The sequence below is a fragment of the Martes martes genome (assembly GCF_963455335.1).
Source record: "Martes martes genome assembly, chromosome: X".
In the NCBI taxonomy this organism is placed as follows: domain Eukaryota; kingdom Metazoa; phylum Chordata; class Mammalia; order Carnivora; family Mustelidae; genus Martes; species Martes martes.
In genome coordinates this window covers 50,248,890-50,320,978 of record NC_137897.1, presented here as the reverse complement: position 1 = coordinate 50,320,978, position 72,089 = coordinate 50,248,890, and positions in this window count along the sequence as shown.

The window sequence follows — 72,089 nt, the reverse complement described above, 5'->3', positions numbered from 1 at the left end:
CCCCAAAGTTCAAAATGGTAATGTCTACAATAGATAAACTGTGGAAGAAATTGAGATGCCCTTCAACAGATGAATGGATAAAGAAGACGTGGTTTATATATACAAATGAATATTACTCAGTCTTCAGAAAAGATGGATACCTACTTCTTACATTGATTTGGATGAACTGAAGAGTATTATGCTTAGTGAAATAAGTCAATCAGATGAAGACAATTATCATATGGTTTCAATCCTATGTGGAATATAAGAAATAGTGCAGAGGGTCATAGGGGAAGGGAGGTAAAACTGAATGGGAATAAATCAGAGAGGGAGACAAACCATAAGAAATTCTTCACTCTGGGAGAGAAACTGACGGTTGCAGAAGGGACAGTGTATGGGGGTAATGGGGTAATTCAGTGATGGGCATTAAGGAGGTCACAGGATGTGATGTGTACTGGGTGTTATACACAGCCGATGAATTATTGAACACTACTTGTGAAACTAATGATGTCTTATATGTTGGCTAATTGAGTTTAAATGAAAAATAAGAATTGCAATGCCAAAAAAGTTGGTTTAGAGAAAACATACCTCAACGTAATAAGGAACATATATGAAAAACCCACAGCAAATGTCATACTAAGTGGGGTAAAATTGAGAATGTACCCCCTAAGGTCAGGAACAAGCCAACAATATCACTCTGACCAATTTTATTCAACATACTACTGAAAGTTTAAATCACAGAAATTAGACAACAAAAAGAAATAAAAGGCACCCACATTGATAAGAAGTAAAATTTTCACTATTTCCAGATGTATGATACTGTACACTTATAGAAAACTCCACCAAAAAATTGTAGATCTTTTAAATTAATCCAATAATTTTACAGGATACGAAATCAATGTGCAGAAATCTGTTGAATTTCTAGACACTAACACTAAAGCAGCAGAAAGAGGCATTAAGAAAATAATTTCATTTACAATGCATCACAAATAATAAGATACTTAGGAATAACACTAAAGAAAGGGGTGAAAGACTTCTACTCTGAAAATGGTATAACACTGATGAAAGAAAATAAAGATAACACATGGAAAAGGAAAGACATTCCATGCTCACAGACCGGAAGAAAAAAATTTTAAAATGTCTATACTATACAAAGCAATCTACGTATTTAGTGCAATTCCTATCAAAATGCCAACAGCATTTATCAGAGAACTAGAAAAAAAAACTTCCTAAAATTTATATGGAGCCACAAAGACCCCAAATAGCCAAAGCAATTTTGAAAAAGTAAAAAAAAAAAAAAAAAAAAAAAAAAATAGAAAGAGTCACAATTCCAGATTTCAAGTTATATGACAAAGGTGTAGCAATCAAAATAGTGTGGCACTGGCACAAAAAAAGAAGCATAGATCAATAGAGCAGGATAGAAAGCCCAGAATTAAACCACAATTTTATGGTCAATTAATCTTTGACAAAGCAGGGAAAAATATTGAATAGGAAAAACACACTCTTCAACAAATGGTTGTGAAAACTGGACAGCTACATGCAAAAGAGTGAAACTGCACCAGTTTTTTTTTTTTCATTGTACATAAAAAATAAATTTCAAATGGATTAAATGTGTGTCAGAAAGCCATTAAAAAAATACTAAAAGAGAACCCAGGCAGTAATTTCTCTGACATTAGGCAAAGCAACATTTTTCTATATAAGTCTCCTGAGGCAAGGGAAAAAAATGTACTAAACTACTGGGAATTCTTCAAAATCGAAAGCTTCTCCACAGGAAGGAAACAATCAACAAAAGTAAAAGGCAGCCTACGGAATGGGAGAAGATTTTTGTGAATGGCATATCTGAAAAAGGATTAGTATCCAAAATATATGAAGAACTTATAAAAGTCAGCATACAAAAAAATAATATTCCAATTAAAAATAGAGAAGATATGCATAGATATTTTTCCAAAGTAGACATGCAGATGGCAAACAGACACATGAGAAGATGTTCAACATCACTCATCAACAGGGAAATGTAAATCAAAACTACAATGAGATATTATCTTACAACTGTCAAGTGGCTAAAATTAACAACACAGGAAACTTCTGATATTGGTGAGGATGCAGAGAAAGGGGAATCCTCTTGAACTGTTGGTGGGAATGTAAACAAGTGCAGCCTCTCTGGAAAACAGTATGGAGGTTCCTCAAAAGGTTAAAAATAGAACTACCTTATGACCCAGCAATTGCACTCCTAGGTATTTATCCAAAGAATACAAAAATACTAGTTCAAAGGGATACATCTACTGTCATATTTATAACAGCATTACCAAGAATAGCTAAATTATGGAAACTAGCCCAAGCGTCCACTGACTGACCAAAGGATAGTAAGATGTGGTATATATATTTAATCAGCCATAAAAAAGAATGAGATCTTGCCATTTGCAACAATATGATGGCTTTAGGTAGCATATAGTGAAATAAGTCAGTCAGACAAAAACAAGTACCGTATGATTTCACTAATATGTGGAATTTAAGAAAAAATACAAAGTAAAAAAGAGACAAGCATAAAACCAGACTTAAATATAGAGAACAAACTGGTCATTGTCAGAAAAAAGGAGGGTGGGGGAAATGGGTATTATACATGAAAAGGATTAAGAAAGAAATACACCAAAGAGATTACCGAAAAATGTATAGAAATCTTGGGTTATATTTACACCCAAAACTAATATAACAATGTATATTAATTATACTTGAATAAAAAATAAAAATAAATAAATGTTGGAAAACAATGATTCCACATTGAAATATGCAAGTGATTTTTAGAGAAAGCTCTATGAGATATGTGGAATTTAAGGGGAAAAAAAGATGAACATATGGGAAGGAGGAAAAGAAAAAAAGGAGTGAGGGAAAGGAGCCTTAAGTGACTCTTAAGGACAGAGATCAAACTGAGAGCTGATGGAGGGAGGTAGGTGGAGGATGGGCTAGATGGGTGATGAGTATTAAAGAGGGCACTTGTTATGAGCATTGGGTATTGTATATAAGTTATGAGTCACTGAATTCTATTCCAGAAACAAATATTGCATTATATGTTAATTAACAAAATTTAAATTTAAAGAAGAAATAGCTCTATGAGAGATGCATGTATATGAAGAGACTTTAGCTTTCTAACACTAGTCATTAAGTTTATCTAGTTCCATTGCTCACAAAAGCTTGTCTGCAGGCAGGCTGCATCTGAATCACCTGAGAAAGTTTCTATAGAGATTCCTCAATTTGAATGGAAACATATCAAAGGATTCAAGGGAGGTTAAGTAAATATGGAAGGTGGCAAAAGAAAGGAGTGAAGGTGATGGAAAGTGAGAGATATTAAATGAGGCAATTTAGGAAGATCTGAAATGTCCTAAAAAGGCCACTGAAATTCCAAATGATCCTTAAGCATATAGTCAAATGAAGTTGAGGAAGGGGATTCCCAGTAGACTAAATGTTACCCACAGGAAGAGCAAAGCAAAATCAAGGAAAGAAAGGATCCAGGTATGAAAAAATCAGGACAATTTATATGTAATTTCCCTTAAGGAGCCAATTTAAAAAAAAAAAAAAAAGATGCCTTGAACAATCCCTAGCCAACAAGTCAGGAAAAACAAACAAGCCTCACAAAGAGCTTGGGATTTACTGCTCCAGTGTCAGAGAGCGTATCTCCACTTGAAAAGGCAAAGAAGACCTTTTTGAGGATAATGCTCACTCTAAACAGAAAAGAAGCAGGCATCTTTTGAGAAGCAGTTAAGAAAAGTAAGGCTCTTCCATGGGGAAGAGAGATGCCAAAGTAACAGCAACAAAGAAAGGGAATATAAATGAGAACTCTACCAAGAACTGAAGTTCAATCCAATGAAATTTCAATGAGAATTTACCCTGTTCTACACCAATGGCACCTTTCAAACAAAGAAGTGTAGGACTCTATCCCAACCTCAGGAATAGACATAGAATCTTAAGGATCAAAATCTGTCAACACCATGCTTTGACGGTCATCTGGCGCACTGGATCAGTATCAAACTCACAAATGGATCCCCAATCTATCAACCAGGAATAAAGACAAAGTCTTCAAAGGTGTACAGTCAGGGTCCTGGGTGAATGATCCAGGGTTACAGTGATGAATTCAATTTTATCTCAGTTATAGCCCAAGACTGTTACAGAGAAATTATTCTGACACTTGCTAAAGACTTCATTCAAGACTACTGTAGTAAGGAAAAGATTACTGCAGTATTAGAGATCAAATGCAACTCTAAATACAACAGGGCAGCAGGAGATTTATAGCCAACATACAGAGTGAGGCAGAGGGTGTAAAATTACTAAGAGAAATTTGGTCAGGTATCAAGGAGGAAGAGGAATGTGATGAGATATATACATGGGGATTAAAGAACTTGGTTGGATATCAAGAGAGGGGTAATTCCATAAACTGGTTTAGTAGGCCTTAGGAGCTAAATTCATGTTTCAAGTCCAAAACTACAATACTTCAGAATGTGACTTTAAAAAAAAATAAGGTCTGTAGAGAGATAATTAAGGTAAAACAGGTATATAGGGTATGCCATAATCAATATGCTGTTATAGAGTATGCCATAATCCAGTATGATCAGTGTCCTTATAATAAGAGAAAATTAAGACACAGACATACACAGAGTGAAGGTCATTTGAGGACACAGGGAGAATATGGTCATCTATAAGACAAGGAAAGAGACCAGAAAAAAAAAAAAACACCAACAATCATACCAATATATTGATCTCAGACTTCTAGCCTCCAAGACTATGAGAAAATGACTTTCTGTTCTGTTAAAATTGTGGTAGTTAGATATGTCGACTTTAGCAAACTAATACAGAAGAAGTCTTACTAAAACTGGGCTTGTCAGGATAAAGATGAAGCTTAGTTCAGAACAGGGCTAAGAGGAGCCAGAACAAAATTTGGTCAAGGATGGAGTCCTTCTTAGATGTAACACAAAAAGTACAATCCATAAAAAAGTTGAGATTAGATTTCATCAAAATTAAAAACTTCTGCACTTCAAAAAACAAGCAATAGACCGAGAGAAAATATTTGCAAAGAATGCATCTTATAAAGGAATTCTATAAAGTATATATAAAGAACTCACAGAACACAACAATTAGAAAACAAATGATCTAGTTTTTTAAATGGACTAAAGATTTGAATAGGCACTTCACCAAAAAAGAGCTAGTAAGACAAATAAGCATGCATTTTATTCATTCCAGGCTACTATTAACAAAAATAGCATGGAGTAGTAGGTAGCTTAAACAACAATTATTTCTCACAGTTCTGGATAATGAGAAGTTCACTGTCAAGGTGCCAGCAGATCCCATGTCTTCGGAGTGCCTGATTCTTGGCTTTCCAGCTGTATCTTCACATTGACGGCAGAGAGAGATCATCTCTGTCTTATCTTTTCTTACCAGGGCACTAATTTCATTTGTGAAGTCTCCATTTTCATGAACCTAATTGCAGGATAAAGGCCCTACCTTCAAATACCATCACATTGGAAACTAGGGCTTTAACATGTACATTTTGAGGGATCAAAGTCACTCAGTCCACAGCATTCCACAACAGCTCTCCAACATTCATGTCCTTCTCACATACAAAATGTTTCATTCCATCTAAACAACCTTAAAAGCCTTGTTCTAGCCCAAACCCTAAAGTCTAAAGTACAAACTGTCATCCAAAGGAGATACAGATAAGGCTCGATGTATGATGCATACTAAAGCAAAAGCCCTTTGAAGCTGTGAATGTTTGAAATCAAACAAGTTATGTGTTACAAAATACAGTGGTGTGACAGGCATAGGATAGACATTCCCATCCAAAAAGAGATACTGGACAGAATGAAGAGGTAACATATTCCAAACCCCAAATCTAGCAAGACAAATCCCCCTAAATCTTAAAGCATGAGAATATTTTTCTTTGGCTCAATTCTTTGCCTTCTAGGCCCACTAGGGTGGCACTATTACCCTCATGGTCACCACCAATACCATGACTCTCAGTGGTGGCCCTGCCCATACCAGCAGGGGTCATGCCCCAGAGACTCTGCCAGGTGGGAGTCATGCCCCCCAAGGGTCTACCAGATGGGACTATCACACCCTGGCTTTGGTTGAAAACTGGCCGGTTAAAAGCAAGAGAGCGGCCCTGATGACCTCTGAATCACCTTCAAGGCCATTCGTGAAGAGTGCACATTAACAGCCAAATAATTCTATAGTCCAGTACTGCACAGTCTCAGAAGTCCAAAAGTCTTCCTTCATTTCATTCTGCCTCTGACACTTTCAGTTCAAAATACCAGAGTTCTTGCATAAATCAGGGTAGCAGATTATGTCGCTGTTTTTACCCATATTAATCTCCTTATCAAATGGTATCCCAGCCTCATCCTTGATGTTTTCTTCAGAACAGGCTTTCTTAATTTTTTTTTGTAATATGGGCAGGCTGAGAATTTTCCAAATCTTCAAGTTCTTGTTCCTTTTGACCTAACAATTCCTTCTTCATTTCATATTTTTACATTTTTCTCTAAGCAGTCAGAAACCAAGCCACATCTTCAATACTGCTTAGAAATCTCCTTAGCCAAATATTCAATTTCATCACTTGCAAATTCTACCTTCCACAAAACTCTAGACCATAAACAAAACGTAGCCAGATTCTTCATCACTTTAAAACAAGAATTGCCTTTTCTCCATTATCCAATAAGATGTTTCTCATTTCCCTCTAAGAACTCATCAGAATGGCCTTTACCATCTATGTTTTACCAATATTCTGTACATGATTATTTATGTGTTCTCTAAGAAGATGAAAGTTTTCTCTCCAGTCCTCTTCTTTTCTTTCTGAGTTCTTATCAGAATTGCCTTTAACATTCCCTTCTTGACAATATTGGCCTTTTCTAGTATGCATGTCAAAACTTTCCCAGTTTCTACCTTTTATTTAGTTCTGAATCTGCTTCCACAATTTCAGGCATTTGTAGAGGAGCACCCCACTTCTCAGTATCAATTTCTGTCTTAAAGAATCTGGGCTACTATAACAAAAATACCATGAACTGAGGGACTTAAACAGCATGAATTTATTTCTCAGAGATATGGAGGTTGGGAAGTTCCAAGAAAAAGGCGTCAAAACATTTTGTGTCTGGTGAAGACCCATGTCCTAGCTTATTGATAGCTGCCTTCTCACTGTGTACTCACATGGCCAACAGAAAGAAAGAAGAGAGAGAGAGAAAAAGAGAGAGAGAGGCTTTCTCCTGTGTCTTCTGAAACTACTGTGAAGGCTCCATTCTCATAACATAACTACCTCTCTAAAGCCCCACACACAATCACATTGGGGAACAGGCTTCACAATATGAATTTGTGGAGATTAAAAAACATTCAGCCCAGAGCAGCATGTAGAAAGATGTTGAACATCATTAGCCATTAAGAAAATGCAAATTAAAACCACAATAATGAACTGAACAAAATACATACATACATACCACAATAAAATACCACCACACACATATAAATTGGCTAAAATTTAAAAGACTGATTATATCAAGTTCTGGTGAGGTTGCAAAGGAACTAGAACTCTTACATGCTACTGGTGGAAATGTAAAATGGTACAACTATGGAAAACAGTTTGACAAGTTCTTAAAAAGTTAAACATACAGCTACAATAAAATCCATGATTCCACTTCTGGAGATATATCCAGGAGAAATATATGTTTATATAAGGCCTTGTACATTAATATTCACATTTGTGATGGCCAAAAACTGGAAGCAACCTAAATTCCACTCAATAAGTGAGTAAATACACAAATTATAATATATCCATACACTAGATTACTGCTCAGTAATAAAAAGGAAAGACCTACCATTAAAATCTATGGTATGGATTAATTTCAAATGCATTATGCAAAATGAAAGAATCCAAACCCCAAAGGCTACACTCTTTGAGATTCTGTTAGAAAAGTTTGTTGAAAGTTTAGAAAATGTGAACTGATCTATAGTAACCAAAATCAAATGGAAGTTTTCTGGGGGGGGGGGGCGGGAATATCACACATAGTTGGGTATAAGCAAGGATCACAAATGAGCATAAGGACACTTTTGAAAAGAGGATATATTCACTATCTTGATAATGATAATGGTTTCATGGACATATACATGGTAAGATAACAGCTCAGTCATAACACCAACCTTGCATATCCATGTAAACCATACCATCACAGGCTTGAACCACAGTTATTCTGTGTCTGAAAAATGCATTTTGATCCTCCTGGAACATAAGATTATGGAAGACCTGTAAGAAGATGGTCCAATGCCTTACCAGAAGCTTCCGTACCTTTCCTAGGAGGCTTTCATGAGAATTTCCCCTCACTTCCTGTGTTCCAATGAAGTGCAAGGTTTTTGTTCCACTTGCCTCAGAATAGGGTTGCAAAGTATAAAACAGATTAGTTGCAGTCTGGGATTGGCTCTTTAGCAATGGGATATACCACAACTCTCATTATACTCATCTTTCACCTTCTATTTTGTTATCATTCTTATTAGCAAATGAAAAAAGACCATGGGGAGCTAGCATATTCGGCTACTCTTCTTTTCACTATACATATAAGAAAACAACTGTCTGAATCTAAATTACCGTATCTTTACCAGTTGAATCAACAAGTCTTAGGCATGGCTTTGTTTTGTCTTCTGTGTCCTTGAAACTTAATAGTGGTGATGGATTTCCAGGTATATGTATATGTAAAAAACTTACTGATTGTGTACTTTAAACATGTGCAGTTCATCGCTTGCCAGTTATACTTAAATTGGGAACAGGCTCATAATGTTTGTACACACCACTTTTATCCTATATTATATGGAAGATACTAAAACATCCAATCAGACAAGAAAAATACAAGCATATAGATTGGAAAGAAAGAAATAAAACTTTATCTTCTGGGATACCAGTGTGGCTGAGTCAGCTGAGCATCCGATTCTTGATTTTGGTTCAGGTCATTATCTCAGGGTTGTGAGATGGAGCCTTATGTCACGCTCTGTGCTCAGTGCAGAGTCTGCATGTTCCTCTCCCTCTCCTCTCCCACCCCCCAACTGTTCTCTTTCTCTCTCAAATACGTAAAATCCTAAAACAACACCACCAAAAATCCTTTATCTTCAGATAGCTTAGAAAATCACAAAAAAATGCAAAAAGAGCATTAGAACAAATAAATAATTTTATTCAGGTCATAGAATACAAGGACAATACACAAAATTCAAATATATTTTTATATTTCCATATACTAGCAATGAAACACTGGAAAATTAGAAACAAACAAAATGGTACCATTTACAATAGCACCAAAGTTCATGAAATGCTTAGTTACATATCTAACAATATATGTACAAGGTTTGTATACTGAAAATTATAAAACACTGATAAATGAAATCAAAGGAAACAAAATTAAATGGAGACTGTTTTCATAGATTAGAAACTTCAATGTGGTCAAGATGCAAACTCTCTAAAATTATTTATAGATATAACACAATTCCAATCAAAACCCTAATATAAATATTTATAGAAATCCACCAGTACATTCTAAAATGAATATGAAAATGAAAAAAAAAAAACTAACAAAAACAGGATAATTTTTAAAAAGAGTAGGAGAAGAGAGCTAAGATGGCAGAGTAAGAGGAGGACCTCGGGTTTACCTTGCCATTGTCTCAAACACAGCTAGATAAATATGAAATCATTCTGAATACCCGAGAAATCAAACTGAGCACCGACAGGACAAACTGCATAACTAGAAGGAGAGAGGAGGCCACACTGTGGAAGGTAAGATGTTCAGAGAAATGATTCAGGGGAGAAATGGATCACATACTGTTGAGAAGGAGCCCCGGTCATGGAGAGAGAAGTGCACTAGGGATCACACAAGGAAACTATTTCCCCAAAGCAACTGACTGAGAAATGGAGAGGGGCTGATTTTTGTGAAGTGTTTTTTTCAACCAGAGGACTCAAAGACTGGAAATTAGAAGTCCATGAGGTGGCTGGTATAGAGCCCTAAGGACACTGTCCTGCTTCTTTAGAGAAGGCAGGCAGGTAACCCAGGGGACAGACAGCACCATCTGAGGATCTCCTGAGACACACAGGTAGAGACGTTTTCCCTTCATGAGCGCTGATGCCACCTGAGAGAGGTGGTATTGCACCTCTGGGAACAAAGGAGGTGGTGGGTGACATTTTCCTCCTCTTCTCCTCAGCATAGGTGCAAAGACTTCTGCTGAGGACGGCTAACCCAGACACGGACCACTTAATGTGCTTTGCTCCAACTCCACACTCCTGAGCTCTGGTGCAACTGCCTTTCTGGGTCAAAACTTCATCAATCCCAGTGCATCAAGACCCTCCCTCAGAAGACTAGTGAGGCCCCCACCATAGCAGTTTGTATAGTTTGGATTTTTTAAAAGATTTTATTTATTTATTTGACAGAGAGGGATCACAAGTAGGCAGAGAGGCAGGCAGAGAGAGAGGGGGAAGCAGGCTCCCTGCTGAGCAGAGAGCCTGATGTGGGACTCGATCCCAGGACCCTGAGACCATGACCCGAGCCAAAGGCAAAGGCTTAACCCACTGAGCCACCCATGTGCCCCCAGTTTGGAGTTTTAAAACTCAGTCACCCTGGCTGGGGTAAAGCCCAAAGTGCACTGTGCTTCTCCAGGCAGGCAAGCAGCTTGGAGACAGTATGCAAACACAGATCTGAAAAACACCTAGTATGCCTGAGGGAAATTTATTAGCTCTTCTGGGAGGGCTTCCCTGACAGCAGGTAGGACAAAGACCCGTCTCCAGGGACAAGGGAGCTGCCTGGTGCCATTTCTTTCCCACACCCCTCATGATAAACTAACTTCAGTAAACAGCACAATGCAAACACTGGCTGCATAAATTATTTACACAAAGCCCCGAAACCCAGCACTCTGCTTTCTTGGGCCAGTGTGCCTGAAAACCAGAGTAGCAGGGTCCTCCACAAGAATACCTGCACAAAACCCCACATACACCACGTCTACTAACCATAAAGTTCTGCAAAGCTTTAGCTTGATGGAAACACCATCAGGTCTCTTTTTAGAAGCAGACCAGTACACTCCAGGTTAAAAGTCACCACACGTTGGCCAAGGACCAATCATTAGCTGTTGCAGGCCAGGAGAAATTCTATAGAACATTGATAAGAGGGATAGAGCAGCAATAACACAGCATTAGAGTGTATACATCACACATCAGAAACAATCCCTGAAGTTCCAGGCTCTGGTCATTATATAACACTTTTTTGGTAAAGCCATTACTCTCAGGAGCAAGAAATAGAGCAGGTTTTCCTAACATGCAGAAGACAGAGACCTAGGCAAATTGCTAAGACAAAGGAAGACATCACAAAAGAAACAACAACAACAACAAAAGCCATGGATCTAATCAAAACAGATATAAAGAATATACCTGATCCGGATTTTGAAGCATCAATCATAAGGACACTGGGCTTGAGAAAAGCACAGAAGACACTAGAAAGTCCTTGTGGAAATAAAAGACCTTAAAACCATCACGCCAAAAGGAAAATGCAATAACTGAGATTTGAAACTGACTGGATCAATGACCACAAAGATGCAAGAAACAGGGAAGTGAATAAGTGATAAAGAAGAGAGAATTATGGATATCCTTTCTAAGATGGCAGAGAAGTAGCACACTGAGACAACATCAGGTAGCAAGATAGTTTATCATACTATTCCAAACACCTACAAATCCAACAAGAGATTGAAGAGAAGAAAAGCAGCAATTCTAGAAACAGAAAATTGACCACTTTCTGAAAGGTAGGACCGGCAGAGAAGTGAATCCAAAGTGACAGGAACATAGACCTCAAGGGGAGGGGCTGGCTCCTGGCAAGTGGCAGAGCAATGGAGCACAATTTCAGAACTTTTAAAAGTCTCCTCCACTGAAGGACATCGCTCCAGAGGCTAAGCCAAGGTGAAACCCATGTGGGGACAGCGTGTCTCAGGACCTGTGGGGCCACAGAAGGATCGGGGGTGTCTGAGGGTTGCAGAGCTCACAGGTATTAGAGGGGGAACCCAGCAATATAGACGGAGCTGAGGAGTGAGCTCTCAACTCGGGGTTACCTTAAATTGAGATCCATGGCACAGACCACTGCTCTGTGAGCAGGGACCCCACAAGATCTGGGGAGAGCCCCCTGGAAGAGCACAGGGATCTGTGGGGTTTGGAGACTCCAGCCAGGGCTGTGTGCAAGAGACAGAGATGCTTGGTCACAATCTGGGTGAGCTGGGAGCGTAGCCGGAAGCCAGGGAGAACGGAGTGATTGAGCGCTTTTCTCTGAGGGCGCACTGAGGAGTGGGGCCCCAAGCTCTTGGCTCCTCTGGGCTGGAGATTTGGAAGTCGCGATTTTCATTCCCATCCTCCAGAACTCTATGAAAAGTGTTCAGGTAACAAAAACTACAGAAAGCGAACCCGAGCGGATTACTTAGACTGGCCCCTGGTAAGGGCAGTACAATTTTGCCTCGGGCAAAGACACAAGAATCACTACAACAGGCCCCTCCTCACGAAGATCAGCAAGAAATCCAGGGAAGACCAAGTTCACTTACCAAGGAGAACAGTGGAATTCCAGAGGAGGAGAAAGCAAAGCATGGAATTCATGGTTTTCTCCCCATGATTCTTTAGTCTTGCAAAGTTAATTAATTATTTTATTTTTTTCTTCTGCTAAATTTTGCTTTAACTTTTACCCTTTCTTCTTTTAACATTTTCAAACTAGTTTATCTAAACAATACCATTCAAAAAAAAGTATTTTTTGAAGCTTCATTCTTATAGTCATATTTTATCCTTCATTGTATCTAACTTTATTTTTGTATACACATAGGGTTTTCTCTTCTAAAAAATTTTGGGATACAACTTTTTCTAATAGATCAAAATATACCCTAAATCTAGCACAGGGCTTTGTTCTAGTCTCCACCTTGAGCAAATTGTCTCCACTTTCTTTTCCTTTATTCTCTCAAACAACTTATCTTACCAACTCCTCTTTTAGAAATTAAAAAAATAATCATCTTTACATTCATATTCCACCCCTTCATCATGTTTACCCTTATATCTGTTTTTCATTCTTTAAAATTTTGGGATGTAGTTTCTTCTAAGAGACCAAAATACTCCCAAAATTAACTGGGTGGCTCTATTCTATTCATGTCTAATATATATATATATATATATATATATATATATATATATATATATATATTCTTTTTATATTTGTTATTTATTTTTTTTCTTTATTAATTTTTATTTCTGAAATTTTTACCACACTTTCTTCCCCCCACAATTTGGGGTCTCTTCTGATTTGCTTAAAGCAAATTTTCCTGTGGTCTTTGCTACCCTTTTAGTATTTTATTTGCTCCTTCATATATACTTATCTGAGTAAAATGACAAGGCAGAAAAACTCACCAGAAAAAAACACAAGAGGCAGTACCAAAAGCTAGGGACCTAATCAATACAGACATTGGTAATATATCAGATCTAGAGTTCAGAATGACGATTCTCAAGGTGCTAGCCAGGCTCAAAAAAGGCATGGAAGATATTAGAAAAACCCTGCCTGGAGAAATAAAAGCCCTTTCTGGAGAAATAAAAACACTAAAATCTAACCAAGCTGAAATTTAAAAAGCTATTAATGAGGTGCAATAAAAAATGGGGGCTCCTACTAGGATAAATGAGGCAGAAGAGAGAATTAGTGATATAGATGACCAAATGACAGAGAATAAGGTAGCTGAGCAAAAGAGAGAAAACAACCACTGGACCATGAGTGGAGAATTCGAGAGATAAGTGATACCATAAAGTGAAACAATATTAGAATAAGTGGGATTCCAGAAGAAGAAGAAAGAGAGAGGAGAGCAGAAGGTATATTGGAGCGAATTATTGTAGAGAATTTTCCTAATATGGCAAAGGGAACAAGCATCAAAATCCAGGAGGTGCAGAGAACCTCCCTCAAAATCAATAAGAATAGGTCCACACCCCGTCATCTAATAGTAAAATTTACAAGTCTTAGCGACAAAGAGAAAATCCTGAAAGCAGCCCGGGACAAGGAGTCTGTAACATACAATGGTAAAAATATTAGATTGGTAGCAGACTTATCCACAGAGACCTGGCAGACCAGAAAGAACTGGCATGATATATTCAGAGCCCTGAATGAGAAAAACATGCAGCCAAGAATACTATATCCACCTAGGCTATCATTGAAAATAGAAGGAGAGATAAAAAGCTTCCAGGACAAACAAAAACTAAAAGAATTTGTAAACACCAAACCAGCTCTACAGGAAATATTGAAAGGGGTCCTCTAAGCAAAGAGAGAGCCTAAAAGTAGTAGATCAGAAAGGAACAGAGACAATATACAGTAGTAGTCACTGTACAGGCAATACAATAGCACTAAATTCATATCTCTCAGTAGTTACCCTGAATGTAAATGGGCTAAATGCCCCAATCAAAAGATGCAGGGTAACAGAATGGATAAAACCAAAACAAAACAAAACAAAACTCATCAATATCCTGTCCACAAGTAACTCATTTTAGACCCAAAGACACCTCCAGATTTAAAGTGAGGGGGTGGAAAACAATTTACCATGCTAATGGACAACAAAAGAAAGCTGGGGTGGCAATCCATAGATCAATTAGATTTTAAGCCAAAGACTATAATAAGAGATGAGGAAAGACACTATACCAGACTTAACGGGTCTGTAAAAGAAAAAGATCTAACAATTTTAAATATCAATGCCCTAACATGGGAGCAGCCAACTATATAAACCAATTAATAACAAAATCAAAGAGACACATCGACAATAATACAATAATAGTAGGGGACTTTAACGACCCCCTCACTGAAATGGACAGATCATCCAAGCAAAAGATCAACAAGGAAATAAAGTCCTTAAATGACACACTGGACCAGATGGGCATCACAGATATATTCAGAACATTCCATCCCAAAGCAACAGAATATACATTCTTCTCCATTGCACGTGGAACTTTCTCCAGAACAGATCACATTCTGGGTCATAAGTCAGGTCTCAATTGATATGAAAAGATTGGGATCATTCCCTGCATCTTTTCAGACCACAATTCTCTAAGCTAGAACTCGATCACAAGAGGAAACTTGGAAAGAACCCAAATACATGGAGACTAAAGAGCATCCTTCTAAAGAATGAATGAGGCAACCAGGAAATTAAAGAAGAATTGAAAAAATTCATGAAAACACAACCGTTCAAAATCTGTGGGACACAGCAAAGGCAGTCCTGAGAGGAAAATACATAGCAATACAAGCCTTTCTCAAGAAACAAGAAAGGTCTCAAATACACAACCTAACCCTACACTTAAAGGAACTAGAGAAAGAACAACAAAGAAAGCCTAAACCCAGCAGGAGAAGAGAAACAATAAAGATCAGAGCAGAAGTCAATGAAATAGAAACAAAAAACAAAACAAAACAAAATGAAACAAACAAACAAAAAAACCAGTAGAACAAATAAATGAAACTAGGAGATGGTTCTTTAAAAGAATTAATAAGATTGATAAACTCCCGGCCAGTCTTATCAAAAAGAAAAGAGAAAGGACCCAAATTAATAAAATCATGAATGAAAGAGGAGAGATCACAACCAACACCAAAGAAATAAAAACAATTATAAGAACACATTATGAGCAACTATATGCCAGCAAATTTGATAATCTGGAAGAAATGGATGCATTTCTAGAGACATATAAACTACCACAACTGAACCAGAAAGAAATAGAAAACCTGAACAGACGCATAACCAGTAAGGAGATTGAAGCAGTCATCAAAAATCTCCCAAAAAACAATAGCCCAGGGCCAGATGGCTTCTCAGCAGGAAAGAATGTCCAATGGAAAAAAGACAGTCTCTTCAACTATTTCCTTACCAAAATGGAAGAAGGACTTCAACGTGAGAAAGGAATCCATCAAAATCCTTGAGGAGAACACAGGCAGCAACTTCTTTGACCTCAGCCACAGCAACTTCTTCCTAGAAACATCACCAAAGGCAAGGGAAGCAAGGGCAAAAATGAATGATTGCGACCTCATCAAGATCAAAAGCTTTTGCACAGCAAAGGAAACAGTTTACAAAACCAAACATATCAAACATATCAGATAAAGAGCTAATATCTAAAATCTATAAAGAGCTTATCAAACTCAACACCCAAAGAACAAAGAATCCAATCAAGAAATGGGCAGAGGACATGAACAGACATTTCTGCAAAGAAGACATCCAGATGGCCAACAGACACATGAAAAAATGCTCCACATCACTCAACATCAGGGAAATACAAATCAAAACCACAATGAGATACCACCTCACACCAGTCGGACTGGCTAAAAATCACAAGTCAGGAAAAGACAGATGCTGGCTAGGATGCGAAGAAAGGGGAACCCTCCTACATTGTTGGTGGGAATGCAAGCTGGTGCAACCACTCTGGAAAACAGCATGGAGGTTCCTCAAAAAGTTGAAAATGGAGCTACCTTATGACACAGCAATTGCATTACTGGGAATTTACCCTAATGATACAAATGTAGTGATCTGAAGGGGCATGTGCACCAGAATGTTTATAGCAGCAATGTCCACAAGAGCCAAATTATGGAAAGAACATAGACGTCCATCAACAGACGAATGGATAAAGAAGATGTAGTATATATATATACAATGGAATACTATGTCACCATCCAAAAAATGAAATCTTGCCATTTGCGATGATGTGGACGGAACTAGAGGGTATTATGCTTAGCGAAATAAGTCAATTGGAAAAAGACAACTCTCATATGATCTCCCTGATATGAGGTAGTGGAGATGCAACGTGGGGGGTTTGAGGGGTAGGAAAAGAATAAATGAAACAAGATGGGATTGGGAGGGAGACAAACCATAAGAGACTCTTAATCTCACAAAACAAACTGAGGGTTGCCAGGGGTAGGGGAATAGGGAGAGGGTGGTGAGGTTGTGGACATTGGGGTGCATATGTGCTGTGGTGAGTGCTGTTAAATATGTAAACCTGACGATTCACAAACCCTTACCCCTGGGGCTAATAATACATTATATGTTAATTATATATATATATATATATATATATATATATATATATATATATCCTGTCTAAAATAAAAAAGAAGAGAGAATTATGGAAAATAATGAAGAAGATTAAAGAGGGAAAGAAAAATCTTGAATCAGGAAAGTAGTCTTAGGAAACTCAGGGACTCCAGGAAGTGCAATAACATTTGTATCAAGGAAGTCCCAGAAGTAGAAGAGAGAAAAAGGGGGCAGGAAGTTTATTTGAGGCAGTTATAGCTGAAAACTGCCTAATCTAGGGACTTCCACATCCAGGTACTACATAGAACTCCCACCAAAATCAAGAAAACCAGGTCAACACCAGGACATATTCTAGTTGAATTTGCAAAGCATAGAGATAAAGAAAAAATCAAATAAGCAGTAAGACAAAAGAAGTCCCTACGTTCAAGGGAAGACAAATAAGTTTAGTATCACATCTCTGCATAGAAATGTGGCAAGACAGAAGAAAGTGGCATGATATACTCAATATGCTAAAAGAGAAAACTCTGCAGCCAAGAATACCCAGCAAAGCTATCATTAAGAATAGGAGAGATAAAGAGTTTCCCACACAAACAAAATTTAAAGGAGTTTTTGACCATTAAAAACACTCTGCAAGAAATATTAATTAGAACTCATTGAATGGGAAAAAGGCTAGAAATGAACAGAGAAAACCTTCAGAAATAATGGCTCCAAAAGCAATAAAGTAGTATTAAATTCCTATCTATCAGTAATTACTCTGAATGTAAATGGGTTAAATATTCAAATCAAATACGTAGGGTGTCAGAATTTTTAAGAAAAGACCCATTGCTGCTATGAACACTGGGGTATAGATGGCTCTTCTTTTCACTACATCTGTATCTTTGGAGTAAATACACAGTAGTGCAATTGCAGGGTCATAAGGTAGCTCTATTTTTAATTTCTTAAGGAGTCTCCACATTGTGGAAAGAATCAAGATGCCCTTCAACAAATGACTGGATAAAGAAGATATGGTCCATATATACTATGGAGTATTATGCCTACATCAGAAAGGATGAATACCCAAGTTTTGTATCAACATGGGCGGGAATGGAGGAGATTATGCTGAGTGAAATAAGTCAAGCAGAGAGTGTCAGTTATCATATGGTTTCACCTACTTGTGGAGCATAAGGAATAACATGGAGGACATTAGGAGAAGGAAAGGAAAAGTGAATTGGGGGCAATCAGAGGGGGAGACAAACCATGAGAGACTATGGACTCTGAGAAACAAACTGAGGGTTTTGGAGGGGAGGGGGTTTAGGGGTTCAGTGAACCTGGTGATGGGTATTAAGGAGGGCATGTATTGCATGGAACACTGGGTGTGTTGCATAAACAATATATTATGGAACACTGAAAATTAAATTAAATTTAATTTAATTTTAAAAAGACCCACCTATATGCTGACTACAAGAAACTCATTTTAGACCTATAGACACCTGATGATTGAAAGGGAGGGGATGGAGAACCACTTATCATGCTAATGTATGTCAAAATAAAGCTGGAATAGCCATCCTTGTATCAGACAACCTAGATTTTAAACTAAAAACTGTAATAAGAGAGGAAGAAAAGTACTATATCTACTATCTCATAATAAAGGGGACTATCAAACAAGAAGATCCAACAATTGTAAATATTTAAGCTGCCAATTTTTGAGCAACCAAATATATAAAACAATTAATAACAACCATAAAGGAACTCATTGATAATATTGCAATAAGAGTAGGAGACTTTAACATCCAACTTATATCAACCCACAGATCATCCAAGGGAAAAACTGACTGGATGGACTAAACAGATGTATTCAGAACATTTAATCCTACAGCAACAGAATACACATTCTTTTCAAATGTACATTGGACAGTCTCCAGAACAGAACACATATGAGGTAAAAAATCAGGCCTCAACAAACACCAAAATATTGAGAATACCATGCATATTTTCTAACAATAATGCTATGAAAGTTGAAGTCAACCACAAGGAAAAATTTAGAAAGACCACAAATACACAGAGGTTAACAAAAAATGAATGGGTCAACTAGGAAATTAAAGAAGAATTTTTTTAAAAAATACAAGAAAACATAAAAATGAAAACAAGACAGTACAACAATATTGGGATGGAGCAAAAGCAGGCATAAAGGGGAAGTATATAGCTACAAGCCTACCTCAAGAAGCAAGAAAAATCTCAAAGAAACAATTTAACATTACACATAAAGGAGAAAGAAAATGAAAAACAAATGAAGTCTAAAGACAGCACAAACTAAATAATAAAGATTGGAACAGAAGTGAATGATATACAAAAAAGCAAAAAAAAAAAAAAGAGTAGAATAGATCAATGAAACCAAAAGCTACATCCTTGAAAAAAATTATAAAATTAATAACCCCCTAGCCATACTTATCAAAGAGAAAAAAGAAAGGACCCAAACAAATAAAATCAGGAATAAGAGAGAAAAAAAATCATGAATATCACATCATGAACTCTATTTTTAATTTCTTGAGGAACCTCCACATTGTTTTCCATTTGAATGAGATGGTAAATGAAAAAAAAATCACAGAAATGCAAACAGTCATAAGAGAATATTATTAGAAATAATATGCCCCAAACCTGGGAAATCTGGAATAAATGGATAAATCACTAGAAACATACAAACTACCAAAACTGAAACAGAATGAAATAGAAAATATGAACCGACCCATAATCCGCAAAGATATTGAAACAATAATAAAAAATCTCCAAACAAAAGTCCAGGGCCAGATGGATTGCCAGGGGCATCCTATTAGACATTTAAAGAAGAATTAATACTTTTACTTCTCAGTTTCAAAAAATAAAGTGGAAGAAAAACTTCCAAACTCCTTGTATGAGATCAGCATGACCTTGATTCCAAAACCAGGCAAACACGCCACTAAAAAGGATAATTATAGGCCAATATCTGTGATAAACATGGATGTGAAAACTCTCAAAAAGATACTAGCAAATCGAATCCAACAGTACATTAAAAGAATCAATCACCAGGATAAAGTAGAATTTATTCCTGGGTTGCAAGGGTGGTTCAATACTTGCAAATCAAACAACATGATAAACTATGCTAATAAAAGAAAAGAACAGAACCATATAATCCTCCCAATAGATGTGGAATATTCATTTGACAAAATAAAATATCCATTCTTCATAAAAAACACTCAACAAAGTAGGGATAGAGGGAACATACCTCAACACCTTAAAGGCTATATACAAAATACACACAGCAAATACTTCCTTCAACAGGGAAAAACTGAGATCTTTTCCACTACACTCAGAAAGAAGACAAGGATGTCCAATCATACCACTTTATTTAACATATAACTGTAAGTCTAACTTCAGCAATTGATAACAAAAAGAAATAAAATCCATTCAGATCAGGAAGGAAGAAGTAAAACATTCACTATTTGCAGAGGATATGATATTCTATATTTAAAAAAAAAAAAGATTCCACCAAAAAAAATGCTAGAACTGCTACAGGAATTCATTAAAGTCGCAGGATGCAAAATCAATGTGCAAAAAAATGTTCCATTAAAATACACCAATAACGTAGCAGAAGAAAGAAATGAAAGAATCAATCCCATTTAGAATTGCACTAACAACCATAAAAAGAAATAAACATAGACAGGTAAAAGATAATATACTCTGAAAGCTATAGAACACTTATGAAAGAAATTGAATGAGACACACAGAAATGGAAAAATGTTTCATGCTCATGGACTGGAGGAAGAAATATTGTTAAAATGTCTATACTACCTAAAGCAATCTATACATTTGATGCAATCCATATCAAAATACCACCAGAGTTTTTCACAGAGCTGGAAAAACAATTCTAAAATTTATATGGAATCAAAAAAGACCCCAAATAGCCAAAGTAATGCTAAAAAAGAAAACTGAGGAAGGAAAGAAGGAAGGTAGGAAGGAAGGAAGGAAGGAAGGAAAAGGGAAGGGAAGGGAAGGAAACGAAACGAAACGAAAGGAAAAGAAAGGAAAGGAAACAAAAGGAAAGGAAAGGAAGGGAAAGGAAAGCTAGAGGCATAAGTCTGGAATTCAAGCTGTACTACAAAGCTGCAATTATCAAGACAGTATGGTACTGGCACAAAAACAGACACATGGGCCAATGGGACAGAATAGAGAAGTCAGAAATGGACCCTAAACTCTATGTTCAACTAATCTTTGAAAAAGCAGGAAAGAATATCCAACAGGAAAAAAAACACACACACACACAAAAAGACAGTCTCTTCGACCAATGGTGCTGGGACAATTGGACAGCCACACACAGAAGAAAAAAACTGGACCACTATCTTACACCATACACAAATATAAACTCAAAATGGATGAAAGACCTCAATGTGAGACAGGAATTCATCAAAATCCTAGAGAACACAAGCAGCAACCTCTTCGACCTCAGCCACAGCAGCTTCTTGCTAGACATGTCTCCAAAGGCAAAGGAAACAAAAGCAAAAATGAACTCTTGGGAATTTATCGGGATAAAAGCTTTTGCACAGCAAAGGAAACAACCAACAAAAGTAAAAGACAACCTATGGAATAGCAGAAGATATTTGCAAGTGACATATCAGATAAAGGGCTACTATCCATCTATAAAGAACTTACCAAACTCAACACCTAAAAAACCAAAACATCCAATCAAGAAATGGGCAGAAGATTGGAATAGATATATCTCCAATGAAGACATACAAATGACTAACAGACACATGAAAAGATGCTCAACATCACTAAGCATCAGGGAAATACAAATTAAAACCAAAATGAGATACCACCTCACATCAGTCAGAATGGCTGAAATTAACAACACAAGATACAGTAAGTATTGGTGAAGATATGTAGAACGTACTGTCTTGCACTGCTGATGGGAATGCAAACTGCCACTCTGAAACAGTATGGAATATCCTCAAAAAGTTCAAAATAGAATTACCCTATGATTTAGCAATTGCACTTGTAGGTATTTAGCCCGAGGATGTAAAATACTGAGTCAAGGGCTCCTGGGTGGCTCAGATGTTTAAGCATCTGCCTTCAGTTGGGTTGTGGTCCCAGGGTCCTGGGATCGAGCCCTGCGCCGGGCTCCCTGCTCAATGGGGAGCCTGCTTCTCTCTCTCTCTCTCTCTCTCAGTCTCTGTATCTCCTGAATAAATAAATAAAATCTTAAAAAAATACTGAGTCAAAGGGACACATGCACCCTGATGTTTACAATAGCATTATCAACAATAGCCAAATTATTGAAAGAGCACAAATGTCTATCAACTGATGAGTGGATAAAAATTTTTAGTATATACGTAAAATGTAGCATTACCCAGCCATAAAAAGAATGAAATCTTGCTAATTACAATAACTTGGATGGAGCTAGAGTGTGTTATCCTAAGCCAGATAAGTCACACAGACAAATCCCATATGATTCCACTCATATGTGGAATTTAAGAAATAAAACAGATGAACATAGGGGCAAAAGAGGAGAGGCAAACCTTAAAAAGATTCTTAACTATGGAGAACAAACTGAAGGTTGCTAGAGGCGAGGTAGGCTGGGGGATGCATTAAATGAGGGATTCGTATTAAGGAAGGCACTTGTTGTGATGAGCACTAGGTGTTGTATGTAAGTGATTAATTACTAGATTATACTCCTGAAAATAATATTACACTATTTATTAACTAATTAGAATTTAAATAAAAAATGTGAAATAAAAAATAATAATTAAACGTTTTTATTTTCTAAAAAAAATAAATAAATAAACTTACCACCAGGTTGACATAGACTGCTACTTAATTAGGATGTTATATATTAACTTCATGATAATGATAAATCCAAAATCTATGATAAAACACAAAAACTATAGAGAAAGGGAGCTAAACATAACACTGTAGAAACTCATCAATAATGAAGAGAGCAAAAGAAGAATCAAGGTACCAAAGAAAACTACAAAAATAACCAGAAAATAGAGAAAGTGTAAAGATGGTGGAGGAGTAGGGGGACCCTAAGTTTGTCTTGTTCCTCGAATACAACTAGATAGATATCAAATCATTTTGAACAAAAGAGAAGTCAATTGGAGGTATGAGAAAACAAATGTTGCAGGTCTACCAGTAGAAAAGTGACCACCATTTGGAAGGTAGGAGGTGCAGAGATGTGATTCTGGTGTGATATAGCCAAAGACATGGCAGAGGGCAAGGAGACTGCTTAAAGAGGCTACCACAAAGGGTTAACAGCAATGGATTACAAAATCAGAAGTTTTAGAAGTCTGCTACAGTAGAGGGCATGCCTCAGTTAAAGGTGCTTAGGTGGTGAAGTGGAGCAGAAATTCGGGTGTCACAGTGTGGTCTGAGGATCCCCAGGGTCACAAGAAGAACTATTAGTGTCTTAGTGTGGCAGAGTTCTCAGGCATAGGAGCAGGGAAGCCAGTTGAGAACAGTGAGTTTAAATGTCACCTGTCTACTCTGTGTTGCCATAAACTAGGAACCGCTGTGCAATCATCTGACCACCTTCCTGGGACTGGCCCAGCAAATGGTAGAAGCATGGTGAGAATCTCCCTGGAAGGAACAGTGTAGGTCCCTGTCATGGGAATCCCTAAAATTTGGAGTTCTGCAACTCAGTTGCATGCCTAAGATAAAAATGCTCAGTCACAGGCTATGTGAACACAGAATTGGATGGAAACCAGGGAGAAAAGAGTGATTGACTGCTTTTCTATGAAGGTTCACTGAAGAGTGGGGGGTTGAGAATTTTTGGCTCAGGTGCTAGAGAGCAGTGTGCAGCCATATTCATCCCAGGCATCATTGCTGAAAGCCTTCGGGAGCAAAAGAGTGCCACCTACTGGAAAATAGAGCTGCATACGCTAAGCCCTTCCTGAGCACTGAAGGCTCTCCACCTGAGAATCAGCACAACTGGCCCCTCCCTCAGAAGACCAGCATAAACAATGCTCTCTCACACACAATTTACTGATCAGAGAGCAGCAAAGCTTCAGCTCTTAGGGAAAACAGTATATAGAAGCCGTTGTACTTTTATTCTTCAGCATTTTAGAATTATTTCCTGTCATTTTCTTATTTTCCACATTCTTAATCTTTTTAACTTTCATTTTTATATAAACTTTATAAAGATATATTAAATTTGTGTTCCCCTTCATTGTATTTTATTTATACACACAAACATATAAATATATGTATTTTTCATATATATGATATAGATATATAGATGTTTTTCTTTCCTTTTTATTTTACAATCTAGGTTCTTTTAACAAGCAGACAAAAATACACCATGGATCTACTTTTTTATTTGTTTGTTTCTTTCTTTTTTGTTGCTGTTATTGTGGTTTTCTTTTCTTCTTTTCATTTCTTATTTTCTTTTCTGGACAAAATGAGGGCAAGGAGAAAATCATCCCAAAAGAAAGAACAGGAGGTAGTACACACAGCCAGGGATTTAATCAGTATGGAAATAAGTAAGAAGTCTGAACTAGAGTTTAAAACAATGGTTATAAAAGTACTACTTGGGCATAAAAAAGTACAAAAGACAATAGAGAATCTCTTAAAGTAGAGATAAAATAACTAAAATCCTGCCAGAGCAAAATTAAAAATGCTATTACCAAGATGTAGTCCCAAGTAGAGGCATAAAAATAAGGATGAATGAAGAAGAGTAGAAGAGTGACATACAAGATAAAATGATAGAAAAAAGGAAGCTAAAAAGAGGGAAAGAAAACTAATAGATCAAAGATAGCCAGAGGGAAATCAGTGATACTATTAAGCCAAAAAAATCCATACTATAGGGGGTCCTAAAAGGTGAAGAATGGGGAAAAGGGGGGAGAAGGTTTATCTGAAGAAATTATATCCGAGATTCTTCCATAATCTGTAGAAGGGAAATGACATTCAAGAACAAGAGGCACAAAGAATAGCCCTTAAAATAGCAGAAGTGGGTCGACAACTCAACATATAATAGTGAAACTTGCAAATTTCAAATATAAAAAGAAAATCCTGAAAGCCAGTCAAGAAAAGAGGTCCTTAAGCTACAAGGATAGACCCATAAGGCCATCAGAGTAGCTCTCCACAGAGATCTGCCTGGCCAAAATGCATTGGCATGATGTTTTCAAGGTGTGAAATAGGAAAAAATATGCACCCAAGATACATGAGCCAATAAGGCTGTTATTCAGAATAGAAGGAGAGATAGAGTTTCCAAGACAAACAGAAACTGAAGGAGTTCCTGAACACAAAACCAGCCATGAAAGAAATATTAAAGGGGATACTTTGAGTGAAGAGAGAGCCCCAAAATAACAAAGACCAGAAAGGAGCAGACACAATTGACAGGAACAGAGATTTTACAGGTAATACAATGGCACTAAATTCAGAACTCTCAATAATTACTCTGAACATAAATGGACTAAAAGCTCCAATCAGAAACATAGGATATCAGAATGGAGAAAAAGGATACCCATTACTATGCTGTCTACAAGAAACTCATTTTATTTTTAATTTATTTTATTATGTTATGTTAGCCAACATATAGTACATCATTTGGGATTTTTTGCAGTTTTTGTCTTAATTTTTATTCTTTATTAACATATAATGTATTATTAGCCCCAGGGGTACAGGTCTGTGAATCCTCAGGTTTACACACTTCACAGCACTCATCATAGCACATACCTTTCCCAATGACCATAACCCAACCACGGTCTCCCTACCCCCCTACCCCTGGCAACCCACAGTATGTTTTGTGAGATTAAGGGTCTCTTACAGTTTGTCTCCCTCCTGATCCCATCTTGTTTCATTTTTTCCTTCCCTACCCCCCCAAACCCTCCACTTTGCCTCCCAACTTCCTCATATCAGGGAGATCATATCATAATTGTCTTTCTCCAATTGACTTCTTTCGCTAAACTTAATATCCTCTAGTTCCATCCATGTCATTGCTAATGACAAGATTTCATGCCTTTTGATGGCTGCATAGTATTCCATTGTATATATATATATATACAACTTCTTCTTTATCCATTCATCTGTTGATGGACATCTAGATTCTTTCCATAGTTTGGCTCTTGTGGACATTGCTGCTATAAACATTCGGGTGCGTGTGCCCCTTCAGATCACTACAATTGTATCTTTAGGGTAAATACCCAGAAGTGCGATTGCTGGGTCTTAGGGTAACTCTATTTTCAACTTTTTGAGGAACCTCCATGCTGTTTTCCAGAGTGGCTGCACCAGGTTGCATTCCCACCAACAGTGTAGGAGGGTTCCTCTTCCTCCACATCCTCACCAGCATCTGTCATTTCCTGACTTATTAATTTTGGCCATTCTGACTGGTGTGAGGTGGTATCTCATTGTGGTTTTGATTTGTATTTCCCTAATGCCGAGTGATGTGGAGCACTTTTTCATGTGTCTGTTGGCCATCTGGATGTCTTCTTTGCAGAAATGTCTGTTCATGTCCTCTGCCCATTTCTTGACTGGATTCTTTGTTCTTTGGGTGTTGGGTTTGATAAGCTCTTTATAGATTTTAGATACTAGCCCTTTATCTGATATGTTGTTTGAAAATATCTTCTCCCATTCTGTCAGTTGTCTTTTGGCTTTGTTGACTGTTTCCTTTGCTGTGCAAAAGCTTTGATCTTGATGAAGTCCCAATAGTTCATTTTTGCCCTTGCTTCCCTTGCCTTTGCTGATGTTTCTAGGAAGGAGTTGCTGCAGCCGAGGTCGAAGAGGTTGCTGCATGTGTTCTCCTCAAGGATTTTGATGGATTCCTTTCTCACATTGAGATCATTCATCCATTTGGAGTCTATTTTTGTGTGTGGTGTAAGGAAATGGTTCAGTTCCATTTTTCTGCATGTGGCTGTCCAATTTTCCCAACACCATTTGTTGAAGAGACTGTATTTTTTCCATTGGACATTCTTTCCTGGTTTGTCGAAGATTAGTTGATCATAGAGTTGATGGTCTATTTCTGGGCTCTTTATTCTGTTCCACTGATCTATGTGTCTGTTTTTGTGCCAGTGCCATACTGTCTTGATGAGGACAGCTTTGTAATAGAGCTTGAAGTCTGGAATTATGATGCCACCCATTTTGGCTTTCTTTTTCAACATTCATCTGGCTATTTGAGGTCTTTTCTGGTTTCATATAAATTTTAGGATTATTTGTTTCATCTCTTTGAAAAAAATTGATGCTATTTTGATAGGGACTACATTAAATGTATAGATTGCTTTATGTAGGAGAGACATTTTCACAATATTTGTTCTTGTAATCCATGAGCACAGAACTTTTTTATTCCATTTCTTTGTGTCTTCCTCAATTTCTTCATGAGAACTTTATAGTTTTCTAAGTATAGATTATTTGCCTCTTTGGTTAGGTTTATTGCTAGGTATCTGTTGGTTTTGGGTGCAATTGTAAATGGGATTGATTCCTTAATTTCTCTTTCTTCTGTCTTGTTGTTGGTGTATAGAAATGCAACTGATTTCTCTGCGTTGATTTTATATCCTGACACTTTACTGAATTCCTGTACAAATTCTAGCAGATTTGGAGTGGAGTCTTTGGGGTTTTCCACATAAAGTGTCATATCATCTGCAAAGAGTGATAGTTTGACTTCTTTGCTGATTTGGATGCCTTCAATTTCTTTTTGTTGTCTGATTGCTGAGGCTAGAACTTCTAGTACTATGTTGAATAGCAGTGGTGATAATGGACATCCCTGCCGTGTTCCTGACCTTAGTGGAAAAGCTTTCAGTTTTTCTGCATTTGGAATTATATTCGCTGTGGGTTTTTTCATGGATGGTTTTGATGATATTGAGGTATGCACCCTCTATCCCTATACTTTGAAGAATTTTGATCAAGAAAGGATGCTTTATTTTGTCAAATGCTTTTTCAACATCTGTTGAGAGTATCATATGGTTCTTGTTCTTTCTTTTATTAATATATTGTATCAGGGGCACCTGGGTTTCTCAGTGGGTTAAAGCCTCTGCCTTCAGCTCAGGTCATGATCCCAGGGTCCTGGGATCGACCCCCACATTGGGATCTCTGCTCAGCAGGAAGCCTGCTTCCCTTCCTCTCTCTCTGCCTGCCTCTCTGCCTACTATTTCTTTGGTGTTGGTTGTGATCTCTCCTCTTTCATTCATGATTGTATTTATTTGGGTCCTTTCTCTCTTTTTTTTTTTTGATAAGTCTGGACAGCGATTTATCAATCTTATCAATTTTTTTCGACGAACCAGCTCCTTGTCTCATTGATTTTTTGTACTGGTTTTTTGTTTGTTTGTTTGTTTGTTTGGTTGTTTTTTTTTGGTATCTATTTCAATGATTTCTGCTCTGCTCTTTATTATTCCTCTTCTGCTGGGTTTAGGCTTTCTTTGTTGTTCTTTCTCTAGCTCCCTTAGGTGTAGGGTTAGGTTGCATATTGGAGACCTTTCTTATTTCTTGAGAAAGGCTTGTATTGCTATATATTTTACTCTCAAGACTGCCTGTTCTGTGTCCCACAGATTTTGAACAGTTGTGTTTTCATGAATTTTTTCAATTCTTCTTTAATTTCCTGGTTGACCCATTCATTTTTTAGTAGGATGCTCTTTAGTGTCCATGTATTTGGGTTCTTTCCAACTTTCCTTTTGTGATTGAGTTTTAGTTTCAGAGCATTGTGGTCTGAAAACATGCAGGGAATGATCCTGATCTTTTGGTACCAGTTGAGACCTGATTTGTGACCCAGGATGTGATCTGTTCTGGGGAATGTTCCATGTATTATTGTCAATGTGTTTCTTTGATTTTGTTATTAATTGGTTTAATACTATAACTATAACTATATAACTATAGTTGGCTGCTCCCATGTTAGGGGCATAGATATTTAAAATTGTTAGATCTTCTTAGACAGACCCTTTGAGTATGATATAATGTCCTTCCTCATCTCTTATTATAGTCTTTGGCTTAAAATCTAATTGATCTGATGTATGGATTGCCACCCCAGCTTTCTTTTGTTGTCCATTAGCATGGTAAACAGTTTTCCACCCCCTCACTTTAAATCTGGAGGTATCTTTGGGTCTAAAATGAATTTCTTGTGGACAGCATATTGATGGGTTTTGTTTTTTTATCCATTCTGATACCCTGCATCTTTTGATTGGGGCATTTAGCCCATTTACATTCAGGGTAACTACTGAGAGATATGGATTTAGTGCTATTGTATTGCCTGTACAGTGACTACTACTGTATATTGTCTCTGTTCCTTTCTGATCTACTACTTTTAGGCTCACTCTTTACTTAGAGGATCTCTTTCAATATTTCCCATAGAGCTGGTTTGGTGTTTACAAATTCTTTTAGTTTTTGTTTGTCCTGGAAGCTTTTTATCTCTCCTTCTATTTTCAATGATAGCCTAGCTAGATACAATATTCTTGGCGGCATGTTTTTCTCATTCAGGGCTCTGAATATATCATGCCAGTTCTTTCTGGTCTGCCAGGTCTCTGTGGATAAGTCTGCTACCAATCTAATATTTTTACCATTGTATGTTACAGACTCCTTGTCCCAGGCTGCTTTCAGGATTTTCTCTTTGTCGCTAAGACTTGTAAATTTTACTATTAGATGACGGGGTGTGGACCTATTCTTATTGATTTTGAGGGAGGTTCTCTGCACCTCCTGGATTTTGATGCTTGTTCCCTTGCCATATTAGGGAAATTCTCTACAATAATTCGCTCCAATATACCTTCTGCTCTCCTCTCTCTTTCTTCTTCTTCTGGAATCCCACTTATTCTAATATTGTTTCACTTTATGGTATCACTTATCTCTCGAATTCTCCCCTCATGGTCCAGTAGTTGTTTGTCTCTCTTTTGCTTAGCTTCTTTATTCTCTGTCATTTGGTCCTCTATATCACTAATTCTCTCTTCTGCCTCATTTATCATAGCAGTAAGAGCCTCCATTTTTTATTGCACCTCATTAATAGCTTTTTTAACTTCAGCTTGGTTAGATTTTAGTTCTTTTATTTCTCCAGAAAGGGCTTTTATTTCTCCAGGCAGGATTTTTCTAATATCTTCCATGCCTTTTTTGAGCCTGGCTGGCACCTTGAGAATCGTCATTCTGAACTCTAGATCTGACATATTACCAATGTCTCAATGTCTGATTGATTAGGTACCTAGACTTCAGTACTGTCTCTTGTTCTTTTTTTTTTTTTTGTGGTGAGTTTTTATTCCTTGTCAATTTATCCAGATTAGAATATATGAATGAGAGAATAAAATAGTAAAAGAGTGGCAAAGACCCCAGAAATCTGTGTTAACCAAATCAGGAGAGACCCCAAATCATGGGGAGAAGAAAGGGTGTAAAAAGAAGTTAAAAAATTTAAAAAAAAAAAGAAAAGAAAAAAGAAATAACTTATATTAGACTGGTGAATAGAACAGAGCCACCCACTTGATTTTGGGAGAATTTTGGTCTCTTAGAAGAAACTACTTACCGAATTTTTAAAGAAACACACACACACACATATGTGTGTGTGTGTGTGTATATATATATACATATATATACATATACATACATATATACACATACATATACACATATATATATATATGTATGTGTATATATGTGTATATGTATGTGTATATATGTATATATATGTATGTCTACATACATATATATGTATATGTATGTATATATACATATGTGTATATATGTATATACATATATATACACATGTGTATGTGTGTGTGTGTGTGTGTACCCAAATAAGGGTAAACATGATGACGGGAATGGAATATGACTGTAAAGATGAAAAGTTTTAAATAATTCTAAAAAGAGGAGTTGATAAGATAAGTTGGATGGGAAAGGAATGAAAAAGAAAGTAGAGTATTTGCTCAGGCTGGAGACTAGGACTAACCTTGTGCTAGATTTTAGGTATATTTTGATCTATTAAGAGAAGTTGTAGCCCAAAAATTTTTACAAGAAAAATCCATATATGTATACAAAAAATAAAGTTATATAAAATGAAGGATAAAATATGACTATAATAATGAAGGTTCAAAAAGATTTTTTTAAGAAAGGTATTGTTAAGATAAACTAGTTGAAAAAACGTTAAAAGAGGAAAGAGTAAAGGTTTAAAAAATGAGAATAAGAAAAAAAATTCATTAATGTTGCAAGACTAAAGAATCATGGGGAGAAAGCCATGATTTCCATGCTTTGCTTTCCTCTCCTCTGGAATTCCGCCATTCTCCTTGATCAGTGAGCTTAGTCTTGGCTGGATGTTCTTGCTGATCTTCTGGGGAAGGGACCTGCTATAGTGACTCTCAAGTGTCTTTGCCTGAGGCAGAATTGCTCTGCCCTTCCCAGGGGCTGGGCTAAATAATCTGCTCGGGTTCACTCTCAGGAACTTTTGTTCCCTGAATGATTTCCGTAGAGCTCTGGAGGACAGGAATGAAAATGGTGGCCTCCTAATCTCTGGCCTGGAGGAGCCGAGAGCTCAGGGCCCCACTCCTCAGTGTGCCCTCAGAGAAGGGCAGTCAATCACTCCCATCTTCCTGGCCTCCAGCCGCGCTCCAAACTCACCCAGTCTGTGACCGAGCATTTCTGTCTCTGGTGCGCAGCCCCATTTGGAGTCTCCAAACCCAGCAGATTCCTGCCTCCAGAGAAGGAAGGTGAGTCCCCCCAGATCTGCCAATTGTGGGAGTCTCTGCTCAAAAAGCAGTGGCCTGACTGTGCCACAGATCACAGTTTAAGGTAACCCCAAGCTGAGAGATCACTCCTCTGCTCCATCTCTATAACTGGCTTCCCCGCTCTGATATCTATAAGTTCTGCGACACTCAGACAACCCTGATCCTTCTGTGACCCCATAGGACCTGAGGCCAAACTGTCCCCATGAGGGCGCCACCCCCGCTTAGCCCTTGGAGCGATGTCCCTCAGTGGAGCAGACTTTTAAAAGTTCAGATTTTGTGCTCCATTGCTCCACTACTTGCTGGTGCCAGACCCTCCCCCCGTGGACTATCTTCCCATTGCTTTGGATTCACTTCTCTGCAGGTCGTACCTTTCAGAGAGTGGTTGATTTTCTGTTTCTAGAATTGCTGTTCTTCTTCTCTTCAATCTCCTGTTGGATTTGTAGGTGTTTGGAATGACTTGATAAGTTTCTAGCTGATCTCCTGCTACCTGATGTCATCTCAGTCTGCTACTCCTCCGCCATCTTGACTCCTCCCCTCCCTACATCATTAGTTTTTGATGTAGTGTTCCATGGTTCGTTGTTTGCATACAATACCCAGTGCTACATGCAATCTATGCCCTCCTTAATATCCAACACTGGACTAAGCATACCCCCACGTCCCTCCCCTTTAAAACTCTCAGTTTGTTTCCCAGAGTCCATAGTCTCCTATGGTTCTTCTCCCCCTCTGATTACCCTCTCTTCATTTTCCCTTCCTTCTTCTAATATCCTCTATGCTATTCCTTATGTTCCACAAATAAGTGAAACCATATGATAATTGCTTTTCTCTGATTTATTTCACTTAGCATAATTTCCTCCAGTTCCAGCCATGTGGAGGCAAACGTTGACTATTAACCTTTTTCTGGTGGCTGGGTAATATTCCATTTGTATGGCCCACATCTTCTTTATCCATTTGTCTGTTGAAGGGCATCTCAGCTCTTTTCACTCTGGTTATTGCGGACATTGCTACTATGAATATGGGGGTGCATGTGGCCTTTCTTTTCACTACATCTGTGTCCTTGGGGTAAATACCTAGTAGTGCAATTGCTGGGACATAAGGCAGCTCTATTTTTAACTTTTTGAGGAACCTCCATACTGATTTCCAGAGTGGCTGTACCAACCCACATTCCCACAAACAGTGTAAGAGGGTTCCCCTTTTTCCAAAACCTCACCAACACTTGCTTTTTTTTGCCTTGTCAATTTTGGCCATTCTAACATACTAGTTAGAAGGTGGTATCTCAGTGTGGTTTTGATTTGAATTTCCCTGATGGCTAATGATGATCATTTTTTCATTTGTCTGTTACCCATCTGTATGTCTTCTTTGAAAAATGTCTCTTCAGGTCTTCTGCCCATTTTTTGAAAGGATTATTTGTTTTTTGGGTGTTGAGTTTGAAAAGTTCTTTATAGATATTGGATGTCAGCCCTTTGCCTATAGTGTAATTTGCAAATATATTCTCCTATTTTGTGGGTTGCTTGTTTGTTTTGTTGACAGTTTCCTTTGCTGTGCAGAAGCTTTTGATCTTGATGAAGTCCCAAAAGTTCATTTTCACTTTTATTTCCCTTGCCTTTGGAGACATGTCTTGAAAGAAGTTACTGTGGTCAATGTCGAAGAGGTTACTGCCTATTTTCTTCTCTAGGATTTTCACGGATCCCTGTTTCTCATTGAGGTCTTTCATCCACTTAGAGTTTATCTTTGTGTATGGGGTAAGAGAATGGTCAAGTTTCATTCTTCTGTATACAGCTTTCCAATTTTCCCAGCACCATTTATTGAAAAGACTGGCTTTTTCCACTAGATATTTTTCTTTTCTGATTTGTCAAAGATTAGCTGGCCATAGAGTTGAAGGTCCATATCTGGGTTCTCTCTTCTGTTCCATTGATCTATGTGCCTGGTTTTGTGCCTGTACTACATTGTCTTAGTGATCACAGGTTTGTATTATAGCTTGAAATCAGGCAATGTGATGTTTTCAACTTTGTTTTTCTTTTTCAACATTTCCTTGGCAATTAGGGGTCTTTTCTGGTTCCATAAAATTTTTAGGATCATTTGTTTCAGCCCTTTGAATCATAAAACAATCTGTTAAAGAACACATCACTAAGAAAAGAGACAAGAACCTTGTTGTCCTCTCAACTGATGCAGAAAAAGCATTTAACAAAATATAGCATCTTTTCCTGATTAAAACTCTTCAGAGTGCTGGTATAGAGGGAACATACCTCAATTTCATAAAAACCATCTATGAAAAATCCACAGCGAATATTATTCTTAATAGGGAAAAGCTGAGAGCCCTAACATAAGATCAGGAACATGACAAGGTTGCCCAGTGAAGTCCTAGCAACAGAAATCAGACAACAAAAAGAAATGAAAGTATTCTAATTGGCAAAGAAGAAGTCAAACACTCTCTCTTCACAGATGACATTATACTTTATGTGGAAAATCCAAAAGACTCCACCCCAAAATTACTAGAACTCATACAGGAATTCAGTAATGTGGCAGAATACAAGAAACTCATTTTAGGACCAAAGACACATCCAGATTGAAAGTGGGGTGGATAATCTATTTATAATGCCAATGGACATCAAAAGAAAGCTTGAGCTGCCATTTGTATATCAGATAAACTAGATTTTAAACCTAAGACTGTAATAAGAGATGAAGACAGACACTATATCATAATATAGAAGCCTATACAACTAGATGGCTCAACAATTGTAAATATTTATGCCCCTAATCTGGAGCAGCAAAACAAAACACATTAATTAATAACAAAGTTAAAGAAACTCATTGATAATAATACAATAATAGTAGGGGACTTTAGGAGCCCATTCACACCAATGGACAGATCATCTAAGCAGATCAACAAAGAAACAAGGACTTTGAATGACACACCGGACCATAGGTATTTAAGAGATACATACAGAACATTTCATCCTAAAGCAGCAGAATACACATTCTTCTCAAGTGCACATGGAACACTCACCAGAATGCATCACATACTCATTCACAAATCAGGTCTCAAATTGTACAAAAAGATTAAGACTATACCATGCATATTTTCAGACCACACTGCTATAAAACTTGAATTCAACCACAAGAAAAATTTTGGAATGGCCACAAATATTGGAGGTTAAAAATATCCTACTCAAAGATGAATGTGTCAACCAGGACATTAGGGAAGAATTTTTAAAATACATGGAAACAAATAAAAATGAAAACACAACAGTTCAAAAACCTAAGGATGAAGCAAAGGTGGTCCTAAGAGGGAAGTATATAGCATGCAGGCCTTTCTTAAGAAGTAAAAAAAAGTCTCAAATACACAAAGGAACCTTACACCTAAGGGAGTTGGAAAAAACAGTGAATAAAGCCTAAATCCAGCAAATGAAGAGAAATGATAAAAATTAGAGTAGAACAATGAAATTAGGAGCTTGTTTTTTTGGAAGAATAAGATTGGTAAACCTGCAGCAGACTTAACAAAAAGAAAATAGAAAGGTTCCAAATAAATAAAATCATGAATGAAAGAGGAAAGATCACAAACAACACCAAAAATAAATCCCAAACATTTATAAGAGAATATTATGAGCAGTTATATGACAAGAAATTAGGTAATCTGGAAGAAATGGAAAAATTCATAGAAACATATAAACTAGTAAAACTGAAACACAAAAAACACAAGCAGACACATAACCAACAAAGAATTTGAATTAGTAATAAAAAAAATCTCAACAAACAAAAGTTTGGGACCAGATGGCTTCCCAGGTGAATTTCAACAAACATTTTAAAAAGAATTAATACCTATGGCGCCTGGGTGGCTGAGTGGGATAAGCCTCTGCCTTCAGCTCAGGTCATGATCCCAAGGTCTGGGGATCGAGCCTCTCATCGGCTCTCTGCTTAGTGGGAAGCTGCTTCTCCCTCTATCTCTGCCTGTCTCTCTGCCTACTTGTGATCTCTCTCTCTGTCAAATAAATAAATAAAATCTTCTTAAAAAGAAGAATTAAAAAAATTTTAAAAAAGAAGAATTAATACCTATTCTTTTGAAACGGTTTGAAAAAATAGAAATGGAAGAAAAACATCCAGACTCATTCTTTGAGGCCATCATTACCTTGATCCCAAAGCCAAAGACCACACTAAAAAGGAGAATTATACCCCCCCAAAAAATAGAGACCAATATCCCTGATGAATATGAACACAAAAATTCTTAGCAAGATACTAGCTAATAGTATCTAAAAGTCCATTCAAAGCATTAAACAACCAAGTGGGATTTATTCCTGTGCTGCAGGGGTGAGTCAACAATGCCACCAAATCAATTAATGTGACATATCACAGTAATAAAAAGAAAAGACAAGAACCGCATTATCCTCTCAATAGATACAAAAAAAAAAAGCATTTGAAAAAATATAGCGTCTTTTCATGGTAATAAACCTCCACCATACAGGGATAGAGGGAACATAACTCAACATCATAAAAGCCATATACAGAAGTCCCACAATGAATATCACTGTCGATGGGGAAAACCTGAGCTCTTTTTCTCTAAGGTCAGGAACATGACAGGGATGTCCACTCTCACCACTGATCTTAAACATAGTACTGGAAGTCCTAGTCTCATCAATGAGACAACATAAAGAAATAAAAGGCATCGAAATTGGTAAAGAAGTCAAACCTTCACTCTTCAAAATTGGCATGATATTCTATGTAGAAGACCCAAAAGAGTCCACCCCAAAATTGCAAACACATACAGCAATTCAGCAATGTGGTGGGATAGAAAATCAATGCACAGAAATAAGTTGCATTTCTATACATGAACAATGAAGTAGAAAAAAGAGAAATCAAGGAATCAATCCCATTTACAATTGCACCAAAAACACATAAGATACCTAGGAATAAACCTAACCAAAGAGGTAAAGGATCTGTACTCTGGCAACTACAGAACACTTATGAAACAAATTGAGGAAGACACAAAAAACGGAAAAAAACATCCCATGCTCACTTCTTTGGAAGAATAGATATTGTTAAAATGTTTAGCTACCCAAAGCAATTTATACATTCAAAGTAATCCCTATGAAATTCCCGTGAGAATTTTTCACAGAGATGGAGCAAACAATTCTAAAATTTGTATGGAACAAGAGAACACCCCAAATAGCCAAAGGAATGTTGAAAAAGAAAATCAAAGCTGCAAGGGTCACAGGTCTGGATTCAAGCTGTATTACAAACCTGTAGTTATCAGTAGAAATTGGTGTCGCACAAAAGCAGACACATAAATCAATGGAACAAAATAAAGAGCCTCGAAATGGACCCTCAACTCTATTGTCAACTAATCTTTGACAAAGCAGGAAAGAATATCCAATGGAAAGAAGACAGTCTCCTCAACAAATGGTGTTGGGAAAATTGGACAGCCGCATGCAGAACAAAACTACACCACTTTCTTACACCATACATAAATATAAGCTCAAAATGGATGAAAAATCTAAATTTGAGACAGGAATCTCAAAATCTTACAGAAGATCACATAGAGCCACTTCTTTGACCTCGACCACAGCAACTTCTTCCCAGACGTCTCCAGAGGCAAGGGAAACAAAAACAAAAATGAGCTATTGGGACTTCATTGGGATAAAAGGTTTTCCACAGCAAAGGAAATAGTCAACAAATCTAAATGCATCCTATGGAATGGCAGAAGATATTCACAAATGACATATCAGATAAAAGGCTAGTATACAAACTCTATAAAGAACTCAAACTCAACATCCAAAAAACTAAAAGTCCCATCAAGAAATGATGAACAGACATTTCTCCAAAGAAGACATTCATATGGACAACAGACATACAGAAAAATGCTCAAAATCACTCAGCATCAAAGAAATACAAATCAAAACCACAGTAAGCCTCCCACCAGTCAGAATGGACAAAATTAACAGGACAGGAAACAACAAGTGTTGGAGAGGATGTGGAGAAAGGGGAACCCTTTTACACTGTTGGTGGGAATACAAAGTGGTACAATTACTATGGTAAACAGTATGGCGGTTCCTCCAAATGTTAAAAATAGAGCTACCCTACAACCCAGCAATTGCACTTCTAGGTATTTATCGAAAGGAATCCAAAATAATGATTCAAAGGGCCCATTAACATGTTTATAGAAGCAATGTTCATGACAGCCAAAATATGGAAAGAGCTCAGATGTCCATTGGCAGATGAATGGATAAAGAAGAGGTGATGTGTATAAACAGAGTATTACTCAGCCATCAAAAATAATGACATCTTGCCATTTCCAATGATGTGGATGGAACTAGAGGGTATTATACTAAGTGAAATAAGTCAGTCTCAGATCAATACCATATGATTTCACTCATATGCGGAATTTAAGAAATAAAATAGATGAAGAGTGGGAAAGGAAGGAAAAATAAATTAAGATGAAAATAGGGAGGAAAACCATAAGAGATGCTTAACTCTAGGAAACATACTGAGGGTTGCTGGAGGGGAGGTTGGTGGAAAGAAGAGATAACTGGGTGATGGGCATTAAGGAAGGCTCATGAAGTAATGAGCACTGGATGTTATATGTAACTGATGAATCACTAAATTCTACCCCTGAAACAAATAAAAATAATTTTTAAAACTCATTCAAAGAGATACAAACACCCTGGTGTTTATAGCAGCATTCTCTTCAATAACCAAATTATGGAAACAGCCCAAGTATCCACTGATTGTTGAATGAATACACACATGTGCACACGTGCACACACACACACACACAGGAATGTTACTCAGTTATAAAAATGATATCTTGTCACTTTCAATGACACAGATGGAACTAGGGTGTATTGTGCTAAGCAAAATAAGTCAGTGAGACAAAGAAAATACTATATGATTTCAAACATATGAAGAATGTAAGAAACAAAATCATACAAAGGAAAAAAGAGAGAGGCAAATCAAAAACAGACTCTTTAACTATAGAGTACATACCAGTGGTTATCAAAAGGGAGGTGAGTAGGGGGATGGTTTAAATAAGTGATGGGGATTAAGGAGGTGCGATTGTTTTAATGAGCACTGTGTGTTGTATATAATGTTGAATTACTATACTGTTCTCCTAAAACTACTATTACACTCTATGTTAAATAACTGGAATTTGAATAAAAGCTTAAAAAAAGAATGTCTTAACAAATTAAGTATTAAAGAATCTTAAACACATGGAATACTATGCAGCCATCAAAAGAAATAAAATCTTGCCATTTGCAATGATGTGGATGGAACTAGAGGGTATTATGCTGAGCGAAATAAGTCAATCAGAGAAAGACAACTGTCATATGATCTCTCTGATATGAGGAATTTGAGAGGCTGGGTGGGAGGTTGTGGCGGTAGGGAAGGAAAAAATGAAACAAGATGGGATGTGGAGGAAGACAAACCATAAGAGACTCTTAATCTCACAAAACAAACTGAGGGTTGCTGGGGGTGGGGGATAGGGATAGGGTGGTTGGGTTATGGACATTGGGGAGGGTATGTTCTATGGTGAGTGCTGCGAAATGTGTAAGCCTGATGATTCACAGACCTGTACCACTGGTGCAAATAATACATTACATGTTAATAAAAATAATCGAAAAAATCTTAAACACAAATCCAAAAGCATAAATCATGAAAGAAAAAACATTATAAACTTGACTCCAAAATTAAATCTGTTGCTCTTTTAAAGACACTGTTTGTAAAACTAAATAAGACAAACCAAAGGCTGTGTGAAATGTTTGAAATGCATATTTCATAAATAATTTGTTGTCAGGAGTCCCCAACCATCCTGAAGTTCAATGATTCACTCATAGTACTCAACATATAGTTGTGCTCACATCTTTAAATTATCACAATAAAAGAATAAACAACAAAACCAGCCAAGGAAAAGGTATGTGTGGTAAAATCTAGAAGAGATCAGGTGCAAGCTTCCACAAGTTCTCTCCTGGTAAAATAAAATGTAATTCTTCCAGCAACAAGCTGTCTGAACATTCAGACAACAACATGCCTGAAATATCTACCAGGTAAACTCATTTGAGATTTGGTATCCATTTTTGGGGTTTGTGGGGTGGGAAAGGGGTGGAAAGGTCTCAAAGCCACTGTCTGCCTAGCACATACCACAATTCCAGACTAACAAAAGGAAAGTTGTTGCTCAGCATAAACCATACTGTTTCTATAAACAGTTTAGACACAATGAGTAATTCTTATAAGGGGATGATGGGAACCTTACCAAAATCCAAGTTCCCAGATGCTGGCCAAATGCCAATCTTATAAGGAGGCTTTTTAAAGGACAACAGTCTGTCTTTTCTACCCAACTTGTATCCAGAATACATAGAGCACTTTGTAAAACTGAACAATATGAAAACAACCTAAAATTATGTTCAAAGTATCTGAACAGACACTTTATCAAAGAACATATAAAAATAGTAAATAAGCACATGAAAAAAATGCTCAAAATCATGTCATTTGGGAACTGCAGATTAAAATCACGGGTCCAGATGGCTTCAATGGTAAATTCTACCAAACATCTAAAAAAGAAATGTAAACAAATGTACATAAACTCTTACAAAATTGAAGAGAATAGTATATTTCCTAGCTCATTCTATCAGGCATGCATTACCATATAAGGAAATGAAAAACGGGAAAAGAAAACCACAGACTAATCGGTATCTCTAATTAACATAGAACACTGTCATAGGTTAAAATACTTTTTTTGCCAGCTTTTTTTTTTTTGGTAACTTCAGGCAATTTTTGCCATAAAGGAATAAAAAAAGCATCAACATGTCTAGGAGTGAGGTCTAAAGTCTCCTGGTATATATTTAATACTGACTGCTCAGTAATACCTGACAGTCATGCACTCACTGAACTAACAGTTATTGGGCTCCTCTTGTATTCCAGGCACTGTATAAGGTTCTGGGCACATAAACACTGTTTCTGCTTTTGGAAAGCAGTTCTAACACAGCCATTCATTACCTGAGCGATCTTGGGAAAGTTATTTACATTCCCTAGGCCTCAGTTTTCTTATCAGTAAAATGCCCATGAAAACAGTATATACTTCATACAACCATTTGAGAGGTGACTTTTATGTTGTGAAAAAGAGCCAAGATAACAAAACGAAGAACTCCTTGATCTTGCATATAGGCCCTTGATCTTACATATAGGCCCATATAGGGCATAAGGCCCTTTTCACCCTTCATCAATGCTATGACCATCTTGTTAAACTGCTTTTATAAAACCAAGTGCCCTCTTCCTTTTCTTGAGATGGTCCTCGTTAATGAATGTTATCCCTATTGCAATATCCTGAATAAAATTTATCTCCTTAATTGTCTACTTTTTGTTTTTCCACAAAAGATTATGTAAGATATGTGTAAAATACTCAATCTGTGCCTGAATCCTAGAAATATCTCAAAAAGTTTACAGTGTTAATATGATAAATTGTGATTTAAATCACAATTATATACCATTAAATACCTATAAAATGACTAAAATCAAACAAACTGATTAAAGTCCAAATACTGTCAGGAATGTGGAGTAATTAGAAATCTGATACATTAGTAATGGAATGCCAAATGCTGGAAAACACAGGCAGCTTCTTATAATGTTAAACCTGCACTTGCCTTCTGATGCAGGAATCCCGCTCTTAGGTATTTAAATTTAAAGACACAAATGTAAATCTACGTTCACACAAAAATCCATACACTAATTTTTATAGTAGTTTTATTCATAATAACCAAAATTTAGAAATAACCCACATGTTCTTCAGCTGGTGAATGAATGAATAAAATGTAGCACACCCTTACAATAAATTACTCAGATATCAAAAGAAATACTTTTTTTTTAAAGATTTTATTTATTTATTTGACAGACAAAGATCACAAGTAGGCAGAGAGGCAGGCAGAGAGCGAGAAAGGGAAGCAGGCTCCCCGCTGAGCAGAGAGTCTGATGTGGGGCTCGATCCCAGGACCCTGGGATCATGACCTGAGCCGAAGGCAGAGGCTTTAAACCACTGAGCCACCCAGGTGCCCCATCAAAAGAAATACTTTTACACTCTATGGCATAGATAAATTGCAAATGGATTATGGAAAGTGAAAAAATATAAGATTATAAAACCTGCATGCTATAGTATTTCATTTATGTAATATTATCAAAAATGAAAAACTATAGAGAAAGAAAACAGATTAGTGGCTACTAGAAGCTGAGATAGAAGTTAAGGAAAGATACAAAGGTAGATTAGGGATTTCTTATAAGGCAATGGAAATGTTATGTATTTTGGTTTTGGTGGTAGTTACAGGACCATGCATTTGTAAAACGTCATAGAACTGTATAGTAGAAAGGGTGAATTTTTCTATATGAAAATGATATCCCAATAAACCTAAAGGGAGATAACACTTCCTTCTTGAAAGATGTTGGCAGAAATCTCTCCATTGCAAGGCAACAAATGTCCCCTTTACTCTGCCCCCCTCTACTGATTTCCAGACTAATAATCAGAACTAAATCATGCTGGGACAGATAAGGGAGGAAATAAATTACACCTCCAAGGGGGAGCAAATATTACCTAACATACCTTGCAAGAGCCATAGGAGTAAGAGCTAAAGTTGTTGAACATCTTGTCATGGGCTTCTTTTAATATCTATATATCCTTTTCAGTAAAATATCTACTTATAAGTTTGCCTAATTTCTAATAAGATTTTTTTGCAGTTGTTTTTTTTTTGAGAATTATTTATGTCCTTTAGATCTGTATGCTTTCCTAGTGTGTTGACACTTTTATAATTATGTAATGTCCCTACTCAATATTCTCTTCTCAGAGCCTACTTTCTCTCAATTTAATATAGCCACTGCTGACTTAATTATAGTTTGAATAATATGCTTTTTCCAACATTTTATTCTCAACCGACCTATGTTGTATATGAAACTAAATTCTGTTGTATTATTTTATCTTTATCCAGGTGCCAATCTCATTTTTAATATTTTTTAATTATAGTTGACATACAACATTATATTAGCTTCAGGGATACAACATTGTGATTTGACAATTATATATATTAAGAAATGTTCACCATGATAAGTATTATCTATCACCTTACAACATGATTACAGTATTATTGACTATATTCCCTATACTATATATTACATTCATATATCTTATTTATTTTATAACTGGGAGTTTGTACCTCTTAATACTCTTCACCTATTTGTCCATCCCCTGCCCTATGACAATCACCAGTGTGTTCTTTGTATTTATATCTCTGCTTCTGTTTTGATTGCTCATTTCTTTTGGTTTTTAGAATCCACATATAAATGGAATCACATGATATTTTTTCTTTCTTTGTCTCGCATATTTCAGTTATCATAATACTCTCAGATGTAGTGTTCAGTAATTTATAAGTTGCATATAACATCTAGTGCTCATCACATCACATGCCCTACTTAATGCCCATCATAAAATTACCCCATCCCCAACCCACCACTCCTCCAGCAACCCTCAGTTTATTTTTTTTTTCTTATAGTTAAGCCCAGGTTATTTTTTCTTCATTTGAATTTTCACTAAATATCTTTTACCATTCCCTGACTTTCAGTCTGTATGTGTCCTAAAATCTGAACATTATTGTGGGCAGAAAAAAAAAGTAATTTTTTTATGTACTCAATATGCTATGTCTTTCGATAGGAGAAATGAGTCCCTATTTTTATTCTATTAATATTAATTACAGTATAGTTGGTATACAGTAGTGTCCTATTTGTTTCAGTTGTACAAAATTGGAATTCAAAAATTCCATACATTATCCAATACTCATCATGCCAAGTGTACTCCCTAATGCCCATCATCTATTTCACCCATCCCTCCGTTCACATCCTCTCTGGTGACCATCAGTTTGTTCTCTATAGTTAAGAGTCTATGGATCAGTGGGAGAGAAAATGGCAGAAGAGTAGAAGACCCTCATTTCATCTGGTCCCTTGAATTCAGCTATACATCTATCAAATCATTCTGAACACAAGTGAATTCAATCTGAGATCTACAGAAAGAATTGCTGCAATTCAACAAATAAAATAGCCACCACATGTTACAAGGTAGGAGGTGTGGGGAAGTGAATCTGAGGGGATATATTTGAAAACGGGGGGCGGGGGGCTCTGTAACCCAGTTACTGGAAAATGATAAAGCAGCAGAGTACAAAATTGGAACTTTTAGAAGTCTGCTTGGAAGGATGTCCCTGACTGAATGGTGCTCAGGTGGCAAAGCAGGGCAGAATCCTAGGTGGCATGGTGTGGTCTCGGGATCCCTGGGGTCACAGAAAGAGTGGGAGTGCCTGAGCATGACAGAGTTCTGAAGCATTGGAGCAGGGAAGCAGGCTCTCAGCTCAGCTTTGCCATAAATCTCAAGTTGTGGTATGATCAGGTGAGCAACCTTGGAGCAGGCACCAGCCAGCAGCAGAACCACAGGAAGACACTACTCTTTCCCCTGGGGGGAGCAGCATTTGTGCCAGCGCAATCCTGCAACCACTCCTGAAGCACAGGCCCAGCAAGCAGCAGAACATTGGTGAGACCCTCCTCCTTCCCACAAAAGAATGGGTGTGGGTGTGCACCTCAGAAGTCTGCAGAGTTTGGTGCACACAAAAATGATTAACTGCTTTTCCCTGAGGGTGCACTGAAGAGTGGGGGGCCATGAAATTTCAACTCCAGGGCTGGAGATCATGGCACTAACATTTTTATTCTCATCTTCTAAAGTGGCAAGGAAACCCCTCAGGGAACAAAAGCCACCTAGAGCAACACAAAGCAGCTTACACTGAGCCCAGCAAGGGGTGGTGCAACTCTACCCAGGCAAAGACACATGAGAATTACCAGAACAAGCCGCTCCCCCAGAAGACCAGCAGGAACATCAGCTTACAGATCATACAGAAGTGAAAAATTCCAGGGCTGGGGGAAATAATATATAGAATTTGAGGTTCGTTTTTTTTTTTCTTTTTCTCGTGATAATTTAGTCGGTCAGTTTAAATTTCTTTCACTTTTCCCTTTTTTCTTTTCAAATAGTTTCCTATTTTATAAACTTTGTAAGTATTTTAATTTTCATTTTTATGTTTACATGTTATAGGTATGTTGTTAATTTTTGGCTTCCTTTCATTGTATTATATATATATATATATATATATATATATATATATATATATAAATGTTTTGTGTTTTTACAATTTGGGGATCTAGTGTCTCCAAACAAACAGACCAAAGTACACCCAAAAAACTGTATTACCCTGTTTGTCCACCTGTTAGATTATATTCTCTTTTTTCCCTTTTATTTTTCATTTTGGTTTCTGATCTCCTTTTTAAAAAGATTTTATTTATTTGATAGAGAAAGAACACACAGAGGATGAGTGAGAAGGAAAAGTACACTCCCCACTGAGTGAAAGTCCAATATTGGGCTCAATCCCAGGACCCTGAGATATCAACCTCAGCTGAAGGCAGACATATAACAAACTGAGCTACCCAGGCACCCTGAGTTTCTGATTTGCCTAGTGTGCATTTCACTTTAGTCTTGACTGATATATTTTTATTTTGTTCTCTCCTTCATCTATCCTCTGGACAAAATGACTAGAAGGAAAAATTCACAACAAAAGAAAGAACCAGAGATAATACTCTCTCCTATGGATTTAATCAATGTGGATATAAGTAAGATGTAAGACCTAGAATTTCAAATAACGATTATGAAGATACTAACAGGGGTAGGAAAAAAAAGCTTAAAAGACACTAGAGAATCCCATTAGGCAGAAATTAAAGAACTAAAATCTAATTGGGTTGAACTTAAAAATGCTTTAAATGAGAGGCAGTCTAAAATGGATGCTCTAACAACTAGAGTAAATGAGGCAGAAGAGAGAGGCAGCGACATAGAAGAAAAAGTGATGAAAACTATGAAAGCTGAGGAAAAAAGAGAAAAATTACTGAATCATGAGGGGAGGCTTTGAGAAATCAATACCATAAAGCAAAAAATTAATACAATAATTAGAGTCCCAGAAGAAGAGGAAGGAGAGAGAGGGACAGAAGGTATATTTGAGCAAATCATAGCTAAGAATATCCCTAATTTGTGGAAGAAACAGGAATTGAAGTTCAGAAGGCAAGGAGAAACCTCACAAAATCAATAGAAATAGGTCAACACCCTGACATAAAATAGAGTAGCTTACAAAATTCAGAGATAGAGGGAAAATCCTGGGGCGCCTGGGTGGCTCAGTCAGTGAAGCATCTGCCCTCAGCTCCAGTCTTGATCTTGGGGTCCTGAGACCATGTGCAACATCAGGCTCCCTGTTCACCAAAGAGACTATTTCTCCCTCTCCTGCCCCTCCCCCCACTTGTGCTCTCTTTTACACACACACTCTTTCTCACTCTCTATCAAATAAATAAATAAAATCTTTGAAAAGAGAGAGAGAGATAGAATCCTGAAAACATTTCAAGACAAGAAGTCATTAAAGTACAAGGGTTGAAACATTAGACTGGCAGAAGACTTATCCAGAGACCTTGTAGACCCAAAAGGACTGGCATGATATATTCAGAGAAATACATGAGAAAAACATGGAGCCAAAACTATTTTATCCAGCAAGGCTGTCATTCAGAGTGGAAGGTGAGATAAAGTGCTTCCAGGACAGAAAATAAAATAATTTATGACCACTAAAATATCCATACAAGAAATATTAAACAGGATCCTGTAAGCAAAGAGAGGGCCAAAAAGTAACATAGACCAGAAAGACGCAAAGACAGTCTACAGAAAAAGGGAATTTACAAGTAATACAATGGCACTAAATTTGTATCTTTCAATAGTTACTCTGAATGTAAATGGGCTAGATGACCCAATCAAAAGACACAGGGTATCAGATTGGATAAAAAATCAAGACCCAAACATACACTGTCTATAAGAGACATATTTTAGACCCAAAGATACTTCCAGATTGAAAGTGAGGGGGTGGAAAACTATTTATCATATTAATAAACCTCAAAAGAAACCTGGGGTAGCAATTCTTACATCAGACCAATTTGATTATATACCAAAGACTGTAGTAGGGATGAAAAGGGACACTATATCATGTGTAAAGGCTCTATCAAACAAGATGATTTAACTATTGTAAATGTTTGTGCTCATAAACCAATTAATTACATAAACCAATTACATAAACCAATTAATAACCACATTAAAGAAAAACATTGATATTAATACAATAGTAGGGGACTTTACCCACTCACAACAATGGACAAATCATCTATGAGGAAGATGAACTAGGAAACAAGGACTTTGAATGACACACTAGACCAGATGGACTGAACAGATACATACAGAGAATTCCATCCTAAAGCAACAAAATACACATTCTTCTCAAGTGAACATGGAACACTCTCCAGGACACATCACACATTGGGTCACAAATCAAGTTTCAAGAGGAACAAAAGATTACAATTATTCTATGCTTCCTTTTATACCACAATGCTTTGAAACTTGAACTCATTCACAAGAGAAAATGTGGAAAGAAATAAAATATTTAGATGTTAAAGAGAATCCTACTAAAGAATGCATGGAGCAATCAGTGTTATACACATGAATGAATCATTGAACAGTACAACAAAAACGTACTGTGTACTATATCCTGGTTAACTACTCAGAGTAATAAGTAAATAAATTAATTAATTAGTAATAAATAAAAAAATAAATAAATAAGAATGCATGGGTCAACCAGGAAATTAAAGTAGAACTAAAAATAAAAATGAAAACACAAATGTTCAAAATCTTTGGGATGCAAAAAGACAGTCTTATGACACAAGGCTTTCTCAAGAAACAGGAAAAGTCTCAAAAACATAAGCTAACCTTACACGTAAAGTAATGGGAAAGAGACCAACAAATAAAGCCTAAACCAAGCAGGAGAAGAGAGATAATAAAGATCAGAGCAGAAAACAATGAAAGAGAAACCAAAAGAACAAGAAAACAGACCAAGAAAAAAAAAAAAACAAAAAACTAAGAGCTGGTTATATAAAGAATTAATAAGATAGATAACCCCCTACCCAACTTATCAAAAAGAAAAGAGAAATGATCAAATTAATAAAATCATGAATGAAAGAGGTAAGACCACAACCAATACCAAGGAAATGCAAACAATTTTAAGAATGTACTACGTACATTTGTGGGTTTTTGGAAAGAATTATTTTAATTTATTTTCTATGTTTTTAATAATTTTTTAAATTTTTATTTATTTTTAAATTTCTTTTCAGTGTTCCAGAATTCATTGATTAAGCACCACACCCAGTGCTCCATGCAATACGTGACCTCCATAATACCCACCACCAGGCTTACCCAACCTCCCACCCCCCGTTCCTCCAAAACCCTCAGATTGTTTTTCAGAGTCCACAGTCTTCATGGTTCATCTTCCCCTCCAATTTCCCCCAACTCCCTTCTCTCCATCTCCCCATGCCCTCCGTGTTATTCCTTATTCTCCACAAATAAGGGAAACCAAATGATAATTGACTCTCTCTGCTTGACTTATTTCAATCAGCATAATCTCTTCCAGTCCTGTCCATGTTGATACAAAAGTTGGGTATTCAACCTTCTGATGGAGGCATAATACTCCACAGTATATATGGACCACATCTTCCTTATCCATTCGTCCATTGAAGGGCATCTTCATTCTTTCCACAGTTTGGCGACTGTGGCCATTGCTGCTATGAACATTGGGCTACAGATGGCCCTTCTTTTCACTACATCTGTATCTTTGGGGTAAATACTCAGTGCAATTGTAGGGTCATAGCGAAGCTCTGTTTTTAATTCCTTAAGAAATTTCCACACTGTTTTCCAAAGTGGCTGCTTTAACTTGCATTCCCATCAACAGAGTTAAGAGGGTTCACCTTTCTCAACATCCTCTCCAACACATGTTGTTTCCTGTCTTGTTAATTTTGTCCATTCTAACTGGTGTCACATGGTATCTCAACATGCTTTTGATTTTAATCTCCCTGATGGTTAGTGATGATGAACATTTTTTCATGTGTCTATTAGCCATTTGCATGTCTTCATTGGAGAAGTGTCTGTTCATGTCTTCTGACCATTTTTTGACATGATTATCTGTTTGTGTGTGTTGAGTTTGAGGAATTCTTTGCCTGCATTGTATCAGACATTTGTCTGTATTGTCTTTGCGAATATCTTCTCACATTCTGTGGGTTGGCTCTTTGTTTTGTTGACTGTTTCCTTTGCTGTTCAGAAACTTTTGATCTTGATGAAGTCCCAAAAGTTCACTTTCGCTTTTGTTTCCTTTGATTTGGAGACATATCTTGAAAGAAGTTGCTGCGGTCAATGTTGAAGAGGTTACTGCCTATGTTCTCTAGGATTCGGATGGAGTCCTGCCTCATGTTGAGGTCTTTTATCCATTTTGAGTTTATCTCTGTGTATGGTGTAAGAGAATGGTCGAGTTTCATTCTTCTGCACAAAGCTGTCTAATTTTCCCAGCACCATTTATTGAAGAGACTGTCTTTTTTCGACAGGATATTTTTTCCTGCTTTGTCGAAGATTATTTGACCATAGAGTTGAGGGTCCATATCTGGGCTCCCTACTCTGTTCCACTGGTCTATGTGTCTGTTTTTGTGCCAGTACCATGCTGTCTTAGTGATGACAGCTTTGTAGTAAAGCTTGAAATCAAGCAATGCGATGCCGCCAGTTTTCTTTTTCTTTTTCAACATTTCCTTAGCAATTCGGGGTCTCTTCTGATTCCATACAGATTTTAGGATTGTTTGCTCCAGGTCTTTGAAAAATGCCCATGGAATTTTGATCAGAATGGCATTGAAAGTATAGATTGCCTAGGCAGTATAGACATTTTAACAATGTTTATTCTTCCCATCCATGAGCATGGAATGGTCATCCATCTTTTTGTGTTTTCTTCAATTTCTTTCATGAGTGTTCTGTAGTTCCTCGAGTACAGACCCTTTACCTTTTGGTTAGGTTTATTCCAAGGTATCTTATGGTTCTTGGTGTTATAGTAAATGGAATCGATTCTCTAATTTCCTTTTCTGTATTTTCATTGTTAGTGTATAAGAAAGCAACTGATTTCTGTACATTGGTTTTGTATCCTGCCACATTACTGAATTGCTGTGTGAACTCTAGTAGTTCGGAGGTGGAGTCTTTTGGGATATTCCATATAAAGAATCATGTCATCTGCGAAGAGAGAGAGTTTGACTTCTTCATTGCCAATTTGAATACATTATATTTCTCTTTGTTTTCTGATTGCTGTTGCCAGGACTTCTACTACTATGTTGTACAAGAGTGGTGAGAGTTGGCATTCTTGTCATGTTCCTGATCTCAAAGGGAAGTCTGTCAGCTTATTCCCATTGAGGATGATATTCACTGTGGGTTTTTCATAGATTTTGTGAAGTTAAGGAATGTTCCCTCTATCTCTATACATTGAAGCTTTTTAATTGGGAACAGATGCTGTAGTTTGTCAAATGCTTTTTCTGCATCCATTGAGAGGACCATGTGGTTCTTCTCTCTTCTCTTATTGATTTGTTTTGTCACATTGATTTGTGAATGTTGAACCACCCTTGCAACCCAGGGATAAATCCCACCTGGTCATGGTGGATAATCTTTTTAATGTACTGTTGTATCATATCAGCTAGGATCTTGTTGAGAATCTTGGCATCCATATTCATCAGGGATATTGGTCTGTAATTCTCCTTTTTGGTGAGGTCTTTGCCTGGTTTGGGGATCAGGGTAATGCTGGCTTCATAAAAAGAGTCTGAAAGTTTTCCTTCTGCTTCATTTTTTTTGAAACAGCTTCAGGAGAATAGATATTATTTCTTCTTTGAATGTTTGGTAGAATTCCCCAGGGAAACCGTCAGATCCTGGGCTCTTGTTTTTTGGGAGGTTTTTGTTCACTGCTTCAGTCTCTTTACTAAATATTAGTGTATTCATGTTGTCAATTTCTTCCTGATTTAATTTTGGAAGTTTATAGTTTTCCAGGAATGCATCCATTTCATCTAGGTTGCTTAGCTTATTGGTATGTAACTGTGGATAATAACTTCTGATGATTGTTTCTATTTCCTTGGTGTTAGTTGTGATCTCTCCCTTTTCATTCATAATTTTATTAATTTTGTTCTTCTCTCCTTTCCTCTGGATTATTTTGGAAAATGGTTTATTGATCTTATTGATACTTTCAAAAAACCAACTTCTAGTTTTGTTGTTGCATTCTACTGTATCTCTAGTTTCTATCTCTTTGATCGCTGCTCTAATCTTGATTATTTCCCTTCTTGTGTGTGGAGTTGGCTTAATTTGTTGTTGATTCTCCATTCCTTTAAGGTGTAAAGACAGCTGGTGCATTCTGGGTTTTTCCATTTTCTTGAGGAAGGCTTGGATGGCTATGTATTTCCCCTAGGACCGCCTTTGCTGTATTCCATAGGTTTTGGTCTGAAGTGTCTTCATTACCATTGGTTTCCATGAATTGTTTAAGTTCTTCTTTGATTTCCTGGTTGGTCCAAACATTCTTAAGCAAGGTAGTTTTTAGCTTCCAGGTGTTTGAATTCCTGCCGAACTTTTTCTTGTGGTTGAGCTCCAGTTTCAAAGCATTGTGGTCTGAGAATATGCAGGGAATAATCTCAATCTTTTGGTATCGGCTGAGCCCTGATTTGTGACCCAGTATGTGGTCTATTCTGGAGAAAGTTCTATGTGCACTCAAGAATGAGTATTCTGTTGTTTTAGGGTGGAATGTTCTGTATATATCTATGAGGTCCATCTGGTCCAATGTGTCAATCAATGCTCTCGTTTCTTTATTGATTTTCTGCTTGGATGATCTGTGTATTACTGAGAGTGGTAGGTTAAGATACCTTATTAATGTATTCATATCAATATGACTCTTTATGTAGATTAACAGTTGTCTCATGTAGTTGGCTGCTCCCATATTCGGGGCATAAATATTTACAATTGTTAGAACGTCTTGGTGGATAGACCCTTTAAGAATGATGTAGTGTCCTTTTGTATTGCTGACTACAGTCTTTAGTATAAATCTAATTTATCTGATATGAGAATCACTACCCCGGCCTTCTTTTGAGGCCCATTGGCATGAAAAATACTTCTCCATCCCTTCACTTTCAGTTGGATGGATCCTTAGGTTCAAAATGGGTCTCTTGTAGACAACATATGGATGGGTCCTGTTGTTTTATCCAATCTACAACACTGTGCCATGTTATGGGTGCATTTAAGCCATTCACGTTGAGAGTGATTATGGAGAGATACATTTTTATTGACATTGTGTTACCTGTGAAGTCTTTGTTTCTATAGATTGGCTCTGTAAATTTCTGTTCAGTAATATTCTTGGTTTTTTTCCTCGTTTATAGAAGCACCCTTAATATTTCTTTTAGCGCCGGATTGGTGGTCACATACTCTTTTAAACCTTGCCGGTCTTGGAAGCTCTTTATCCCTCCATCCATTTTGAATGTCAGTCTTGCTGGATAAAGTATTCTTGGCTGCTTATTCTTCTCATTTAGTGTCCTGAATACATCTTTTCAGCCCTTTATGGCTTGCCAAGGTTTCTGAGGACAGGTCTGATGTTATTCTGATGGGCTTTCCTCTGTATGTAAGGAATCTCTTCCCCCTAGCTACTTTCAAGAGCCCCTCTCTAAAATTATGATTCATCAGTTTCACAATCAGGTGTCTCGAGGTCTTTCTAGATTCTATTATCTTGGGGGTAGACCTTTTTGCCTCTAGGACATGAACACCAGTTCCCTTCACCAGATTGGGAAAATTTTCATGGAGAATTTGTTCAACTATATCCTCTAGTCTTCTTTCTTTCTCCTCCCCCTCAGGGATTCCAATAATTCTGACGTCGGAAATTTTCATGGCATCATTTGTTTCCTTAATTCTGTTTTCATGACTTCTAAGCTGTTTGTTTCATGCCTCCTCTTGACCCTTTTTCCCTATCAGTTTGTCCTCTAGATCACTAATTCTATCTTCTGCCTCAGTTACCTTAGCTGTTAAAGAATTTAGATTAGATTGGAATTCATTGAGAGCATTGTTAACATCTTCCCTGGTGGCTTTCACTTCTGCCCTAATCAATTCCATTTTGCCATTAAAGGCTTTCTCCAACCTAGCCATTGCCTGGATAATTGGTAGCATGAATTCCCTTTCCAACATACTGTTTATGTCCATATCCAGTAGCTCTGATGGAGAGGGCATAGTCTCTGAATTTTTCCTCTGTTGGCATTCCTCCTCCTAGTCATTTTGGTGAGAGATGGTTGAGGGGATATGTAGCTGAATGTATCAACTGTGGTCCAGGCAAGGTGCACCCTGGAACACCTCTGAGCAATCAGAAGTCCTCACCAAAAAGAAAGAAGAAAGAAAAAAATAGAAAGAGGGAGAGAGAGAGAGGGGAAAAAAATAAAATAAAATAAAATGAAAGAGAAGACCCAGCCCGAATGTGCCCCAAAGGTAAGATTTATAAAGTATACAAACAAAACCAGACAAACGAAAAGACCAACAAAAGTAAATGACAAGGAAAAAAAAAAAAGAATCCAGCCAATATGAACCCCCAAGTGTAAGATTTATATACCACCAGAAAAAAAAAATACACAGAAACACTGACAGAAGAAAAAGATGGGAGGGAGGTTATAAATTCTCAGTGTGGGCGAGAAGTGTTATTTTGATTCTTCCTGGGTGTATCTTAATATCTTTGTTAAATGACTCAACTTTCCTGAGATAAAGGGGGATTAAAACTGGTTTATATATAGGGGTAGTATTGACTGGGGAAAAAGGATTACCTTGAAGCTTATCTCTATATGAATATTTAAAAAATAGAAAAGCAAAAGAAAAACACAGTTATATGTATCAAAAAAGTTCAAGTTAAAAGGTTATTATGGAATTTGTACTGAACATCTCATTGTGATGGTAAACAGGTTAAAATTTTTTAAAAAATGAAAAGAACGACAATAATGGGAAAGAATTAGAAGTTGTGTCTATGAAGTAGTGGTGGTTGTCCTCTTGTTTTTTGTTTTGTTTTTGTTTTTGTTTGGCTGGCTTTCTGGGGAAGCGGCCTGCCAAGTGGTTTTTCAGCAACCTTGCTAGAGTTGAGTCCTCCTGCTCCCTATCAAGGGGCTGGGCTCTGAGGAAACCAGTTTTTCAGGCTTTTGTTCTCTGGATTTTTTTTCTCCCCGTTGTGGCTTTTGGTGGTTCTTTGGAGGTTTAGAGGAAAGAAAACTGCACCCAGACCTCCATCTCAGATAGAAGCCCCAGTCCGTTTTCCTTCCGCATGCTCCAGAGCACAGAAATTCCCCCTCTGCTACTGGCAGAGCACATCCCCAGTCACAGTCTCAGGACACGCAGGATCTCCCGCCTCCACTCAGGTGCCACCAAAACCACAAGAAGTACTAGTCCAGAGAGCTGGCCCCCAGTGACTCCCTCCACTGCAGCTGCCTGGGCAGGTCCAGACCATCAGAAAGATCCCAACCAGAGACAACACACTGAGATTTTCTCTGTCAGCCAGGGCTGGGAGTATTCGGACTCTCCGCCGGTCCTAGAGAGCACTGCTTAGGGCCTGTAGGGACCTCTCTCAGGGGAAGGTGCAGAGTGCGACTCAGACCCCAGTAGCACAGAGCACATGCAGAGTGCAAAAGGCTGTGGTTCTGGAGAGTGCTGGCTGGTGTCCACACCAGACTATCTCATGTGCGCTGCCACCCAAACACTCTCATACGCGTCGGCGACTCAGGGACCAACGCCTGACTTTTTCCGCCGTACTCTCTCTGGCTCAGTGCCAGTGGTGGCCGTCCTGGGTCCGTGGGCTTAAACTCCTGTCCCTAACCACCCAATTCCACCAATTTCCCCTTAAGATATTTTGCTCTTTTTGAGTGCTTTCAACCAGACTCCAAGTTAATGCTCGTCCCCAATCAAGGGGCACTCTTTTATTGGGGTATTCCTTTCCAATGGGTCGCTTCTGATACCCCCCCTTTTGTTTATCTTCCGATATCAGTCTGATGTTTCCACTCCACTTTACCTGTCCACAGGCATCTTCTGCCCCAGCAGAGGTCCTGAAGTGTATAATTCTGATCTCAGTTTGCTTTCATGGGTGATCAGAGTTCTTTGGTAGATAATCAGCTCACTTTACGTGACCAGTTGAAACAGTGCATCCTACTTCTCTGCCGTCTTGTCTTCCTCCTCCTGTATATTTGTTTTTACATTGTTAGTCACCATACAGTATATCATTAGTTTTTGAAGTAGTGTTCCATGATTCATTGTTTGCATATAACACCCAGTGCTCCATGCAATACATACCCTACTTCAAATCCATCACCGGGTAACCCATCCCCCCACACCTTCCTTCACTCTAAAACCCTCAGTTTTTTCCCCAAAGTCCATAATCTCTCATGGTTCATCTCCCCCTCTGATTGCCCCCATTCTTTTCCGTTCCTTCTCCTAAGGTCCTCCGTGCTATTCCTTATGTTCCATAAATAAGTGAAACCATATGATAATTGACTTTCTCTGCTTGACTTATTTCACTTAGCATAATCTCCAACAGTTCTATCTATATTGATGCAAAAGTTGGGTATTCATCCTTTCTGAGGTCTGAGTAATATTCCATTGTATATATGGACATCTGCTTTATCCATCCATCTGTTGAAGGACATCTCAGCTCTTTCCACTGTTTGGTTATCATGGACATTGTGACTATGAACATTGACGTGCATGTGGACCTTCTTTACACTACATCTGCATCTTTGGGGTAAATACCCAGTAGTACAATTGCTGGTCATAGGGTAGTTCTATTTTTAACTTTTTGAGGAAACTCTACATTGATTTCCAAAGTGGCTATACCACCTTGCACTCCCACCAACAGTGTAAGAGGGTTCCCCTTTCCCCACAACATCTCCAACCTTTATCATTTCTCACCTTGTCAATTTTTGCCATTCTAACTGGTGTAAGGTGGTATCTCAATATGGTTTCGATTTTAATTTCTCTGATGGCTAATGAGATGAACATGTTTTCATGTGTCTCCTTGCCATTTGTATGTCTTCTTCAGAGAGGTGTCTGTTCATGTCTTCTGTGAATTTTTTGACTTGACTATTTTGGGAGGGGGTGTTGAATTTGAGAACTTCTTTATAAATGTTAGATAACAGTCCTTTATCTGCAGTGTCATTTTCAAATACCTTCTCCCATTCTGTAGGTTGCCTCTCTGTTTTGTTGAAAGTTTCTTTTGCTGTGCAGAAGCTTTTTATCTTGATGAAGTCCCAAAAGTTCATTTTTGCTTTTGTTTCTCCAAGACACGTCTTTGGAGACATGTCTTGAAAGAAGCTATTGTAGTCGATGTCAAAGGGGTTACTGCCTATGTTCTCCTCTAAGATTTTGATGGATTCCTATCTTACATTGAGGTCTTTTATCCATTTCAAGTTTATCTTTGTGTATGGTATAAGCAAATGGTCGAGTTTCATTTTTCTGCATAGAGCTGTTCAATTTTTCCAGCACCATTTATTGAAGATACTCTTTTTTTTTTCCTTTGAATATTTTTCTTGTTTTGTGGGAGATTATTTAACCATAGAATTGAGGGTCCATATCTGGGCTCTCTATTCAGTTTCATTGATCTATGTGTCTGTTTTTCTGTCAGTACCATCCTGTATTAATGTGGCAGTATGTAAAAGTCAATGCACAGAAATCAGTTGTTTTCCTATACACTATCAATGTAGCTGTAGAAAGAGAAATTAGGGAGTGGATTCAATTTACAACAGCACAAAAACCGATAAGATATCTTGGAATAAACCTAACCAAAGAGGTAAAGGATCTGTACTCTAGAAACTACCACACACTGATGAAAGAAATTGAAAAAGACAAGAAAAGATGGAAAAACTTTCCATTTTCATGGATTGGGAGAATAATTATTGTTAAAATGTATATGCTGCCCAGAGCAATCTATACTTTCAATGCCATCCCAATCAAAATACCAATAACATTTTTCAAAATGCTGGAAGACCCCAAATATGCAAGGAAATGTTGAAAAAGAAAAATAAAGCTGGGAGCATCATGTTGCCCAATTTTGAGCTATATTACAAAGCTGTGATCACCAAGACAGCATGGTATTGGCACAAATACTATGTACATTCTTAAATAAGCAGAGTACTATGTATTATGTACTATGAGCAACAACATGCCAACAAATTAGGCAATCTGGAAGAAGTGGATAGATTCCTATAAACATATAAACTACCAAAACTGAAATAGGAAGGAACAGAAAATCTGAATAGATCCATAAACAGCAAGGAAATTGAAGCAGTAATGAAAAAGCTCCCAAAAAACAGGAGTTCAGGGCCAGACGGCTTCCCAGGGGAATTCTACCAAACATTTAAAGAAAAATTAATACCTATTCTTCTGAAGGCATTTCAAAAAATAGAAATGGAAGGAAAACCTCCAAACTCATTCTATGAGGCCAATATTACCTTGATCCCAAAACCAGACAAAGACTCCACTGAAAAGAATTACAGACAAATATCCTTGATGAACTAGGTACCAAATTTCTCACTAAGATACTAGTCAATAGGATCAAACAGTACATTAGAAAGGATTATTTGCCACAACCAAGGAGGATTTATTCCTGGTCTGCAATGATGTCTCAACATCTGCGAATCAATCAATGTGATAATTCACATTAACAAATGAAAGGACAAGAACCATATTATCTTCTCAATTGATGCACAAAAAAAACATTTTTAAAATATACAGCTTTTTTTTTGAATAAAATTCTCTACAGTTTAGGGATGGAGAGAACATACGTCAATATCATAAAAGTTGTATATGAAAAGCTCACAGTGAATATAATTCCCAATGGGGAAAAATTGAGACCTTTTCCCTTAAGATCAGGAACATGACAGGGATGTCCACTCTCACCACTGTTGTTCAACCTAGCACTAGCAGCCCTAACTTCAGTAATCAGAAAACAGAAAGAAATAAAAGTTATTCAACTTGGCAAGAAGAAGTCAAATTCTCACTCTTTGCAGGTGACATGATACTTTATGTGAAAAACCTAATAATTCCCACTCCAAGATTGCTAGAACTCATACAGCAATTCAGCAGCATGACAGGATACAAAATCAATACAAGAAATCAGTTGCATTTCTTTACACTAACAATGAGGCTAAAGAAAGGAAATTAAAGAATTGATACCATTTACAATTGTACCAAGAAACATAAGATATCTAGGAATAAACCTAACCAAAGAGGTAAAGGATTTGTACGAGAGAAACTACAGAATATGTATGAAAGAAATTGAGGAAGACACAAAGAGATGGAAAAACATTACACACTCATTTATTGGAAGAACCAATATTGCTAAAGCGTCTATGCTTCCCAAAGCAATCTGCACATTCAATGCAATCCCTGTCCAAATAGGAACTAAAAAAGATTCTGAATAGCCAGAGTAATGTTGAAAAAGAAAGGCAAAGCTGGTGCATCACAATGCCGACCTTCAAGCTATATTACAAAGCTGTAATCAAGATAATATGGTACTGACATATAAAGAGACCCATTAGTCAAATGCACAGAATAGAGAACCCAGAAATGGACCCTCAACTCTATGGGCAACTAATCTCCAAAAAAGCAGGAGAGATTATCCAATGGAAAAAAGGCAGTCTGTTCAACAAATGGTGTTGAGACATCTGGACAGCCACTTGTAGAAGAATAAAACTGGACTATTTTCTTAACACCATACACAAAGATAGAATCAAAATGGATGTAGGACCTAAATGTGAGCAAGACTCTATCAAAATCTTAAAGGAGAAAAGAGGCAGCAACCTCTTCAACCTCAGCTGCAGCAACTTCTTCCTAGACACATCAGCATCATCAGCAAATGCAAGGGAAATAAAAACACAAATGAACTATTGGGGCTTCTTCAAGATAAAAATCTTTTTCACAGCCAAGGAAACAGTCAATAAAATTAAAAGGCAACCTATGGAATAGGAGGAAATATTTGCAAGATACATATCAGACAAAGGGCTAGTATCCAAGGTGTATAAAGAACTTATCAAACTCAACACCAAATAAAACAAATAATCCAGTCAAAAAATGGGCAGAGAACATGAACAGACATTTCTCCAAAGCAGACATACAAATGGCCAAAAGACATGAAAAAATGCTCCACATCACTTGGCATCAGGACAATACAAGTCAAAACCCCACTGAGACACCACCTCACACCAGTCAGAATGCCTAAAATTAACAAGTCAGAAACAGCAAGTGTTGGTGAGGATGTCAAGAAAAGTGAACAATTTTACACTGTTTGTGTGAATGCAACCTGGTACAGACACTCTGGAAAACAGTATGGAAGTTCCTCAAGAAGCTGAAAACAGAGCTACCCTATGACCCAACAATTGCACTAATGGGTATTTACCACAAAGATATAAACGTATTGATCTAAAAGGTTCCCTACAGCCCATGTTCATAGCAACAATCTCCACAATAGCTAAACTGTGGAAGGAGCCTAGATGTCCATGGACAGATAAATAGGTAAAGAAAATGTGTGTGTGTGTGTGTGTGTGTGTGTGTACATATACATCTAGGCTCCTTACACACACACACACACACACACACACACACACACACACGTATATATGTATATATATATATACATACACACACACACACACATATATATATATATATATATATATATATATATATATATTTCAGCCATCAGAAAGGATGAATTCTTACCATTCATGTCGATGTGGATGGAATGGGAGGATACTATGCTGAATGAAATAAGTCAGTGAGAGAAAGAGAATTATCATATGGATTCACTCATATGTAGAATATAAGAAATAGCACAGAGCATCACAGAGGAAGAGAGGGAAATTGGAACGGGAAGAAATCAGAGAGAGAGAGACACAAACAATGAGAGATTCTTACTATGGGAAACAAATTGGCAAGAAGAAGTTGGAGAGTAGGTGGGAAGGGGAATGGGGTAAATGCCCAATGGTCATTAAGCACGTGATGTGATGAGCACTGGGTGTTATATACAACTGATGAATTACTGAACTCTACATCTGAAACTAATTATGTACTATATGTTGGCTGATAGAATTCAAATAAAAATATAAAATGAAGTTAGAAATGAGACTGTTTCATGATTTGTCTCTTTTTTTCATTCTCCTTTTTGTATTATTTTTAAAATTCCACATATGAGTGAAATCATAGGGTATTTGTCTTTCTTTGACTGACTTATTTCACTTGGCATTATACTCTTTAGCTCCATCCATATCCTTGGAGTTAAAAACTTCATTTTTCATTGCTGATTTATACTTATTTCCACATTTTCTTACCTATTCATCGACTGAGACACTTGGTCTCCCATAATGTGGGTATTGTAAATAATGCTGCTATAAACACAGGGGTGCATGTATCCCTTTGAATTAGTGTACTTGGATTTTGGGAGTAAATGTCCTGTATTACAATTACTGGATCATAGTAATGTTTTTAAATTTTTGAACAACTTCCATAGTGTCTTCCAGAATGACCCCACCAGTTTACACTCCCAGAAGAAGCACAACAGGGTTCCTGCTTCTCCACATCCTCGTCAACACTTGTTCCCTCTTGTGTGTGTGTATGTGTGTGAGTGTATGGCCATTCTGACAAATGTGAGGTAATATTTCATTGTAGTTTTGACTTGAATTTCCCAGATAATGAATTATTTTGAGCATCCCTTCATGTATCTGTTGGCCATCAGTATGTCTTCTTTGGAGAAATGTGTATTCATGTCTTCTGCTTGTTTTTTTTAAAATTAGAACATTCTTTTTTGATGTTGAGTTACTTATATTAATATATTTTAGATACTAGCCCTTTATTAAATATGTCATTTGCAAACATATTTTCCCATTCAATATACTGTCTTTTAGTTTTGGGGTGTTTGTGTGTGTGTGTGTGTGTGTGTGTGTTCCTTCACTGCGCAGAAGCTCTTCATTCTGATGTAGTCCCAATAGTTTATTTTTACTTTTATTTCCCTTACTTCAGGAGACATGTCTAGAAAATTTTTGCTTAGGGTGATAGAGACATTACTGCCTGTGCTCTCATCTAGAATTTTTATGGTTTCAGATCTTATATTTAGGTCTTTAATCTATTTTGAATTGGTTTTTGTGTATGGTGTAAAGGTGGTCCACTTTCATTCTTTTGATGACCAGTTTCCCCAACACCATTTGTTCAAGAGACTGTCCTTTTCTCATTAGATATTCCTTCTTGTTTTGTCAAAGATTAATTGACCATAGAATTGTGGGATTACTTCTGGGTTTTTTATATTGTTTCATTAATCTATGTGCATGTTTTGTGTCAGTGCAATACTGTTTTGATTATTATGGTTTTGTCTTACTACGTGAAGTCTGGAATTGTAATACCTCCATATTTGCTTTTCTTTTCAAGTTTGGTTTGGCTATTTGGGATAGTAAATTTTACAATTGTTTGTTCTAGCTCTCTGAAAAATGCTGGTTGCATTTTGATAGGGATTGCATTAAATGTGCATATTACATTGGGTAGAATACACATTTTAAAATTATTTGTTCTTCTGATCCATGAGCATGGAATGTCCTTATGTTTCTTTGTGTTATCTTCAATATCTTTCATCAATATTGTACAGTTTTCAGAGTACAGGTCTCTCACCTCTTTGGCTGGCTTCATTCCTAAATATTGTATTATTTTTGTTGAAATCGTAAATGAAACTTTTTTCTAATTCTCTTTCTGATGTTTCATTACTATCATATAGAATGCAACAGTAGAAGGAACAAGATGGCAGAGGAGTAGGGGAACCCAAATTTTGTCTCATCCCTCGAATACAGCTACATAATATCAAATTATTCTGAACAACTGAGAAATCAATTGGAGGTCTGAGAAAACAAATGCTATAAGTCTATAAGTAGAAAAGTGACCTCCTCTTGGAAGGTAGGAGGTGTGGAGACTTGAGTCTGAGATGGTATAGCTGAGGATACAGTGGGAGAGGGAGTGGGAGCCTGCTTAAGGAGGTGACTGCAAAGTATATAAGCCACAGAATGCAAAACTGGAACTTTTAGGAGTCTGTTACAGTGAGGAACATCTCTGGATTAAACGTGTTCAGGTGGCAAAGTGTGGGAGAATCCCAGGTGTGACAGCATGGTCTCAGGATCCCTGGAGGCACATTTTCTGCCTGAGTGTGGCAGAGTTCCCAGGCATAGGAGTGGAGAAGCTGACTGACAACAGCAATTCTAGATGCTAACAGTAAATTGTTGCCAAAAATAGTAAATTGATATAAAATTGTGCACCATCTTTCCTGGGAGGGGTACAGCAAGAAGCAGAAGCATAGGGAGTCCCGCCTCACTCCCTTGGGAAGAATATCACAGGTCTCTGCTGCAGGAGTCTGCAAAATCTGTGGTTTTGAAACTGCCACAGGCTTGAGATAAAACCACCAGGTCAAAGACCTAGTGAGCATAAAGTTCTGATGGAATCCAGGGAGACAATAGTGATTGACTTTTGGGGGGGAGGGCTCACTGAAGTTTGGGGGTGTGAACTGTCAGCTCTGGAGCAAGAGAATGGTGTGCTGTTATATTTATCCCACCCAGCTGTGCTAAAAACCTTCAGAGAGGAAAATAGTGCCATATGGTGGAATCCAGAGCCATTTACACTGCCCCTGGCTTATGCACAAGGGAGGGAAGTCCACCTGAGAATTAGTGCAACAGGCTCCTCCTCCAGAAGACCAGCACGAACTATTAGCATGCACCAACTTTACTGATCATAGAGGGATGCAAAGCTTCAGCTCTTGGGGAAATTGTAAAGAACATTCTTTCCATTTTTCTTTCTTAGTCTTTGGGTGTTATTTTTTTCATTACTCTCCTGTTTTTTCAATTCTATTTTAGCTCATTTTTTAATTTTTATTTTTACATATACATATACATACATAATTATTTTTGTTTCCTTTTATTATATTTATTTTATTTATGTATCTGTGTAAGTTTTTCATTCTTTATTATTCTGTGATCTATTTCTTTTAACAAGCAGATCAAAACACACCCAGAGTCTAATTATGGTTTTGTTTGTTAATTTCTTTGTTTGTTTTGTTTTTTTCTGTTATCACTGTTATTGTTTTTTTTTTTTTGTCTTTCTTCTTTTCCACTATGAACAAACTGATGAAATGGAAAGATTCACCCCAAAAGAAAGAACAGGAGGTAGGAAAAAAAATAAGAAAGAACAGGACGTAGTACTCATTTCCAGAGATTTAATCAATATGGATATAAGTAAGATGTCTGAACTAGAATTTAAATAGCAGTTATAAAGATACTAGTTGGGCTTGAAAAAAAGCACAAAAGACACTAGAGAGTTCCTTGCTGTACAAACGAAATAATTAAAATGCAGTAAGAGTGAAATTAAAAATTCTATCATTAAGATGCAGTTCCATATGAAGTCTATAAAAATGAGGATAAACAAGGCAGAATCAGTGTTATAGAAAAATAAAATGACAGAAAATAAGGAATCTGAAAAGAAAACTATTAGATCACAAAGGAAGGTTTAGAGAATTCAGCAGCTCCATAACCTGAAATGATAATGGCATACTAGGGGTAGGGGTCTTAGAAGATGAGGAGTAGGAGAGAGGGGCAAAAGATTATTTGAAAAAAATATATAGCTGAGAACTTCCCTAATCTGGGGAAGGAAACAGATGCTCAAGACCAGGAAGTGCAGAGAACACTCTGCAAAATTTAAAAAAAAAAAGTGAACAATTCAACATATATTAGTGAAGCTTGCAAATTTCAAAGATAAAGAGAAAATCCTAAAAGCATCTTGGGACAAGAGTTCCTTAACCTACTAGGCTAGACACATCATGCTGGAAGCAGACCTGTCTAGGGAGACATGGCAGGATAAAAATTATTTGTGTGACATATTTCACAGACAAAATGAGAAAAAATATAGAGCCAAGAATCTTTATTGAGTAAGGTTGTCATTCAGAATGGTAGAGGTAAAGAGTTTCCAGGATGAACAAAAATTAAAGGAATTTGTGAACACTACACCAGCCCTTCAAGAAAAATTAAAGGGGTTGCTTTGAGCAAAGACAAGAAAGAAACAGAGACATTTAACAGGAACAGTGATTTTACAAGTAATACAATGGCACTAAATTCATACCTTTCAAGAATTATTCTGAATGTAAATGGACTAAAAGCTCCAATCAAGAGACATAAGTATCAGAATGGATAAAAACAAGACCCATCAATATGCTGCTTATATGAGACTCATATAAGCTGCATATATGAGACACCTCCAGATTTAATGTGAGGGGGTGGACAACAATTCATCATCATAATAGACATCAAAAGAAGGCTGGAATAGTGATCCCTATTCAGACAAACTAGATTTTAAAACAAAGACTCTAATAAGAGATGTAGAAGGACACTATATCATAATAAAGAAGTCTATACAACAAGAAGATCCAACAATTATAAATATTTATGCCCCTAACCTGGACACAGCCCATTATACAAACCAACTCAAAACAAAATTAAAGAAACTCATTGACAATAACACAAAGATAGTAGAGGACATTAACAACCCACTCACAGCCATAGACAGATCATCTAAACAGAAGATGAACAAGGAAACAAAGGCTTTGAATGACACACTGGACCAGAGGTACTTAAGAGATACATTCAGAGCATTCCATCCTAAAGTAACAGAATACACTTTCTTCTCAAGTGCACATGGAACACTTGCCAGGTCTCGACTAGTACAAAAAGGTTCAAAGCATACCATGCATATTTTCAGATTACAATGCTATAAAACGTTAAGTCACTGACAAGAAAAATAATTGGAATGACCACAAATACATAGATGTTAGAGAACATCTGACTGAAGAATGAATGGGTTGACCAGGAAATTAAAGAAGAATTTTAAAAATACATGGGACCACATGAAAATGAAAATGCAACAGTTTAAAACCTTTGGGATGCAGCAAAGGTGGTACTAAGAGGGAAGTATACAGCAATGGAAGCCTTCCTCAAGAAGGAAGAAAAATCTCAAATACACAGCCTAACCTTACACTTAAAGAAGCTGGAAAAAGAACAACAAATAAAACCTAAATTCAGCAGGAGAAGAGAAGTAATAAAGATTAGAGCAGGAATCAATTCTATACAAATTTAAATAAACGTAGAACAGATTAATGAAACTAGGAGATGGTATTTTGAAAGAATTAAAAAAATTGATAAACCCTAGTCAGACTTATGAAAAAGAACAGAGAAAGGACCCAAATTAATAAAATCATGAAAGGAAGAGGAGAAATCACAACCAATACCGAGGAAATAAAACAATTCTAAGAGAATAATATGAAAAATTATATGCCAAGAAATTAGGCGATCTGGAAGAGTTGGATAAATTCCTAAAAACATATAAACTACCACACTGAAACAAGAAGAAACAGAAAACCTGAACAAACACATCACCAGCAAAGAAATTGAGTTAGTAATCAAAAAATTTCCCAACAAATAAGATTCTAGGGCTGGATGTCTTCCCAGGGCAATTCTACCAAACATTTAAAGAAGAATTAAGACTTATTTTTCTGAATCTGTTTAAAAAAATAGAAATGGAGGGAAAGCTTCCAAAGTCATTCTTTGAGTGCAGCATTACCTTGATACCAAAACCAGATGAAGACCCCACTAAAATAGAAATTACAGAACAATATTCCTGATGAACATGGAAACAAAAATCCTCAATAAGATACTAGCTAATAGGATCCAACAGTCCATTTAAAGGATTATTCACCATGACCAAATAGAATTTATTCCTGAGCTGCAGGGGAGAATCCACATCCAAAAATCAATGTGATACACCACATTAATAAAAGAAAGGACAAAAAAATCATCTTCTCAATTGATGTAGAAAAAGCATTTGACAAAATATAGCATCCTTTCTTGATGAACACTCTCTGCAGTATAGGAATAGAGGAAACATACCTCAATATCACAAAAGCCATACATGAAAGACACACAGGCTATATCATCCTCAATGGGGAAAAACAGACCTATTCCCCTAATGTCAGCATCATGACAGGGATGTCCAACATATTATGTTCAACATAATATTAGAAGTTCTACCCTCAGCAATCTTACAACAAAAATAAATAAAAGGAATCTGAAGATGACAGAGATGTAGGAGACCCTATTTCAACTCGTCCCCTAAAGTGAGCTAAATATCTACTACAACACTTGAACACCCATGATATCGGCCTGAGATGTAGGATTAAACACTGCTGGATCTCTACGGGGACAGAAGACATCAGTGGAGAGGTAAAACAGAGTGGGAAAGCTTGGACTGATATCAAAGGATAAACAGAAGGGAAAGGGAGCCACCAGAAACAACCAGTTGGAAAGTAATACCCGAATAGGAAAGTGCCCTGTGGTTGGGGATGAACATTAACTTGGGAGTCTGGTTAAAAGCACTCAAAAAGAGCAAAAGATCTTAAGGGCAACTGGGGGAATCAGATGATCATGGGCATGGGCCTAAGGCCACGGACCCAGGACAACAACCACCAGCAACACTCGTGCTGGAGAGAGTGAGGCAGAGCCTCTGATTCCCAGTTCCTGAGCCAGCAGCTGTGCACTGCTTGCATCACTGCTCAGCTGGGTGCACTCCCACCCACCCGTGAGGGAGTCTGGTGGGCACTCTCTAGAACCACACCCATTTGGGCACTGCACACATGGTGTGAATGGGGTTTGACCACACTCCCTGCCTGTGCCTGAGAGAGCTTGTAGCGGGCACTAACTGGTGGTCTCTGGGACCAGCCATGGGTCTGGATTCTCCCATCCTGCACCTGAAGGAACTCAGCATGATCTCTGGTCTGAATCCCTTAGCACACCCCGTGGTGTGGTGTGGGCCTGGTCCCCAGACAGCAGTCCAGCAAATGCAGCAATTGGAAGTGGGCTCCCTGGACCAAAATCGCTTGCAGTTTTAGTGGCACTGGGGTGCAGAGACAAGTGGGCACTGTGGATGACCCTTGGGGTGCGCACTGCCTGTGGGAGGTTGCACCATTCAGCGGAGTTTGCAGAGGGGGAGTCTGTGTGTTCTGGACCACCCAGAGGGTAGCAGACTGAGGCTTCTCTCTGAGGTGGAGGTATGGGTGCAGTTTTCTTTCCATTAAACTTCTGTAAAGCTGCAAAAAGCCACCAAAAAACCCCATAACAAAACAAATGAACAGTCGGAGTCAAGAAGGTGGAGGAGTTGCAGACTTAGATGACATCAGGTCACAGGAATTCTGCTTGATAGTTATCAAACCACTCTGAACATCTACAAACCCAATAGGAGATGGAAGAGAAGAAGAGCGGCAATACTAGAAACAGAAAATTGACCACTTTCTGAAAGGTAAGATGTGCAGACAAGTGAATCCAAAGTGATGGGAAGATAGACCATAGGGGGAGGTGTTGGCTCCCAGCAAGGATTGGGGGAACAGAGCACAAAATCTGAACTTTTAGAAATCTGCTCCACTGAGGGACACCGCTTGAGAAGCTAAGCAGGGGTGGAGCCCTTGTTGGGAGAGTGTGGTCGCAGGTCCTGCAGGGTCATGGAAGGATTGGGGGTGTCTGAGTATAGCAGAGCTTGCAGGCATCAAAGCAGGGAAGCCGGCTACAGAGACGGAGCCAAGGAGTGAGCTCTCAACTCGGGGTTACCTTAAACTGTGATCCATGGCACTGCCAAACCACTGTTCTTTGAGCAGGGACTCCACAAGTGGCCGATCCAGGGAGACCCACCTTCATCTGCCAGAAAAGCAGAGTAGCAGGAATCTGCTGGGTTTGGAGACTCCAAAAGGGGCCGTGTGCCAGAGACAGAAACGCTTGGTCTCAGGCACTACACAGAACGTGGAAAAGTTAAAAAAAAAATTGTGTAAACACCAAACCAGCTCAAAAAGGAAATACTGAAAGGAGTTCTCTAAGCAAAGAGAGAGCCTACAAGTAGTAGACCAGAAAGGAACAGAGACAATATAAATAACAGTCAGCATACAGGTAATAGAATGGCACTAAATTCATGTCTTTCAGTAGTTACCCTGAATGTAACTGGGCTAAATGCCCCAATCAAAAGACACAGGGTATCAGAATGGATTAAAAAAAAATCAATATGCTGTCTACAAGAAACTCATTTTAGATCCAAAGACATCTCCAGATTTAAAGTGAGGAGATGGAAAACAATTTACCGTGCTAATGGACATCAAAAGAAAGGTGGGGTGGTAATCCTTATATCAGATAAATTAGATTTTAAGCCAAAGACTATAATAAGAGATGAGAAAGAACACTATATCATACTCAAAGAGTCTGTCCAACACGGAGGTTGAACATTAGGAGCAGCCAACCAATCAATAACAAAATCAAAGAAACACATCAACAATAATAAAATAATAGTAGGGGACCTTAACAGTCCCCTCACTGAAATGGACAGATCATCCGAGCAAAAGATCAATGAGGAAATAAAGACCCTAAATGACATACTGGACCAGATGGACATCATAGATATATTCAGAACATTCCATTCCAAAGTAACAGAATACACATTCTTCTCTAGTGCACATGGAACATTCTCCAGAATAGATCACATCCTGGGTCACAAATCAGGTCTCAACTGGTACCAAAAGATAGGGATCATTCCCTGCATATTTTCAGACCACAATGCTCTGAAGCTAAAACTCAATCACAAGAAGAAAGTTGGAAAGAATCCAAATACATGGAAGCTAAAGAGCATCCTTCTAAAGAATGAATGGGTCAACCAAAAGATTAAAGAATAATTGAAAATATTCATGGAAACAAATGATAATGAAAACACAACTGTTCAAAATCTGTGGGACACAGCAAAAGCAGTCCTGAGTGGAAAATATATAGCGATACAAGCCTTTCTCAAGAAACAAGAAAGGTCTCAATTACACAACGTAATCCTACACGAAAAGGAGCTGGAGAAAGACCAGCAAGGAAAGCCTAAACCCAGAAGGAAAAGAGAAATAATAAAGAGCACTGCCGAGATCAATGAAATAGAATCCCCCTCCCCCCCCCCAAAAAAAACCACAGTAGAATAAATCAAGGAAAATAGGAACTGGTTCTTTGAAAGAACTAATAAGAGTGATAAACCCCTAGCCAGACTTATCAAAAAGAAAAGAGAAAGGACCCAAATAAATAAATTCATGAATGAAAGAGGAGAGATCACAACCAACACCGAAGAAATCCACACAATTATAAGAACATATTATGAGCAACTATTCACCAGCAAATTTGGCAATCTGGAAGAAATGGATGCACCCTAGAGATGTATAAACTACCAAAACTGAACCAGGAAGAAATAGAATACCAGAACGGACTCATAACCAGTAAGGAGATTGAAGAGGTCATCAAAAATCTCCCAACAAACAGAGCCCAGGGCCAGATGGCTTCCCAGGGGAATTTTACCAAACATTTAAAGAAGAATTAATACCTATTCTCCTGAAACCGTTCCAAAAAATAGAAATGGAAAGAAAACTTCCAAACTTATTATATGAGGCCAGCATTACCTTGATCCCAAAGCCAGACAAAGATACCATCAAAAAAGAGAATTGCAGACCAATATCCTTGATGAACACAAATGCAAAAATTCTCACCAAAATACTAGTCAATAGGATCCAACAATACCTTAAAAGGGTTATTCAGCACTGCCAAGTGGGATTTATTCCAGGGTTGCAAGATTGGTTCAATATCTACAAATCAATCAATGTGATATGATATATTAATAAAAGAAAGAACAAGAACCATATGATACTCTCAACAGATGATGAAAAAGCATTTGACAAAGTACAGCATCCTTTCTTGATCAAAACTATTCAAAGTGTAGGGATAGAGGAAACATACCTCAATATCATCAAAACCATCCATGAAAAAACCCACAGCGAATATCATTCTCAATGGAGAAAAACAAAGCTTTTCTGCTAAAGTCAGGAACATGGCAGGGATGTCCATTATCGCCACTGCTATTCAACATAGTACTAGAAGTCCTAGCCTCAGCAATCAGACAACAAAATGAAATTAAAGACATCCAAATCAGCAAAGAAGTCAAACTATCACTTGCTGCAGGTGATATGATACTTTATGTGGAAAACCCAAAAAGACTCCACTTCAAATCTGCTATAACTTGTACAGAAATTCAGAAAAGTGTCAGGATATAAAATCAATGCAGAGAAATCAGTTGCATTTCTATATACCAACAACAAAACAGAAAAAAGAGAAACTAAGGAGTCAATCCCAATTACGATTGCACCCCAAACCATAAGATACCTAGGAATAAACCTAACCAAAGAGGCAAAGAATCTATACTCAGAAAACTATAGAATACTCATGAAAGAAATTGAGGAGGACACAAAGAAATGTAAAAAAGTTCCATGCTCATGGATTGGAAGAAGAAATATTGTGAAACTGTCTATGCTACCTAAAGCAATCTACACGTTTAATGCAATCCCTATCAAAATACCATCATTTTTTTTCAAAGAAATGGAACAAATAATCCTAAAATTTATATGGAACCAGAAAAGACTGCAAATAGCCAGAGGAATGTTGAAAAAGAAAGCTAAAGTTGGTAGCATCACAATCCAGACTTCAAGCTCTATTACAAAGCTGCCATCATCAAAACTGTATGGTACTGACACAAAACATGCATATTAATGGAACATAATAGAGACCCCAGAAAAAGACTTTCAACTCTATGGTCAGATAATATTTGACAAAGCAGAAAATAATGTCCAATGGAAAAAAAGCAGTTTCTTCAACAAATGGTGCTGGGAAAATTGGACAGCCACATGCAGAAAAATGGAACTGAACCATTTCCTTACACCACAAACAAAAATAGACTCCAAATGGATGAAAGACCTCAATGTGAGAAAGGAATCCATTAAAATCTTTTAAGAGAACACAGGCAGGAACCTCTTAGACCTCAGCTGCAGTAACTTTTTCCTAGAAACATTGCCAAAGGCAAGGGAAGCAAGGGCAAAAATGAACTATTTGGGACTTCATCAAGATCAAAAGCTTTTGCACAGCAAAGGAAACAGTCAACAAAACCAAAAGACAACTGACAGAATGGGAGAAGATATTTTCAAACGACATATCAGATAAAGGGCTAGTATCCAAAATCTATAAAAAGCTTATCAAACTCAACACCCAAAGAACAAATAATCCAATCAAGAAATGGCCAGGGGACATGAACAGACATTTCTGCAAAGAAGACATCCAGATAGCCAACAGACACATGAAAAAGTGCTCCACATCACTTGGCATCAGGGAAATACAAATCAAAACCACAATGAGATACCACCTCACACCAGTCAGAATGGCTAAAATTCACAAGTCAGGAAACGACAGATGCTGGTGAGGATGTGGAGGAAGAGGAACCCTCCTACACTGTTGGTGGGAATGCAAGCTGGTGCGGCCACTCTGGAAAACAGCGTAGAGGTTCCTCAGAAAGTTGAAAATAGAGCTACCCTATGACCCAGCAATTGCACTACTGGGCATTTACCCTAAAGATACAAACGTAGTGATCCGAGGGGCACGTGCACCTGAATGTTTGTAGCAGCAATGTCCACAGTACCAGACTGTGGAAAGGACCTAGATGTCCAACAACAGATGAATGGATAAAGAAGAAGTGGTATACACACACATATATACATATATACATACACACACAATGGAATACTATGCAGCCATCAAAAGAAATGAAATCTTATCATTAGCAATGACATGGATGGAACTAGAGGGTATTATGCTGAGCGTAATAAGCCAATCAGCGAAAGACAACTATCATATGATCTCCCTGATATGAAGAAGTTGAGAGGCAAAGTGGGGGGGTTGGGGAGTATGGAAGGAAAAAAATGAAACAAGATGCAATCGGGAGGGAGACCATAAGAGACTTAATCTCACAAAACAAACTGAGGGTTGCCAGGAGTAGGAGGGTAGGGAGAGCATGGTTGGCTTATAGACATTGGGTAGGGTACATGCTGTGGTGAATGCTTTGAAGTGTGTAAGGCTGACAATTCACAGACCTGTACCCCTGGGGCTAATAATACATTGTATATTAATTTAAAAAATTAAAAAATTAAATACATTTAAAAAAGCTACAATAGTCGGTCAAACAGTTGGTCAAACATGATTCCAAAGAGAACTAGAAAATGATTAATCATTAAAATAAAATCAGAGGGGCACCTGGGTGGCTCAGTCGCTTAAGCATCTGATTCCTGATCTCAGCTCAGGTCCTGATCTCAGCGTTGTGAGTTTAACTCCCACATTGGGCTCCATGCCCAGTGTGGAGTCTACTTTAAAACACACACACACACACACACACACACACACACACACACACACACACAAACAAACAAAAACAGAAAATGAACCAACAACTAAACAAAAACCTCCAGAGAACAAAAGCCTGAAAAACTGGTTTCCACAGAACCCAGACCCTTGATAGGGGGTAGTACA